Source organism: Tursiops truncatus, chromosome 4 (assembly GCF_011762595.2).
Source record: "Tursiops truncatus isolate mTurTru1 chromosome 4, mTurTru1.mat.Y, whole genome shotgun sequence".
In the NCBI taxonomy this organism is placed as follows: Eukaryota; Metazoa; Chordata; class Mammalia; order Artiodactyla; family Delphinidae; genus Tursiops; species Tursiops truncatus.
This window is the reverse complement of record NC_047037.1, coordinates 34755525-34827613: the sequence shown is the minus strand read 5'-3', so window position 1 is coordinate 34827613 and position 72089 is coordinate 34755525. Positions and strand designations below refer to the sequence as shown.

General features: G+C 39.2%; 1 pseudogene; it reads right to left on the bottom strand.

The window, feature by feature from the left end:
* Window positions 1-51115: 51115 nt before the first annotated feature.
* Window positions 51116-69748, bottom strand: LOC117312085 (leucine-rich repeat-containing protein 37A3-like; annotated as a pseudogene).
* Between the last annotated feature and the right edge of the window lie 2341 nt (window positions 69749-72089).

The following is a 72089-nucleotide window of genomic DNA, read 5'->3' as shown; positions in this document are numbered from 1 at the left end:
ATAAAAAAGATTTTCTATGATGACTTCAGCAAAAGATGAAATTTTGCCATTTGCAAGAACATGGATGGACTTGGAGGGTATTATGCTTAGTAAAATAAGCCTCAGAGAAAACAAGCCTGGTAGGTTATCACTTACACGTGGCATCTAAAAAAACGAACACAACAACAACAAAAACAAAACAGACTCACAGATTAAAGAATAGACTAGTGGTTACCAGCAGGGAGAGACAGGGTGGAGGAGCAAAATAGTGGTAGGAGATTCTGAGGAAGAATCCACTATGTATAAAATCCATAATCTACAGTGACGTACTGCATAGCATGGGGAATAGAGCCACTCTTTTACAGTAAGTATAAATGGAGAACAACCTAAACATTTATGAAGCACTATGTTGTACCTCTGAAACTAATATAATAATGTAAATTAACTATAGATCAATAAAACATAAAGTAAGAAACAATAAAGAGATTATTACAGAGAAATCAATTAAATAAACACAAGTTTTGGAAATCAAGGAATTAAAAAACAACATGTAAGACACAACACTGGCATTTAAAGTATACGATCTATTCATTTAAAAGAAATCATTTAAGTGGTGAAAAAGGGTACCCATTCTCACAATTTTGTATATCTAGCATAAATTATTAGCTACAAAAATATGTTACAAATATTCACTCAAAAAGAGAAAATTTGGATTAACCCATTTTAGTATACAAATTTAATATCAAAGTCTCTATATAACATTGATTTGAATAAGTTGTTTTCCACTTCTAGTTTCTTTGTGATGTAAAATCTTTTAAAGCATAAAAATCAGCCTTTCTACATTATTCCATTAGACATACATAGAAGTTAAAAGAAATGAGAAGACAGAACAATCAACCAGGAAGGTGAATTTACTGAGAAACAGTCGTTCATTCTCCCTCCTCCTTTTCTTTTCCTCCTTTTCCAGGTCTCTTTCGATTCCAATCAAGAGAAGTCTTGAGAATTCTGAGAATATTTCTTTCAGGGCTTCAAATCACCATACCTACATCCTCTGCCACAACTACACACACAGGAACAAAAATAAACCTCTGCTATCTACTCATGTAGGAGGGATTCATGCAAAATAAACTCCTACATGGAGACCAACAGGTGAGTTTTCTACCTGTTCTTTATAATGTCCTTCCATTATAGTAAATCCTACACATTATGAGGCAGAAGGGGTTATGTGAGCTCTTCCTTAAAGTAAAAAAAACTTGCATTCATTTCAAGTACCTGGTGATCATAGGGTACAGCCACGGAAGTTGCCATCCCCCTCGGGGAAGGGCGGTGAATGGGCTCCCGCAGCCATGCACCTCCTGATGTACAGATTCTGGAGAAACAAAGGGCAGTCACACCGCAGTCAGCCTGTCAGGCTGTTGGGCCACTGGGCAACCCCACCAGCCTGGAAGTGCCCCATCAGTTGCTGAAAGCAAAACTCTGTCCCTCCTGTGAAGCCAGGTAATTTGGGCCAGAGAGTCAGAGGAGACCGGTAATCAACTCCTCTTCTCTGCTCACCTCCTTGGGGTTACAACAACCCCATCTCCAAACCCAACTCTGATCCTGGAGTGCCAAAGTGGGAGTGCAGGTGGGCTGTGCCGGTGCTTCAGCGCCCTCTGGAGGTTGTCTTCTCTAATGGCAGCTCTCAGCCCTTCCTCCTCCTCCTTCCCTAGTCCTGGGGGCTGCCTTGCCCTCTGCAGCTGCTGGCCTGCTTTCATTCTTCTTTTTTCTCCAATTACAATGAAGTGTCCTACAGAGGTTTGGAATTTCTTGAAGGAAGATCTTTTAGTCAATACACCTTAACCGTGAGAAGTTGGTTTCAAGAATGAACCTGAAATACTGTATTTTTCTCCTGATGATTCCAAGGAGAGACAGCTCAAGTTTTCTAAATCATAAGAAAAACCAAGGTAAATATGATATTCTGAGCCAGAGATGAAAAAGCAGTTTTTAGCACCCCCTCCTCATGTCATATGACCGGGATTTAAATCAATCAACTGCCACTGGTTTTTAAATCACATGACCCAACTTTAAATCAATCAGCTGCTTACCTCTAACTCACGTGACTTGGCTTTGAATAGTAAGAAACGCAGAGGTATAAAAATGATGTTCTGAAAAATAAATGGAAAAACAACATTTTAGAAAGTTTTTTCTTTTCAAATGGACCATTCATTGCATACAGAGTAAAGGATTCTCTTCTGGATTTCTTGAACTGTAAACACATACAATGTCTCCGTTGGCTTGATTGACTTAGTTTTTTGGGGTTTTTGTTGTTGTTGTTAACATCTTTATTGGAGTATAATTGCTTTACCATGTTGTGTTAGCTTCTGCTGTATAACAAAGTGAATCAGCTATTCGTATACATACATCCCCATATCCCCGCCCTCTTGCATCTCCCTCTCATCCTCCCTATCCCACCTCTAGGTGGTCAAAAAGCACTGAGCTGATCTCCCTGTGCTATATGCAGCTGCTTCCCACTAGCTATCTATTTCACCTTTGGTAGTGTATACATGTCTATGCCACTCTCTCACTTCATACCAGCTTACCCTTCCCCCTCTCTGTGTCCTCAAGTCCGTTCTCTACATCTGCTTCTTTATTCCTCAGCAGCGACTCCTGCGAGGGGTGGATACCTCCTTTTATGCTCAGGGGAAATCCCCTAGTTTGTATTCCTTTTTTTTTGGGGGGGGGCAGTATGCGACCCTCTCTCACTGTTGTTGCCTCTCCCATTGTGGAGCACAGGCTCCGGACACGCAGGCTCAGTGGCCATGGCTCACGGGCCCAGCCGCTCCGTGGCATGTGGGATCTTCCCGGACTGGGGCACAAACCCGCATCCCCTCCATCGGCAGGCGGATTCCCAACCACTGCGCCACCAAGGAAGCCCCCTAGTTTGAATATGATTTGAGTTTGATCCTGTGAAACCATCAGAACTTCCGACCATAGATAAATGAGGAGATTCTGGCCTTTATTAGTACGCACGGTGAACACGGTTGTCCTGGCTGTACTTTCCAACCCTCCTATTTTACCCACCTATTTTCATCCACCTTCTTCCCTGTGAGTACATTTGAGCAACCCGGAGCTCAGACTCCTGACCTATTACAGTGCCTCTGTCAGTCTTTCTTTAAAAATGGACATGTAGGGCTTCCCTGGTGGCGCAGTGGTTGAGAGTCCACGTGCCAATGCGGGGGACACGGGTTCGTGCCCTGGTCCAGGATGATGCCACATGCCGTGAGAGGCCCGCATACTGCCCAAAAAAAAAAAAAAAAAAAGGACAGGTAGTAAACTGAATTTAACCTAGAAGCAGCAGCTCAGTAAGGGAAATAAAATCATCAGAAGTTATCTAATCATAGCCACAGCCATCCAGGTCTCTGTCTTATCTGCTGGGGCATAAGAATGGGACCTTCCTAAATTTGAAGGGCATGCAATCAAATAAGTAAAGGTGTCGCTCAACTCTGGCTCTTGGAGGGATTGCTAGGCAGTCTACCCAGTGTATACTAACTGCAAAACACTGTCATGGTTTTGAAACACCTATGTTCCAGGAAAGCTTTTCGGGGTGCATGAGGAAGGTTTCTTTTTGACATCAAGCAGAAAATAAATCACCAAGCTCTTTGAGCACAGGGGTGCTTAAGAGGGAAGTAGAAGGAAGGAATGGGCAGAAAAGACGATCTCCTCTGAAGTGAAGGTCGTTTTTCCAAAAGAGTAGAATTTAGTCTCAGTTTAAGGAGAACACTTTTAAATAGCTGGGACAGCTCCAAACTGCAGTTTAGGGAACGAGTGCTTCAAAAGAACAGTGCTTTAAAAGTCCTGGCAAGGCAGCAAGAGGATGAAGAGTTGGTTTTGCGTAGTTGTGAACACAGGAGTAAAGAAGCAGAGGCATCTCTGACTAAAAGGCCCTGAGATCCTATGGCATCAATGGGTCAGTTGCAGGGGGCAGGGGGTGTGGGGCTGATATTTCTCTCTCAACAACTCCCAGGGCAGCCATCCCTCCCTACCCCACTCCCCTACTCCCCTACTCCCTTCACCCTTCCTCCCTCCACTGTTGGGTCCCCAGGGACAGCACTTCTTAAGCGGGAGCCCTCAGGCACCATCTCTGCAGTCTGGATTTTTCCTGGAGCCTGGAAAGTTCTGGGACAGGAAGCCAGGTCTGCAAGGCCACTGGGGTGCAGTCGGATCTGGAGGCCTGGAGGGGAACTGGAGCCCTGAAATCCACCCACGTCCTTGAAGCCGAGGGAGGAACACATCCTCCTAACAGTACTTCTCAGGGGTCAGCGTGCTCCCCACCCGACAGTGATCCATACTCACTTGAGGAAGAAAGGACTGCCTCTAACTGGCTCCCTCGATTCCGCCTTAAGTGTCCTCGCACATGTGTGAGAGCGCAGGCCCCGGATCTCTTTAGTCAGCTGAGGCCAGTGCTGCCGGGGTCCCCCCAGTCCCATCCCCCAGCCCCTCCCTCTGGGACTGTATCTAATAGAAGAAAGAGCACAGAGGAATTGGATAAATCAAGGAACCCGGGAGCCTGGGTATGAGTTTGAAGACCGAGAACCTAAGGCGCAATTACATATTATTGGAAACTCTTTTCGGGTGTGTGGGGGGAGGTTAGGAGGCTGAGAGGCTGAGTTGACCTGGTGAGTCCAGCCCCAGGATACCACACAGCCCCGCCCCCCTTCCCTGCCATCAGACAAGGGGTGCCGCAACTCCAGCCGGGACTCTGCACTTCCCCCTCCCTGATTCTCCTCCAGAAGAGCAGGTGGCCCCCCACTGAGGGCAGCGGCAAGACAACGCTCCAAGTCCCCCTGCACTAAGGCGCTACTGGAAGCTCTTCTTGAACAGCAGTGCTGGCTTAGAGCGAACCCGTGCATCCCCAAAGTTGGTCTCGTCCTGCAGCTGAGGGACGCAGGCTTTAAGTCAGCTGCTTTGGCTTTAAATCAATCAGCCTCCCCTTTAAGCCAGGTGACCCTACTTTAAATCACTGTGTGGCCCTCAAGCCTGCAACTTCAAAAGTTGGGAACTTTACTTTGATCCCAGCACCTAACAGCTGAATGCACACTGTAGTCACCACCAAGCCTGGCTTAGAGGCAGGATATAAGGTAAGGGGATGGGCATGCACTCATGGTGATGAGAGTGTACTTCATGTACCAGAACGGTCTAGGTACTCTGGGGTACAGCAAGCAGTGCACGATACAGCAGCTCCCTGGTAAAGCTGGTGATGCACAGGGAGAGCAGGCACACCCATGCATGCAGAGGGTCCAGGACGGGAGCTGGAGCACAGCCAGCCGGGAGGGTGTGAAAGCGGAGGATCTGAGCCTTCTTGAGAAAGGCAGACACAGAGGACGGAAGAGAAACAAAGACCAGATGAAATATGGATTTGCAAAACACACCCTGCTCTTGAAATTGGCGTGGGGAGGCACCCCAGATTTGAGTCTTCTTACTCCCCAGTACCTAGTGCTTTGGCATTTGCCCAATTACTTATAAAATTTACGGATAAGATCTAGCCCATAGAATACTGCATTTGTAGTGGTATCGCGTGCTAATGTTTCTACAGTGGAATAATCTTTCTACAAGAAACATGTACACTATCTGACATAAATTAAAACCCCTCTTTATAAAGTACTATATCGGACTCCCCTGGGGGCGCAGTGGTTAAGAATCTGCCTGCCAACGCAGGGGACATGGGTTTGAGCCCAGGTCAGGGAAGTTCCCACATGCCGCGGAGCAGCTATGCCCATGCACCACAACTACTGAGCCTGCAAGCCACAACTACTGAAACCTGCGTGCCTAGAGCCGGTGCTCCACAGCAAGAGCAGCAAGAGAAGCCACCGCAATGAGAAGCCCACGCAGCGCAACAAAGAGTAGCCCCCGCTGGCCACAACTAAAGAAGGCCTGCGCATAGCAATGAAGACCCAACACAGCCAAAAGTTAATTAATTAATTAATTAATTTTCTTTTTTTTTTAAGTACTATATCCTTCTGTCCAGCTTCTCTGGGAAGAACAGAGAGATAGCATGGTAGAGTGAGAAAGACCAATATTTAGTCCACATCTCTCATGCAGGTGCTCTGCTGGCTCAGATACATTTATCCCCACTTTACAAAGGAGGAAATAAGCTCAGAGAGGTTTAGTAATTTTCCCAAAGCCAAACAGCTATTGAGTGGCAGAACCAGGATCTGAACCAATTCTGTTACCTTCAAAGCCTAAGTCCTCATAACAACAATTAATATTTACATTTATCGAATGACATTGAAAACTGGGGAGTTCTTGGCACAATCGTGAATAAGAGTGAGAAAGGAAGGAATAGCATTGTTCCTACAGTCAACCAAAATTTTTGGAGCAGCTGCTAGATGCCTGGCCCTTTTTGGGGTTCAGCAGTGATCACGACAGGAAGAGTCCTACTTTCATGAACCATGTAGTGGGGAGGAGAGACGGGTGCAACTTGGGTGAGGGATTTCACCGTGCTGGGCCTCTGTTTTCTCATCTGGAAAATGGGACGGGTGTTCCTCATTTTCTGGGATTGTCCAGCCCTCACATTCTCTGATTCCTTAAGAAGCATTTGTTTTCCTGTTTCTTTAAAATTCATTCAGGCCGTGAACCGTGATGAATGATGTTAGCTGCTCCCCAAATCACTCTATTCCCACCCTTTTCCTGTGATCAGGTCTTTCCCGAAACATGACTCACATCAGTCAAGTCTCAGAACCTAAGGGGCACCCAGCAGAAAATCTCCAACCCTTGCTTCTCAGGAGCTCTGCGTTCTACCTGCCAGGTAAATTTAACTCACCTGGCACAAGGTGGCCATCCCTGGTTTCACATCAACGTGATCTCAGGCACAAACTTCCTTGTTTTTCCATTTTGTCTTTAAGTTACTTGTTGAAACAACTGTACAAATATGACAAAGATATAAAATCAGGCATCTTCTGCCCCAGTGCCTACTAATAAATGATTTTCTGACACTTTAATGATAAAGATAGAACATGTCAACATTCTGCTGCCATTATTTGTCATTTTTGTTGATATTTCCATTGAATACATCTTTCAATATTTTAACAATGGAACATTTATGTAGGCTGTTCCAGACCCAGCCTTTAGTGGTAAAGGTTTTCTGGTTACATTTCTATTATGTTTCCTTTAAAAATCATTATCCTATTTAAATGGATTAAGTCAATTCTATAGGCATTTATCTTAGGATATTGATGAAATGAATACCTAGAGGGCAGTAGTACAAGTTGATGGGACTTGAGAACCTCTATTAGCACAGTTAAGTATAAATATTATCTATTTGTAAACCAAAGTACATGCTGAGTGAGATTCTCCGACTCTTTTTCACTGTCTGCCCTTCAAGCCTGTGAGAAATGGAATATTTCTTGCCATCTCAGTAAACAAAGGATGTCACAGTCATCAGCACTTGCAGCCCTCCAGTGTGAGCCGCGGGCCCTGAGGCACTCAGGATATGCAAATACAGAATGCAGGCCCCAGAGAGCTGCGGTGCATATGAAAGGGAGGATTTCAGTGAGCCCAGACTCTGGCATCTTCGTATACAAAGAAGAGCTCTACATTCCTCACGTTGGGAGAGCAGGTTTTCCTTAGTTAACAATCACCTTCTGATGTTCCCCATTACCTGCGCCAGGCCCGTGCCCTGTCCCCCCACCCCACCCCGGTACTTTAGCTCAGGGAGGAAGGAGCGCAGAGGGACTCGGCTGAATAAGGGGCCTGCGAGCCTCCGGGGGAGTTTTCAGCCGCTTTCCCCGCAGTCGGGAGGAGGGGCGCTGACGCTGCAGCCGGACCCTGCGCCTCCCTTGCCCCGTTTCCCCTCCGGACGCTCAGGCCGACCCCCTCCCCACAGCCCCCAGGCCCCGCGAGCCAGGCGGAGGGCAGGGGGGAGAGGAGGGACCGAAGTTCCCCGGGTCCAGACGCCGGGGGCCGCTCTTTCTACACAGCAGCGGCGGGTGGCAGCGAACCCCTGCCCCTCAGAAGCTGGTCTTGCGCTGCCGCCCGGGCATCGGACCAGGCGGAGGGTCGGCGCCCACTTACTCGGCCCGCCGTCCGCACGACTGTCGCTGCTTCGGCCGCCGGGGCCCCTCCAGAGCCGGCAGCCTCAGTGAGGCCGCCCACCCCTCGGCCTTCGGGTCAGTTCCATGACGGTGGATGGAAAAGACCCCGAGCTGCGGGAGTTCCAGCTCTGTGGAAACGCGGGCTCCGTTCTGGGCACAGGGGGTGGGACCGCTCTCCCCCGAGGTCTTCCGGTAGGAGGGGGGCGCCGGTGCAGGGAGCTGCCAGGAGCGCAGGGCTCCGTCGGGGGTCCTGGAGGGGCGGCCCGGCCTGGCCCCCCCCCCCCCCACTGTGACCGCAGCCCAGGCCTTTTTCCTGGAACCCTACACAAAAAAGTTAGAAAGATACACGGTCTATAGTAAATATTCACAAATGATTGTTGCTGCTGTGCTGACTATCCTATTAAAGGTGTAAAATGCATAAAACACTTTAAGTTCAAAATTAAATATGAATTTTTACCTTTCTAATTATGTTTCTGCTATTCACAATTGTCGTTAACGGATCAGAGACTGTGGCATCACTAGTTAAAAATAAGCTTGTTAAAAAAATAGAACTCAGGCCCACCGGACCTACTGAATCACAGTCTGCACTTTTACAATCTCCCGAGTGTACTTGTGTACCCATGAATAGTTGAAAGGTACATTTCTACCTCGACATGTCTTTTCTGTCTGAGAAATACACACATTTTATCCAGTTTGATATAAATAAAACATTCAAAAATGCATATGCCCGTGTTGAAACCATCATTTTATCATTTCTTTTCCAGATAAGTATAGTCTCTATACTGGTTTTGTGAATCACATGCCATACTCTTTTCTTGTAGTTAGAAATAAGGTAGAGAAAGTTACTTTGTAATATATATATATATTACTGGATAATTGAAGACACTGTTCTAAATTAAAACCAGTTCTGCTGTTTTCTTCCTGGGTCACCTTATGAACTCTTCCCGTGGCCACATGGCATATGTACCTTTAATTTCAGGGACTGCTGACATTCCAGGATATGGCCATAGATTTCTCGCAAGAGGAGTGAGAATGCCTTGACCAAGATCAGTGGGAATTGTACAGGGATGTGATGTTAGAGAAGTATAGGAACCTGCTCTCCTTGGGTGAGGATACCTTCCTTCCAGAATTCCTTATCCAACCACAGCGTTTAGAGTCCTTCATTTGTAGAATGTCTCCTGGAATCTTCGGCTTCCTACAATAGGGTTTCAGATTGCAAAGTTTTAGGAAATATTGGGAGTTTGTGAGTATAATTTATCTTATTCTTTTAAAATTGCAGCCTCCCTCAGCCGCATAGCACAGGGAGAGCAGCTAGGTGCTTTGTGACCACCTAGAGGGGTGGGATAGGGAGGGTGGGAGGGAGGGAGATGCAAGAGGGAAGGGAACATATGCATATGTATAACTGATTCCCTTTGTTATAAAGCAGAAAATAACACATCAGTGTAAAGCAATTATACTCCAATACAGATGTTAAAAAAATAATAAAAAATAAAATAAAATTGCAGCCTCCCTTTTAATATACTTTGTAACTGCTTGGGATGTGTCTATATGAACTGTGTACTATATGCTTCTGTTACAGTCCTTACAATATTTTATTGTCTTATTTTCTGTAACAATTTTCCATGGATTCTTTGGGCTTAAGGTATATTAAAAGGGAGACTGCGATTCTGGGACTTCCCTGGTGATGCAATGCTTAAGAATTCGCCTGCCAATGCAGGGGACATGGGTTCGATCCCTGGTCCGGGAAGATACCACCTGCCACGGAGCAACTAAGCCAGTGGGCCACAACTACTGAGCCTGTGCGCCACAACTACTAAAGCCGGTGTGCCTTGAGTCCATGTGCCATTTACTTTTTGGAGAATAAAACCACCTCTGAGTGATTAAAATTTAGACAAGCTAGTCAAAATGCTTTATCACCTGTTCTTAAAAACACTGATCAACGGAACAAGTTTTACTAGGGATAACAGCGTAATTGTATTCTGGAGTTCATATCAGCAATATGGTTTATGACCTTGATGCTGGATCACGACATTTCAATGGTATAACTGCTATTAATTGTCTGTTTGTTCAACGATTAAAGTCTCACATGATCTGAGTTCAGACTGGAGTCATCCTAGTTGCTTTCTGTCTATTGCAGATTTCTTCCAGTATGAAAGGAGAAGAGCAATACGGCTTACTTTACAAAATGTCTGCAAACTAAATGATGATATAATCTACATTCAATTAATTTATACATACCTTACTGTAGAACCGGGTTTGTTACGGTGGCAGAGCCCAGTAATTATGTAAAACTGAAACCTTTATCTGCACTGGTTCAAGTCCTCTTCCTAAGAATATGTTTATAATCAACATTCTTTCACAAATGACCCAATTTAATTCACCATAGCATTCCTCATATTAACTAAATGGAAAATCCTAGGCTATATACAAATCCAGAAAGGGCCAAAAATCATCAGCCCTCATGGATTATTACAACCCATTGCTGAGGCATTCAAATTACTTATTAAAGAACCACTATGTCCATCAACATAATCAATTTATATATTATTGCCCCAATGCTAACCTTAACCCTGGCTCTCACAACATGAATTCCTCTTCCCATATCTTATCCACTAATTAATATAAGTGTAGGCATATTATTTATATTAGCCATATCACACGTAGCCATTTATTCCATCCTCAGATCTGGATGAGCTTCACATTCAAAATACTCACTCACTGGAGCTCTAGGGACAGTAGCACACACAATCTCATATGAAGTAATGTAGCAGTTATTCCATTCTCAGTCTTACTGATAAATGGATCATTTACACTTTCAACAGTAATTATTACACGAGAACACCTATGACTAATTTTCTCCTGACCCCTACCCAGAATTTGTTTATCTCCATAGTAGCAGAAATCCAATGAAGCCCCACTTGATTTAACAGAAGTAGAATCAAAACCTGTATATATCTTCAATGTAGAAAATGTAGCAGGCCCACTCACCCCGTCCTTCCTAGAGAATATGTCAAATTCCTTATAATAAACATTTCCACAACAATCTATTTTTAGGAGCATTCGACAATCCCTAGGTGCCAGAATTATATACAGCCCAAGTCATCATTAAAACACATCTAACAATCTCCTTTCTATGAATTCGAGCATCCTACCCAGAATTTTGGTATGATCAACGTATACATCTCTTATAAAAAGTTTTTTTACTACTAACATTAGCCCTATGTATATGAGAGTTTTCACTACCTGTCATCATACCAGGCAACCCACCACAAACTTAAGAAATATGTCTGACAAAAGAGTTACTTTGATAGAGTAAATCATAGAGGTTTCAATGCTCTTATTCCTGGAATTGAATTCTTCCTAAGAATTTTACATTCTCCATGCTACCACTTTACACCACATGCTATACAGTAAGGTTCTCTCAGTAAGCTTCAGGCCCATACCCCCAAAATGCTGTCGTATATCCTTCCTGTACTAATAAACTCTCATTGTTTTTACTATCATTTTACTGGCCATTTTCTCAGGAAACATAATTGTATAACAAGCTCACACTGGTTAATGGTATCCCCACTCTAATAAAAAACACGAACCCATAAGCTACAGAAGCATCCAACAAATATTTCCTAAAACAATCCACCACATCAATACTACTTATAATGGCTATTATCATTAATCTAATACGCTCTGGTCAAAGAACACGATGAATAACAAAAATCTTTAATCCAGCAGCATCCACCCTCATGACAATCGCCCTTGTCACAAAAGTAGGACTTTCCCCATTTCACTTCTGAGTGCCTGAAGTCACACAAGGCATCCCATGAACAGCAGGCCTGATGCTATCAGCCTGACAACATTGCACCCCTATCAGTTTTATCCCACATGTCACCATCCATCAAGCTAAATATACTATTAATCATAGTGATATTATAAATCATAGCTGGAGGCTGAGGCAGACTTAGCCATACTCACCTGGAAAAAATTACACCCTCCTCGTCAATTGCCCATATAGGATGAATAACAGCTATTATAAAGTATATTCCAATTATAACAGTCCTAAACATACTAATTTATATCATAACAACACTCTCCTTCTTATTTATGCCCAGATCATGTACTACAAGAGTATCATTATCACACACATGAGATAAAACACCTCCCATCACAATCCTTTTCCTCACCATTATAGTATCATTAGGACATCACCCATCACTATCAGGGTTTTTACCCAAATGAGTAATTATCCAAGAGATAACAAAAATGATAACATCATTCTACCAACACTAATAGCCATCATAGCAGTCCTCAACATATATTTCTACTTGCAGCTAACATACTCCACATCACTATGTTCCCTTCATTAAACAACACGAAAAATAAAACAATTTGAACATACAAAGAAATAACCTTCCTATCATTACCAATCATAATATCCACACGATTACTACACATAATACCCATTCTATCAGTGCTGGACTAGGAATTTAGGTTAGTTCAGACCAAGAGTTTTCATAACCCTAAACAAGTAAAATTTACTTAATTCCTAAAAATAAGGATTGCAAGACTTCATCCTACATCAATTGAATGTAAAGCAAACATTGTAATTCAGCCAAATCTTTACAAGATTGATGAGTTTTAACCCCAGGAAACTTTAGTTAACAGGCAAATCCTCTAGTCAACTGGCTTCAGTCTACTTCTGCTTCATTTGAGAAGGGCTCTGAGCCCCTGGGTAGTAGAGACAGTTCACATCTGGGATAACCTTGCCACAGTTCTTGCTGGCAAACATTTCCCTTCGTGCTACTGAGAAAAACTCAGATACAGTAGGCCTTTCCTTCATTTTATTTTAAGATGTTATTCTCTTTTCTGTATTTATAAAAAACACGGGGGAAAAAAGCTAAGAAGTATGTATACCTGCCAATGAATAAAATAACACATAATTGGAACTTCCGTGCTGGTGCAGTGGTTAAGACTCCTTGGTCCCAATGCAGGTGGCCCGGGTTCGATCTCTGGTCAGGGAACTAGGTCTCACATGCATGCTGCAACTAAGAGTTTGCATGCCACATTTAAGGAGCCTGCAAGCCACAACTAAAGGAGCATGCCTGCTGCAAATGGGGAGCCCACATGCCACAACTGGGGAGCCCTTGAGCCACAACTAAGGAGCCCACCTGCTGCAACTGAGAGCCGGTAGAAGCAAATAAATAAATAAATAAATAAAATTGAAAAAGAACACATAAGTAAAGAAGGAAACAATTTCGGGGGTGTGGGTAGTAAACTAAGGCTCTGCATTAAATAAAGAAATCTAATACGAATGTCCTTTCCTCTCAACTCTATAGTGACTTGTAGAACATTTTCTTCATTACTCTATCGGTGATGGGCTTTATGCCGTGAAAATCTCACAACCTATGCTTATGGAATGGTCTTAATGTCCAATATAAGAAAAGAACTCATTACTCACAACTGATGCCAAGTAACTGTTTCATACTTTTTCCAGGACCATCTGTAATATCTGAGTGGTATGTGAAATGGTCGCAGGGTCCGCAAATTAAAGAATGTCTGACAGAAGATCATTTCAATCCCAGAGAGTACAGCCAGGATTGAAGTGGGTGTTAAATAGGTTACAGAAGTGGGAGGTAGTATACCTGGAGTCCCATCTGAGGAGAGTTCTCAGATTCAATATAGGTGAAATCAGTGAGAAAAGAAATGTGGGTGAGAATAGGCAGCAAGGTCAGTAGGAAGTAGCCAGAGCAAGAAGCCAATCAGAGAAGACACACAATTATAAAGGGAAAGGTCTGGGAAATCTAAGCCTCACTCACTTATTCAGAGGAATTGAAAAGGTCCTTGAAAAAGGAATGGTGGCTGAATGGAGGCACATAATGAAATGTTAATTCTGGGAAAGTAAAATTGGATGGCATGTTGATATGGAATAATGTTTCTGCAATGCATTAAAGAATATTTTAACCATTTTCTGGAATCCAAAGGGAGTTCTGAATAGGCAGTTTGAGAGTGATGATGATGATGAAGCCTCCTTTATGTTACATCTGACCAAAGTTTGTCAAGCTCGGGACTTCCCTGGTGGCACAATTGTTAAGAGTCCGCCTGCAAGTGCAGGGGACATGGGTTCGATCCCTCGTCCAGGAAGATCCCACATACTGCAGAGCAACTAAGGCCGTGTGCCACAACTACTGAGCCTGTGCTTAGAGCTTGTGAGACACAACTGAAGCCCGTGTGCCTAGAAGCCGTGCTCTGAAACAAGAGAAACTGTCGCGATGAGAAGCCCACGCACAGCAACGAAGAGCAACACCCGCTCGCCACAACTAGAGAAAGCCGGCACACAGCAACAAGACCCAACACAGGCAAAAATAAATAAATTAATTAATTAAAAAAAAATTGTCAACCTCACACATTTAAAATCCACATAAAAGTCAATATTAGGAAGACTCTTGTGAAGATTTCTTAAATTAAGGGGCAGCATAAAATGACATGGGGTTTAACATCAGTTAAGTTTGGGTTTGGCCTCTAGTTTCCACGTTTACTGTCATGAACCTTAAGTAAGTCACTTAACCATCCTGAGTTTGAGTGTCTTCATCTAACAAAAAAGAAACAACTGGGGAACTGGGGGATCAGTGGAGCAGTGCATCTGAGAGCATTTTGTACACCACACTGCTGTACAAACGCTGGCCTTTTTTGTTTTGTTTTTTCCCCTGGTATCTTAGTTCCCAGACCAGGGATTGAACCCGGGCCCTCAGCAGTGAAAATGCAGAGTCCTATCCACTGGACAGCCAGGGAATTCCCGATGGCCTATTAGTTTTAAATTCAGCACATCATCCCAGTAGAGCGAGGAATTCCACATTTGGACCCACCTTCACTGGAGATGTGTGAAAAAGCTGCTTCTGGTCGCATGCCTTTTGGGCTCTGTGGGCATCCATCGCTGAATAAAACTTGATGATGGCACAGAACCCAGGACAGGCCACTGCTGCGTTTGGTAAGACTCAGACCGAATACAGAAGGCCAAACCGGGAGAAGACTGTGAAGAGAGAATGCTGTAGGGCGGTCCCACGCTAAGTAAGTGCAGTAAATTTCAGGCCCAGGAAACCAAACCGCCCATTCCCTTATATTCCCCCAGCCTTTCGCCACAGGTAACTGTGGTGAGCCTGGAACTCCAAACACGTCTCATTTCATGAACAAGGTTCCCTCTGAAATACTAAGCTTCGAGAAGCATTAGGAGGCAATGCCTTCTGTTGGGAACCAACTCTCAAAAATCTATGGGGGAGAGCTGACTGCTCAGGTCATCTCTAGAACTAAGATTCCTCTCAGCGGAGACCACAGGCAGATGAGGTACTGAAGCACTACCCCGGGGCGCCCAGTTACTGGGGCGCGGGGCGGCTTCCTCCAGCCCTCCCTCCACTCCGGCTCGTCTCACTTGCAAGGCCTCGGCCATGGGTCGAGAGCTCAGCTCCCACAGCAGCAAGGTTTTGTCACTCCCAATGGGAACCGCAAAAGGTACCAACTGCACCATCCTATCGTCACAGCGCTTGCGCGGCTCAGGGCGCAAGCGGACTGCGCCAGAGAACGCGTGCCCGCGCTTTTTAAAAAGTTAGTGCCAATAAATCTAATATATAGAAAAACAGTTGAAAGCCCCTGAGTGTTTTGTGGATAGAAAAGCTTGAGATTCAGAGCAAGTTCAGAGCTTGACAGTCTAAGAATAAAATAGCTCTCCATTCCATTAGAAGGGCTAGGCAGCAGCTTCTGGTTATGGAACCAGAAACTCTCAGGCTCCAAAGAGGACATAAAACAGCATCACTTGTACTCTTTATAAAATTGCAGAAACAAACAAAATAAACAAAAATATATTGACACTTGTCCTATAAGACAAAGGGTACTTGAGATCTAATGTATATAAAATCAGTTTACAAACTGTGAGGCAGTATATCAATAAGTTCTCATTTGCAGAGGGCACAGCATAGAATATGAGGCCATTAATGTTAATTCCCTTTCCCCTTCCATTCCTTTCTCTTGTTCCTTTATGTATGCGGATCAGTTACATTATTAAGCTAACAATGTAACTGAGATATTATTAGCTTAATAATGTAAACAATAATCTGATTTTTAGCAACGGGGTAATTCTTAGAAACTTAGGGAGCTGGAACTCTGAATGAATGAATTAAAATAATGCAATTACATCATTAATTTTAAACTTTATCATCATTGATTAAAAATTAAAATATTAAATTAAAAATTTATTATCCCACAATTGAGACTCACCACAACGTGTGACGTCTGTCAGGCATTCACTGTCACAACGCACCTTGACTGTCTTACAGACAACCTCAATAATATTTTTAAACTGGCAGAGGCAGAAGGCCATAAGGCTACGTAAGATCCTATAAATGGAAACACAGGTAATTAAATTCATCGTAAAAGAGTTACTTGAGTAGGTAGAAGAGGTAGGCCAAGGCCACCACAGACCAGTGCAAAAAGGAGTTCTTGGGGCATATGGACTGCAGAACTGGATAGGGGCCGGTTGGCCAATTGCTGCTCTTGACTGTTGTAAATAAATATAGAGGAGGAGAGGGGTGCCCAACAGAAGGATTAAGATGGCAGTAGGTATATGCCTAGGAAAAAGGGAATAGGGATTAGAATTGGGTGACATTGATCTGTAGTTTAATTCAGAAGTATCTCCTTCCAACCCGAAATTCTCACTTTGGGTTGAGAGTACACAGGAAGAAGGCAGACTTCTAAGAAGAGTCTGAATAAGACCGCACCTTCTGGAGTCCCTTTCTAAGGTCCTATTTGTGAGTAGTAATATATTAGAAATTATTCTAGTAATAAAAAAGCACCGTGTGGTTAAACAATAACAGAGATCACATTGGCCAAATCTGGACAAAAGGAACATTCGAAAGAATAACTTTATCATTATAATAAGGTATAACATAGTTAATTGAAAAAAAAGCACATGAGTTCATAATGATACTCAAAATGAAAATTGGGGGAGCTCTTCCTTATAGAATAATGTCAGCTAATAAATGCAAAAGGAAAGATAGAATTAGGAAAGTGTCATTTTGCATCTATCAATGTAATAATCGATTCAGACTAGGATTATCATTGATGCACAGCTGGGTGAAGAGTTGTTTGAAAGTAGGATCTTCACTGATCCCAAAGTATCAACCCACATATGATTTATCAATAACCAAGGGGAAAAATAACTTTACAATGGAGAGATATGGAAGATATCACCTTAATCAAGTGATCAAACTTAGTACTGGGACACCTGAAGTGATGAAATATGAAGAATACATCACCTATATAGTATTCTTCCCCAAAATATTTACTTTGAATCTAATGACGAAACAGACAAATACTGATTGTGGGGCAATTTCACGACAACTGGCACAGATTCTTCAAAAACGCCAATGTCATAAAAGACCAAAAAAAAAAAAATAGTAGGGAAATATTCCAGATTAAAGGAAACAAAGACATGACGTGCAATGCGTAATCTTTAATTGTAACAAAACAAAACAGACTTAAAGACTGTTATTGGCTTCTGGTCAAGATGAAGTTACAAGCACCAATTTAACCTCCCACCTGAAACAATGAAAACATCAGACAGAACATATGAAACAACAGTTTTCAAGAAACTGGACCTCAGGCAATAAAGTTCAGTGATCCCCAGGAAATGGGAAATAAATGAAGTGATCCCTATAATTGCCCCAACTTACTTCTCTGAGAGAGTGTCCCGGTCATCATACAGGGAAGAGAAGTCCAGGCAGAGACTGGTGGACTCCCTGACTGAGGAAATGGAGCTGAGAGTCTGGGAAAACCAAGGTAACTAGAGTTCACAAAGCAGACTACCAGAGAGAAAAGAAGTACACAGAGAAAGAAGCCTGGAGATATGCAGAGGGATCTCTTGAGAATTCAACAAAGTATTGGTCAGTACATTTGTGTGAGGAATTGCTTGATGCCAGGAAAAGAACCACATGAAAGGATTAATAATAAGAATAACTGGATATCACACAGGGTTGTAGGAATAATAGCTGTTCCTACAAGTCAGACTGGAAAACCTCATGATACTCAGACAGGACTTGTCTCAGTACTTGCAAATAATGTGCTCCAGACTAAAGGGTATTTGGACTCCTACCCAAAGAATCTTAAAAGCTAGACCTAAAAGAATAAAATTGTTTGGAGTAACTTAATTTCACCCAAAACAAAGCCCAAGCATTTTACAGGAATACAAATATATATAGCACACAAGAAACTAAAACTCACAATATCGGGGATCATATGAAAAATTATCAAGCATGAAAAGAAGTAGGAAACTATGACCCACACTGAGGAGAAAAGGAAATCAATCACAACTAACGTATAATCTACACAGATGTTAGAATTGACATTAAAGAATATTTAAAAAGTTATTATACATGAAGGAAAGTTATTATAACTATTTCATATGTTAAAAAAACCCAGACTATACATTGAAAATGTTAAGTATAGGCATGGGAAGTGTAAAACAGACCCAAATTGAGCTTCTAGAGGTTAAAAACCATGTGTAAATGAAAAAGATATTGAACGAGCTAAATGGGAGATTAGACACTGCAGAAAAAATGGTCAGTGAGCATTAAGGCATAGTAATAGAAACTATCCAAAATGAAACAAAAAGAGTAACAAAACAACAACAAAAATGAATAGAGCATCAGTGAGTTGTGCAACAACTTCAAGTCGCCTAATACATGTGAACTTAGAGTCCAAGAAGGAGAGGAGAAATACAAAAATTTGAAGAAATAATAGCCATAATTTTCCCAAACTGGTAAACAGTATAAACCCACAAACTCACGAAGATCAATGAACTTTAAGCATAAGAAACATGGACAAAACTACACAAAGGCACAAAAAATAATCAAATTGCTCAAAACCAGCAATAAAGAGAAAAATTTAAAAGCAGCCAGAGGAAAAAACTACACAATACATGCAGAGGAAGAAAGGAAACAATGACGGCAGAATTTTTGTTGCAAACAATGTAAATGAGATCTCAGTGGAATAACATCTTTAAAGTAGTGAATTGAATTCTATCAAGCTAGAATTCTATACCCAGATCTGTCAAAACAAAAGCAAAATAAAGACTATCTCAGACATACAAAAGCTGAAAGAATTCATTACTAGTAGAATTTCACTATAAGAAATTTTAAAATAAGTATTTTTAAGCAGAAGGAAAATGACACCATATTGGAATATGGATCTACACAGAAGATTAAGAATACAGGAATAGGGACTTCCCTGGTGGTTCAGTGGTTAAGAATCTGCCTGCCAATTCAGGGGACACGGGTTTGATCCCTGGTCCGGGAAGATCCCACATGCCGTAGAACAACTGAGTCCGTATGCCACAACTACTGAGCCTGAACTCTAAAGCCTGTGTGCCACAACTACTGAAGCCCACGCACCTGGAGCCTGCACTCTGCAACAAGAGAAGATATCAAATGAGAAGCCAATGCACTGCAACGAAGAGCAGCCCCTGCTTGCCGCAACTAGAGAAACCCCAGGCGAAGCAACAAAGACCCAACGCAGCAAAATAATAAATTTAAAAAAATATTTACAAAAATATTTTAAAGGATTTTAGTCATTCAATATATGTCTCTGAACACAATGGAAATAATTTAGAAATTAACAAATCTGAAACAGCTCCAAATATTTGGAAACTAAACAACACACTTCTGCGTAACTTTGTGGTCAAAGAAGAAATCAAAAGGGAAATCAGAAACTATTTTGAACTCACTGAAACTGAAAACATAATATGTCAACATGTGGGATATTGCTAACGCTGTACTCAGCTTCCTCAACTTCCACCTTAATCTGGGAAAACGAGAGCAAATTAATCACAGAGTAAGAGAAGAAAGAACACAATAAAGATCAAGGTAGAAATAAATAAAATGGAAAACAGAAAAATATTATAGATATTAAAAGGATAATAAGAGAATATTATAGAATACTTTATACCAATAAATTCAAGGTGAAATGGAAAAATTCCTTGAAAGACATGCAGTACTAAAGTTTATTAAAGAATAAAGGTATTAAAGAAATTGGATGTGCAGTTTAAAACCTTCCAACAAAGAAAACTTCAAGTCCAGGTGGCTTAACTGATAAATTCTACCGAACATTTAAGGAATAAAATAATGCCAATTCTACAAAAATTTTACCAGAAAGTTGAAGAGAAGGGAATATTTCCCAACTTTTTTATAAGGCCAACTTTCACCGTATCAAAATTAGACAATGACATTACAAGAAAACTATAGGCCAATACCTCACATGAACACAGAGACAAAAATTCCTAATAAAATTTTAGCATATCAAATCCAGTAATATATAAAAAGATGATACATCATGACCAAGTGGGGTTTATCTCAGGAAAGAAAGGTTGGTTTAATATTTGAGAATCAATTTACCCAATTTAGTACACTATAAAAAAGAAAAATCAGGACATCTCTGGTGGGGCAGTGGTTAAGAATCCACCTGCCAGTGCAGGGGACATGGGTTTCAGCCCTGGTCCAGGAAGATCCCACATGCCACGGAGCAACTAAGCCCATGCACCACAGCTACTGAGCCTGCGCTCTAGAGCCTGTGAGCCACAAACACTGAGTCCATGTGCCACAACTAGTGAAGCCTGTGCACCTAGAACCTGTGCTCTGCAACAAGAGAAGCCACTGCAATGAGAAGCCTCCATACTGCAACGAAGTTTAGTCCCTGCTCGCCACAACTAGAGAAAGCCTGCATGCAGCAATGAAGACCCAATGCAGCCAGAAATAAACAAATTAAGAAAAGAAGGGAAAAACCACATAATCATTGCAAGAGATGCAAGAAAAGAATGAAAGAATCTAACATCCATTCCTGATTAAAGAAAAAAAAACCCTCAGTAGAATAGGAATGGAAGGAGACTTCCTCAACTTGATAAATGACTTCTACAAAAAACCTAACATCATATTTAATGGTGAAGGACAAAGTACTTTCTCTCCAGGATAAGGACAAAGGCAAGGATGTCTACTCTCATTATTTCTATTTGACATTGCACTGAAGGTTCTAGCCAATGCAATAGGGCAACAACAAAAAACAGATATTCAGAACGGAAAGGAAGAAGTAGAACTATCTTTATTTGCAGATAACATGATTATGTATAAAACCTGATAGAAACTACAAAAATGCTACTGGAACTAATAAATGAGTTTATCAAGTTTGCAGGGTACAAGATCAACATACAAAAAGATTAATTTATCTCAACAAACAATCAGAGATCAAAGTTATTAAATACTACTTATAATAGAATCAAACATATAAAATACTTAAATAAATCTGACAAAAGATGTAAAAGACTTGCACACTGAAAACTGTAAAATATTGCTGGGGGAAATTAAGGAAGACCTAAATAAATGGAGAGATATAATGTATTCCTGGATCAGAAGATTCAATATTGTTAAGACATCAATTCTCCCCAAATTGATTTATATATCAAAATCACAGTAGGCTTTGCTATAGAAATTGACAAGGTAATTCTAAAATTCATATGGAAATAAAATTTAGAATAACTAAAACAACGTTGAAAAAGAACAAAGTTGAAGAACTAACAGTAACTGATTTCAAGGGCTATGAAGCTACACTTTCAAGACATTGTGATAGCAGGGTAAAGATAGACAAAAAAATCAAAGGAACAGAATGGAAAGTTCAAAAGTAGAGAGATGTGGACAACTGACTTTCAGATTCAAAGGCATTTAAGTGGAGAAACAATAGTCTTTTCAACAAATGATGCTGGAACAATTGAATATCCAGGTGCAAAAAAAAAAAAAAAGGAACTTCCATCCAAACCATATACAGAAATGAACTCAAATTGGTTCAGAGATCTAAGTGTAAAACATAAAACTATAAAACTTCTAGAACAAAACAGGTGAAAAATTTTATGACCTTGAGTTAGGCAAAATTTCTTATACAACACCAAAAACATAACGCATAAAAGAAAAAAATAGATAAATTAGACACCATCAAAATTAAAAATTTCTGCCCTGCAAAAGACACTCCTGAGAGAACGAAAAGATGAGTCACAGAATGGGAGAAAATACTTAGCAACTTATATATTGGATAAAGGACTAATTTCCAGAATATATAAAGAACTCTCAAAACTCCAGAAAAATATAGATAAAAGATTCAAAGATATACACATGGAAAATAAGCATAAGCATATGAATAGATGTTTGACATGATTAATCATTGGGGATGCTACAGTGAAATACAGCTACACACCTATTAAACGATCTGAAATTAAAAATACTGAGCATAGCAAGTGTTGGCCACAACGTGAATAAGATGCAACTCTCATACACTGCTGGTAGAGATGTAAAATGATCAAACTACTATGGAAAATAGTTATTTTTTAAAAACTTAAACATACACTTACCAATGATCCAGCCATTCTACTTGCAGGTAGTTATCCAAGAGAAATGGACGTATACATCCATACAAAGACTTGTACACAAATATTCATAGCAAGTTTATCTGTAATAGACAAAGACTGAAACAATTCAAATGTCCATCAATGGTGAATAGATAAATTTGGCTACATCCATATAATGGAATACTATTCAGCAATAAACAGAAATGAATTACTGATATATACAACAATATGGATGAAGATTAAAATCATCATGCTGAGTTAGAAGCCAGTTAGAAAAAAGTATACACTGTATGATTCTATTTACATAAAATTCTAGAAAATGCAAACAGAAAGCTGATCAATGGTTGCATGGCGATTGGGAAGGGCAAGGAACGATAGGAAGGAAGAATTATATAAAGAGACATTAAGAAACTTTCTGAGGTGATGGACATTTTGATTTTGGTGATATCTTCATGGTGTGTATGTATGTGTGTGTGTGAACACAGATTATTGTATGTCAATTATACCTCAAAAAGCTGTTAAAAGAAATGATATTATATGAGAGAGACAATTGGGGAAATTTGAATAGCAAGTCTTTATTAGGTAATATTATTGTGTAGGAATTTAATTTCTTCAGTACTGTGTGTTAACAGTATTGTAGTTACATAGGGAAATAATTTTTAATATCCAGAGAGGAGGGCATCTACCTGACAAGAGAGGGATCACAATTGTGGCAGATGCTGTGGGAGGCTGAGGAAGATGAGGCTAGAGCAGTGACCAATGTGTGATGGTGTGGTGAAGACACTCATTTGTCAGTTGACCTAAGATGGCTGGAATAGAGTGTTAAATGCAGGACCCTTTCCACATACTAATCTCACGCAATCCCCTCAACTAGCCTTGGCATAACAGAAAGTTTCTATTAGCTTGCCATATTGGAGGGGTGATAGCACAATTTAAGGTGCAGTAAGTTGTGTAATAAGCTGTCACAATAGGGTCCTACAGAAATAGTTTTTTAAACTGCAAAGAAGTGAAACTTGACCCTTCCCTCAAAACATATATGAAAATTAACTCAAAATGCATCATAGACCTGAATGGAACTATACAACTTCTGGAAGAAAACATAGGAGAAAACCGTTGTGATTCTGGGTTAGACAATGGGGTCTCAGACAAAGATTTCTTAGATAAGACACAATACAGCGCAAACCATCTAAGAAAAATTGCTAAGGGACTTCCCTGGTGGTTAAGACTCCAAGTTCCCAATGCAGGGGACCCGGGTTCGATCCCTGATCAGGGAACTAGATCCCACATGCATGCCACAACTAAGAGTTCAAATCTCACAACTAAGAAACCCATGAGCTGCAACTAAGGAGTCCATCTGCTGCAACTAAGACCCAGCACAAGCAAAGAAATAAATTAAATAAATATGAAAAAAAAAGAAAAATTGCTAAATTAGAGTTCATCAAAAATTTCAAACTTCTAGTCTTCAGAGACACTTTAATACAATAAATATAAGTCACAATCTGGGAGAAGATACTTACTAAATAAATATCTGAGAGAAAGGACATTTTCCATTGCTTTTTATATAAAGCACTCTTAAAACTCAATATAAATATCCAATTAAAAAATGGATTTGAACAGACACTTCATGTAAAAAGATATTTGCACATGAATAGACACTCAACATCATCAGCTATTATAGAAATGCAAAATGTGGCAAAAAACACAAGATGCAACTACACACCTATTAGAAAGGCTAATTTTTTTTAAAAAACATATATAACGATCAGGTGACGATGTGGAGAAACTGCAACTCCCATAGACTGCTAGTGGGAAAGCAAAATGGCACAGGCACTTAGAAAACAGTTTAGCAGTTTCTTAAAAAGTTAAATATGCACTTAGCATATGATGAAGCAATCCCACCCTTAGGTATTTTACCCCAAAGAAATGAAAACATATGATCGCACAGAACATATGTTCACACACACGTTAGTGTTTTCAGAGGCTTTGTTCATAATAGCCAAAAAACTAGAAAAAACTCAAATGTTCATCTAACGATGAATGTGTAAACAAACTGTGTATCCACACAACTAGAATACTACTCAGCAATAAAAATGAATGAACTACTGACAGGTGCAACAAAACAGATGAGTCTCCAAAGAGACTGGTAAGTGAAAGAAGCCAAAAACAAAAGGCTATATAACAGATGCTTTCAGTTCTAAGATAGTCTGGAAAAGACAACATTATACGGACAAAAATCAGATTGGTGGTTGCCAGGGGCTGGTTGTGGGAGGAGGATGGATTGACTACAAAGGGACATGAGGGGTCTTTTGGGAGTTCAGAAGGTTTCTTTACCTCAAATGTGGTGGTGGCTACAGAACTGTACGTTTGTCAAGACACATCACACTGTATATTTAAAAACAGTGAATTTTGTGAAATGAATATTATACATAAATAAACCACTTAAGAAAATAATAAAACAAACCTTAAAAAAACAACTGAGTGAAAATAAATATCAGAAAAATCAACTTACAGTTTTTCCAATTCAAGGGTCATCATGAGGATGCCTTCAATTATCGTAAGTGACACTTGTGTTGTTCCCATGTCTCTGAAGGAGAATCCCAAACCTGCATGGTATAAAACCCAAAGACAAAAATTCTAAACTTAAAAAGATACTTAACATGGGATTACTTCAATTCTGGCTTCTGACTTTCCATAGATGATAATTCTAAAGAACTCTTACTGAAGAAATTTAAATTTGCATCATCAAATGAATGACCTGGGTGCTGAACAGCAAAATCATTTTTTATTATCCTAACTTCTCATTTTCAATTGCATCTACCTCTTTGATCACTCATTTAAAAAAAATAATGTACCCCTTATTCCTTTTTGCTTTCTGGGTTAAATAATATTCCTACATGCATCTACATCTTCCATAACTATATGTGTTCTTCAACACTGTTCTCATTCTCTGCTGGCTGTCTTACCCATATATGTTCTCTCTTAATCCTTTTGTTTGCCAATAATTCTTACTTTCAATAACCCAGTTAAAATCTAAATCATTACTTTTTAGCCAAAATACTCAATCTCTGACGAAAGTAAAAAAGAGCAGAAATTACATCTTGAGCCATGAAACTGTTGCAGTACTTACAAATATTTTAATGCTGGCAATTTAAAAAGATAATAATCTTCAACTGTTGTCAAAGGATTATGATTGAGAATTGTGAAAAATGGAATGGAATTAAAATTGTCTGCATTTTCAATTACTTCCATGAAAGCTTATATTCATTTTTTTTGTTATGGAACTTGAAGGTTAAAAAAACATCATTTTCTGTCTTTACCTCTAAATCACCCTCAGAATATTTAATACACTCTTTCACTGGGAACCACCCAGGTCTCTGGATGATAAAGTGGAGAAGAGAAACAAACAAACAAAGAAAAAAACAGAAAAAAAGTGGCTAGCAAAGAAAAAATATGCCAAAGAATTTTTCAGGTTCAAAACCCTCAAAGTGACTATGCTAGTAGGAAGCCCTTGCTCTGTAAAAAAGTGCTATTTCTAGTGTCCTCCATAATTCAAGGTGTTTTTCTTTCATCTCTACAATTTTTTTTAAATTTAATGATTTAAACTACCCAGTTAAAGACAAAAATAGGGCTAATTCCCTGGTTCTGGAGCCAAAGAAGAAGAGATAAATCCAAGAGGAACTGGTGAAAGCCATACTCCCATCATATACTCCCATGTGTATACTTGTATCACAGCCTTGTTACTGTGTATGTAATCACCTGTTTACTTGTCAGTCTCTTAGATCGTCAGCAACATGAGAGCAGGGATCACACTTCATTGTCATTATTATTCCTCTGTCTGACACAGTGCCTAATATTTACTAGGTATTTACTAAATGTTTCCCGAATAAATAAATAACATTTTCTTTATATATCAATAAAATAAACAAATTAATTTTGGGAAGCAAAATTTTATTCCAAAATGCTGGGATGGATTTTCTTCTTAGTACTTTCTTTCTTTCTCTTTCTTTTTTCTTAATTCTTTAAAACAAATAAGGGGAAAAAAAAACCCCAAAAGAAACAGGAAGAAAGAAAAGAATATCTGACTTTAGGTTAACTCTACTCAAGAATTAGTGGCGTATTTTTGCAGAATATTAGAAAGATAACTATCAAAACTACTATCTTTTGGGTTTTCAGGCATCTGTAATCAGCATTTAACAGTTAATCCTCACAGTAACCTTATGTGATAGATATAGTACCCCATTGTACAAATGAAGAAACTGAGGCACACAGAAGTTTCATAACTTGTCCTAAGTCATCAAGCTAGTAAGAAGCAGAGATGGAATTTGAACTCAGTTCTGACTCTAAAGCCTGTGTTTAACCTGAACGAAAAAAAAAGTGGGCATGTTTTAAACATCTGTTACTTGAACCTTAATTTTGAGAGCACTAAATATAGAAATACCTTTCAAACTTCATCTCCCCATCTGGGAAAGCCTCTATGAGAATTATATTTTCTCTTTTTATTTTTTTATTTATTTCTCTTTTTATTTATTTTTTCCTTAATCATCTCCCATGACAAATATTTAATTAGCCTATGGTCATTGAGACTTCACAGATTTTAAAAAACATTGCAGGAAAATCAGTAAAAATGATGGAGGAAGGACATCTGAAAATTCATCCCTCCATAGAAGCAACAATACCAATAACAACAACAACAACCACAACAAAACTGGCAAAAATTGTCAGAATCAACTTCTTCTGAACTCTGGAAATTTAACCAACAGGTTGCTGCACATTGTGGAGCAATTTATTCAAGGAAAAAATATTAATTTCTGTAAGAACAATGAGATCTGTGTTGCTTGAACTTGTCCTTGACCTTTGCTCTCCATGCCAGTGGTAGCCTTGAAAAACAGCCCACATCCCTGGTACCAGAAGGAGCAGCATGGACTGGGAGGGCCTTCAAAGCCACATTCCCAAAGAACTATCATTGTTTTACATGTCTGGTGGTCCCTGGAAGACCTCACTTGAAAGGCTTGCCTGTGACCTGACTGAGAGCTGTCTAGTGAGAAAAGCTGCTTCTCAGGTGGCATTACTGGAAAACATTTTCAAGCAAATATTTTAACATGGCGGTTGCATGAGGCAATGGATAACAGTTTGGGGCAGAAAACAGCCCAACGAAAAAACTTAAAAAGAAAAGCTGAGGAATGAGATGTCCACAGAGACTTTTAAATGTTCCAATGTATTCCTGGGAAACTGGAAGACCACAAGATATATTCCTGGGAATGTAGGAAAATAACTGATAGCATTAATAAATGAGTTCAGCAAGGTTGTAGGATATAAGATCAATATTATTTCTACACACCAGCAATGAGTAATCCAAAAAGGAAATTTAGAAAAGAATTCCATGTGTAACAGCATCAAAAGACATAAAATACTTAGGGAAAAATTTAACCAAGTAAGGGCAAGATTCACTCTGAAAAGTACAAAACTGTTAAAAGAAATTGAAAAGGATCTAAATAAATATAAAGACATGCTGGATTCATGGACTGGAAGATAATCTTATTAAAATGTCACTACTTCCCAAATCGACCTATGGTTCCACTGCAATTCCTATCAAAATCCCAGCTGATTTCTTTCCAGAAATTGCCAAGCTAATTCTAAAATTCATATGGCAATTCAAGGAAACAGAATAACCAAAACAATGTTGGTAAAGAACAAAGTGGGAGGACTCACACATCCTGGTTTCAAAACTCCGTTCAAAGCTACTGCAATCACAGTGTGGTACTGGAATAAGAACAGACATGTAAATCAATGGAACAGAATAGACATTATAGAAATAAACCCTCATATATCTGGTCTATTGATTTTCAACAAGCATGCCAAAACAATTCCATGTGGAAAGAACAGTCTTTTCAAATGATCCTGGGACAACTGGGACATCCACACACAAAATAATGAAGCTGGACTCCTACACTTCACACCATATATGAAAATTAACTCCAAATGGATCAAATATCCAAAGGTAAGAGCTAAAGCTATAAAACTCTTAGAAGAAAACACAGGAGTAAATCTTTATGACCTTGCTTTAGACAACAGTTTCTTAGATATTATACCAGAAGCACAAAGAACCAAAGGAAAAATACATGAATGGGATTTTATAAAATTTAAAAAGTTTGTGCTTCAAAGGACACTATCAAGAAAGTGAAAAAACATATACAATGGGAGAAAATACTACAGGTGGGAAGAATAAGATGCAGTTGGGAGAAGTATACTAGTTGCTAGTTGTGACAATCTCAACATTTTGAACTATTACAAATAAAACAGCCACCTGAATCACCCCAAAGGGCAGACCCAAGTTTTTTTTTTTGTTTTTAGCGTTTATGCCTTTCTAAATCTGAGAAGCTGCCAGGATTCTAGTACATAGCAAAAAGTGATGACAGCACCCTGAAGTGTGTCAGCTTTGTGTGTACATAGCTATCTAAAGGAAACCAATGATAGTTGACTGGGGGAGCATTAGGGTTGCTCTGTGATGACAGCTCAATTTGCCTTCATAGTGTGGCCACACCTCCCTCATTGATATTCTCAACAATAGGGTAATAATTCAAGATGGATAAGGCTTTGATTTTCCTCTTATTCTCTCTTAGTCCTTATGTTCTTGGTACAATATTGATGTACCACAGACAAGGCAACATGTGAATATTCTCTGTCTCGTTAAGTTATAGCCTTTGTACATTGTAGAGTCCTTCAGTTTCTAAAATCTAGGAGCTTGTATTGTTAGAACCAAAGAAGTGACTAAAAGAATTTTAAAAATAAGCCATCAGTCTGGACCTGCATGAGTGAATGAAGGAGAAACACTTTAAAGTCACAGAAAAAAGTATACTTAACATTTAGGATTATCAACCACTGCTGGTTTTCCATAATATATTTCACTCCTGATTTTATCTGAAAGAGATATGATTACTACCAACATTCAAAAAGTGGTACTTTATTAATTAATAAGCTCTTGGTTCATTTTTGAAGTAGGTTTCAGATTTAAAATAGACTACCACACTGCTAACTACTTCACCTGATATTTGTCAATAACATAGAGGCTTCATTCAAGAAACCTGCTGACTTATAATTACCTGAAACCCGGTGATGACTCAAGGTTTTGTGGGGCCTGAAGCTCATCTACTTTGGGAAATCCTATCTAATAAAAACATGCAAAGTTATGAATACAAAAATTGCTAGGACCCTTCTCAAGACCTTGGAAGGGACCTATGCAAGTGAGGAGCCCTGAACCCTAAGCTTCATTGAATTCATGATAAATCCACCTAAGCTGGGGCCCTTTTCCAAACTTATTTAATGCAGGCAAATTATAAACACCCCAGTAATATGTCATTATAGGTAGTAAAATGACTTAACTCAAGAGTGGTGTCTTCCCTTGGTGGCTTGCCTTTGGAAAGAGATGCAATAAAGCTTATGTCTCACCATGGCAAATGTTTCCTGAAGCAAATTAGCTTTGTCTATTAGAAAGACTTAGCCCAAAACAAAGACATACTATACTGTGACAATCTTGTGAAAGTAACTTTGAACGAGTTTTAGGAGTACAGTACTAATTTATTTCCAACACCAGATAGTTCTGATTCTTTCACTAACTTTTTCTGTCATTTAAGAGGAACACAAATTCAAAAGGAATGAGTTGGTGCCTCTTCCATTACAAATCTTTTCTAAACTACCACCCATTTTCTACTTCATCACCCCCCTCCCTCACCTTGTTACCCTGCTGCATAGATGCTAGAATGGCTCTCATATATGTTTTCCCATCAACATTCATCTTTCTCCTTCCAGTATGAAAGCTTCTTGGGGACAAAGTCCCTGCCCTATGCGTCTTTGTATCCCCAGCACTTAATACAGTGCTGACACACAGTGGGCATGGCACTAAGTGAATGTTTTTGAATGAATTCATTAATTTTTAAATTGCAATTTATTTATTTATTTCCACAATGTATTGTCCTGTGTTGTCTACATAACTACAGTGAAACTCTGATTCTTATAAGGAACTCTTGGTGTTATAGGATGTTTAGGAAAGGTGGTGAGTTTAAGACCTTGTATTGACACTACTAAAACCTCCTGGTGAAGGGACCTCATCAGCCCGCTCTCCTGTGTGCTGGCAAAAGAAAAACTGACCCTTGGTGCTCTCTCCCCAAGGCAGGCATCAGCAAACTAAAAAGGGAAAGGAAGGAGGCCGCTAAAGATAGGCATATGCAGGAATTGCTAATCCAGTTCCAGACACAGCCTCAAAACCTTCATTAACCCAAAATGTGTGAACTGTGTGAAACTGGATTTCTGACCCAGAAGACACGTAAGAGTCTTTTCCAAAGCCAGGTGTAGAAGAGCTCTTTTTACCTTGAGTCTGAAATCACCTTCGGGCCATTGAACGTACATCATTTCCTTGTGTCATGAGAAATCACAGAATTTTTGAGCTGAAGGGGCGTAAAACCCAGACTTCTTATTGAAGAGTAGTCAGCAAAGAAAGTATATTGAATTAGGCTACAGCAATGTATTTTCTTTATATTTTTCACACTACAGCTGAACACAAACAACGTCTTTTCCCATACCTCAAAGGTTCCTATTGGCCACAGATAATTCATTTCAGACATATATGTTTGTTTTCTTTTTTTTTTTTTTTGCTGTACGCAGGCCTCTCACTGTTGTGGCCTCTCCCGTTGCAGAGCACAGGCTCCAGACATGCAGGCTCAGCGGCCATGGCTCACGTGCCCAGCCGCTCCGCAGCATGTGGAATCTTCCCAGACTGGGGCACGAACCCGTGTCCCCTGCATCGGCAGGCGGACTTCTCAACTAACTGCGTCACCAGGGAAGCCCCAGAGATATATGCTTTTTGAAAAATAATTTTCTGGGTGGCTGGGGAGAGCCCTGTGGTGTGTGTTCAGGAATTCTTTCTGCTTTACCATTTAAAAGAGCTAATAATGGTTGGGGAAGCACCCACACCTTTTGCTCCCTGAAGAATTCGGTGCTAAACTTATTTTTTGCAGCTCTGTGTTGCATATATTTTATGCAGTTAGGAACTTTGCACATGAGCAGGAATCAAAGTTAAATTCAAAAGTGGAACTTCATGAACCATTTGCATATTGGAGAGGCATCAGTGGGATTCCATGACAATGCTAATTTGAGTGCTTTTGCTTGGTGCCTTTTATTGCCCGTGCCAAAGATCAGTACTATGGAAAGCAGGGTGTTTCATATATATGAGTTAAACAAGTCTCATGGCCTCTTTGTTCCTTAGTTTCCTCATTTGAAAAAAAAAAAAAAATGGCTCGCAAGACATACTTTCCAGAGTTCATACTGGGTTTACACCCAGCTAACCAATAACTGCATGATGTTTTTACACACAGTTTTTTACATTTATTCATCTTCAGTTTCACTTACTATTTGTGTAAAAACTGCATTCCATGCTGGGCCTGAAACGTTCCAAAGTTCAGTTCTGTGAGTAAATTGCAACCAAGATTTCTACAAAAAAAACACAAGCAAAAGAAGAAGAAAAATACATATTCTTTCAGAACATTTATCCTTTGGCAATAATTCTAATTTGTATATGATGAAACATAACATCACTACTCCCTCCATACACTAAAGAAATCTCACTGTGGAAGATATTAAGATTTATACTTTCATGATTATATATGTGGTGCATTAGATACAAAATAGTAAATGCTTATTAAATACTTGTGTTAAGTGATCTTTATTTCTCTAGAAAGGCAGCACTATTGACATTTTGGGCTGGATAATTCTTTGCTGTGGGAGGCTCTCCTGTACAGTGTTGGATGTTTTGTAGCATCTCTGGCCTCTGTCCACTAGATGCCAGTAGCATATACAGTTCTGACAAGGAAAAATATCTCCAGACACTACCAAATGTCACCTGCGTGCAAAATCACCCTGGGTGAGAACCACTGCTCTATAATGATTCACTCTGACTCTGTAATAATTCTCACACTAATCTTTGCTAGAGACAAAAAGGATTTGCTACAAAATTTTAGTAGTAATTTTCATATTTCAAAATGAGTAACAAATTAATTAAAAAAAATTAAGCTTTATAAAATTTGCAAACATAATGAATTATGTTTGTAACTTACATAAACTGCAAAAAAGGTAGTGGTTCAAATGTACGTCTTTCGATAGACGGTATTTTATTTCAGGATAAATCTCTAGGAAAAGTAAAAGGAAAATATTGTGTCAATTAGCTTTTAGATATCTAATTAGTAGGGATAACTAGTAGAAGTTAGAATGATAATAATAAATAAGAAGCTTTGGTCTAAACTCCAAACCTTAGGAATTACTATTTGAACCTTCCAGAGCCCCTAACCCTGCCTTCACCTCTCTTAAGAGTCTCACCTTCAGGATCTTCATAAATTAAATATACAACTATAGATCTTGATAGATTTTGGAGGTAACCTTTCCTGAGGGCAGAAGCAGTGATTAGATTCCACCTTTTGTGGTCTCATCAAATTCTAGATTATGAGCTCAAAGTTTTTATCTCTATATATCATTATAATTTCTAATATTAAAAGGAATATTCTTATATTTACACACTCCCCAGTATAGTTCTGTTTTTCTAGGCCAATTCATTACCAGAAGAAATAAAAGATAACCATTCACACAACTGGAAAGGAAGTTACTCCTATCATTAATATGTAATGTTATTTCAGGATTACACTTTCTATCATATTGACTTTTATTCGAAAATACCTACTCTTGACGATAGCTGACTACCATATTTCCATTGATTCCAGCTTAGTCTCTCATTTCACCTGGATGGGTATAACTGTCTTCTGACTGGTGTTTCCATCTCTACCCTCCCCCTTTCTAAGCCATCCTCCACGCAATCACCAGATTAACTCTTTGGAAGCAGTTCTCAAATACCAGCATCATTTGTGAGCTTATTGAATATACAAATATTCAGCCTACTCTGGACCTCTTGAATCAGTAACTATGGGGCTGGAACTTGCGTTTTCACAAACCCTCCAAGTGGTTGGTTCTGTTGCAGGCTAATGCTTGTCCTAAAGCACTGCTGTGGTAACATGCTAGCTTGGCATGTTATCCTTGGCTTGGCCTCCAAAGCCCTAGATGATCTGGCTCTAATCCCCTAATCTTCCCACCTGTACTCTAAAGGTACTCAGAGTATTTTTCCTGTGTTTTGCCTTTCTCCTACTTTCCTTTTGCAACCTTATTCTTCCTAAGATGTCTGTCATTGATACCCTATGGCCCTTCGTGCTCCCATTTAAACAGCATTGCTCTAGTAATATATTCCCTGATCCAATTTGAAGTCTTTTTTCCCCTCTTTTGTGCTCCAATACCAACTTATAGCTCTCCTTCCCCATATTCATTTCTTTCTTTAAATATAGCTATTTTTGCAACCCATTTCCTCTGAGCATTTCCTCCTTCAAAGTATGGACTAGATCCTGCTAGTGTGCAGCGTCTATCATGTTTAAAGCCAACGCGTGGACATAAAGCAAACTCAAATATTTATAAAATCAACAAATAGCTGGGGACTGAATAGAAGGAGGAAATGACTGTTTTGAAAGAAATGTAGATTTATTACTTCATGGTGCCTCCACAGCACTTTGTCATTATGGTTTGAGCTTATTATATGTTTATTTTACCTATGAGATCATGAGTTGCTGAAAGGAATCCTGTCTTACCCATCTTCATGTTTACAACACTAGGCATAGTGCGTATTAGCATATTCTTTTTTCGCTTTTTTATTGATTGGCATTTTTTTTAAAGAATGAGAATACCTATGCTAACATAAAATCATCAGATTATAAAGTATTTCATAGTAGAAGTAATGAAGGGCCTAGTCCACTGAGCAGTTATCTTATTTGTTTTTCTGCAAACTGTGTTTGTAAGGTTTGGAGCCCAGATGGCAGAGAAGAGACTAATATAAAGGTGATTGCTTAAGGCTTGGAAGGTTTGATAATTAAAAGAACTATTTTGAGGGTCATGTGAGGCTCTTTATACCCACTTCCCTTAAGCCTTTTATATTTGCAAGAAGAATCTATTTGCTAAAGAGGATCATTAATTGGCCTAATAAGGAATAATGACATACACAGCTTTGGATGCCATGACAAAGGACAAAAACTGAGCTTTTATAGCAAAAAACAGAGTTATCTCCTTATCCCTAAATAAAAAGAAATACTAGGCAAGCATTTCCTCTTTGATAAAGAAGCTGGAGAGGGAATTCCCTGGCGAACCAGGGGTTAGGACTCGGCCCTTCCACTGCTGGGGACCTGGGTTCAATCCCTGGTCAGGGAACTAAGATCCCGCAAGTCGTGTGGCATGGCCCTAAAAACAAAACAAACAAGCAAACAAACAAAATGAGAAAACAAAAGGCTGGAGAGATTTTTTGTTAGGGGCATTTCTGATATGCTTATTTAGTGTGAACATTTCTAAATATACCACTTAACCATCATCTTAAACATTCTTAATATCAGTATCACAGTTCATGCATTGAAATCCTTAACAACAGTTTGTTCTTGTGATAACTTAATGTGTTCCTGACCATACTGATTTTTTTTTAATATATTTTTTTTGATGTGGACCATTTTTAAAGTCTTTATTGAATTTGTTACAATATTGCTTCTTTTTTTTCATGTTTTGTTTTGGCCATGAGGCATGTGAGATCTTAGCTGCCTGACCAGGGATCGAACCCGCACCCCCTGCATTGTAAGGCAAAGTCTTAACCAGTAGGCCACCAGGGAAGTTCCTTTAAAATACTGTTTACATAATTCATCTGCTTAAATATTTAATACTTAAATGTTAATTTAATTTAGATTAAATTAACAAAGCTATGAGTTAATGGCATTCATGTTAATGTAAGTGTTCTATATTTTCTTATCCTGCAGGTGACAATTTGAGGTTAACTTTAATTCCTCTCATTTCACTAAACCAACTTTTTCAATCCTTTTCTGTAAAGGCCAGATAAGTAAATATTTTAGGCTTTGAAGGCCACATACAGTCTCCGTCACATATTTTTCTTTTTTCTCATTTACAGCCCTTTAAAAATCACTTTTAACTTATGGGCTGTATAAAAACGGACTGTGGGCCAGATTTCATCCATAGGTCATAAACAAAATGTAAATACAGATGGAGACTGTATGAACACTTATATAACAAGTTTCATATGGGAGTCTATAATTGCTGAGACCTCATTACCACTTCTCCTCTACAACTAAAGGGTATTTTTCTATCTATACCTTGTGTATATAGCTAAAAAATTAAAAATGAATAGGAGATATTTAGTGCTAGTGATGGGCTGGGGCCCTACACAGACTTAAAGAATTGTAGAATTTAATTGCTAGAAGAAATTGAAGACATTATCTCACTTGAACCCCTTAATTACTGTATAGATAATCTACTTTATAGATAAGAACTCATAAATAAATATGATTAACTTACAAATATTAGAGGGATAGCAAGCCTTCAAATGAGTTCTTATGTAATTCAGTCAAATAATTTTCACTGAGAATTCTGAAAAATGAAAAGGTTATTTCTGGATCAAAATGCAAAATAACTACAACTATATACTACATAGGACTAACTCCTATATGTGGAGGAAAGCTGGGTAATGGTGCCACCTAAACAACATAATTCTTATTTAATTTAGGGATGGTGATTTCTGCTCTGTTTCCATTTAAACCTTCTTTTCACGTCCTCCTTTGTGTCCATCTCTCTCCATCACGCATGTGCTTACGCGCGCGTGCACACACACACAAACACACACACACACACACACCACCCACTCTTCCCACCAAATCATATAGTTAATACCTACTCTCTAGATCAGGAAGTCTCAGTTAGAACCCTGCTCTTGGTTGCACCAACGTTGCAGCGCTTCTCCTCCCTCCTCTCTTTCCCCAAACCTTACTGGGAAGTCCCACACAAAACTGTATCAGGGCAAATGAAGCCATCTGATTTTTTCCCCCATTACAAACTTTTTGAAAACTAAAATGTGCATAAAATATAGATAACTGTTCAATAATTCAGTTAAACAACTGTTCAACTATTTAATAATTACAAAACATATGCCCAAGTAACACCATTCATGTCAAGAAAGAATCCTGCCAGCATCCCAGAAGCCCCCCGTGTGCCCTTTTCCAATCACAACGCTCTCTCTGACTTCCTAGAGGGAACAACTATCCTGACTTTAGTAATAATTTCCTTGCTTTTTAAATGTGGTTTTGCCTTTTCGCTATCAGCCATAAACAACACAGTTTAGTCTTGCTTCTTCTTGAACTTCATATAAGTGGAATCATATTATATGTATTATTTTCCACACGGCTCTTTTCATTCAACATTATTTTGTAAAATTATTTTATTTTTGCCTGTAATATGTAGTGTTGCATGTCCAACTACATGAGGATTCTGAGTATTTGAAAGTGGCTCATGTGACTAAGGAGTTGAATTTTTAATTTAATTAATTTCAATTATTTTAACATTAAAATTAAAACTGATACTCAGTGTAATTATTGGAAAATGTTTATGTTAGCAAAATTTTCATATGTGATACATTTTTGACTGTAAATTTTATGAAATCTAAATACCAAACAAGTATTTGTAATAAAATTTAGCAACCAAAGTGTGATTTCAAAGAGTTAGTATGGGAAAAAAATGTAGATCCTCTCATTAGTTTTTATATTGATTACATGTAGATATGATAATACCTTGGATATTTTTAAATACTTAGTATGAAAAAAAAGTAGAATATCTTATTAATAATGTATATAATGGTTACATGTTAAAATGATAATATTTTGGATATAAGGGTTAAGTAAAAGATATTAACATATATTTCATCTGTTTCATTTTACTTTTATTTTTCAGTGGCTACCAGAAAACTTAAGATTACTTATGTGGCTTGCATTATGTTTCTGATGAAGTGTATGACTTCTAAGTATGATTATACCATACTTTACTCATTCAACTGTTGGTGTATACTGAGACTTTTCTAGTTTTTATTTATTAAAGACAATACTGCTTTGAAACTTCTTGTATTTGTATCCTGATACATATTTGCCTGAGTTTGTCTAGGATGTAATAGGGATACAAAATTGTTTCCTAAGAAGTTGTGCTATTTCAAGTTGGCAGATTGAAGCATGTCAAGTCTCCACCCCTTCAACTTCCACCAAAATCCTTAAGAATTATAGAAAAGATACAACTTAGAAATCACAAGCTTAGCTCAATGTGTGGGAGCAGCTCCCCTGCCAGAAACGTCCCGGAGCTGATCAGTTGGAATAGTGCGGTAGGAGCAGCCTACAGCACACATCAACCCCACATCTTCCCTCCTTGATCAAGGCAGCAAAAGGTGTTTTCTTCTAGGCAGAGCAATTGGTGTTAGAAAGTGGGCAAGGTCCCAGAACCCTGAAAGAAAGGTATACACTCCCTGACTAGCCACCAGAAGACACCTTCCACCTCTGCCTTATTCTCGGGGGAACCCACTGGGTGTAATAAGCCCCAACAGCTCATTTCACTTCTCCCCTAAAGCTAGGAAAGAAACACAGTAGAATCTCAACTACAAAGATGAATTACACTCAGGAATGACCAAACAATGTGAGAAAGCCAACTCCATTAAGGACAGAAAACAAAAACAAACATAAGAGCTTATAGCCAACGAATCAGAGTTAACAAAGCACAAGAGGATCTTAGGATAGCACAATTATTACCCTCAGACAGATGTAAGCAGATAGTTCGTCCATTAATCAACTTAAGAATATACGAATGAAAAGTGTTAGCAATAATTAAAAAAACTCAGTATATGAGCAGCAGAAATGACAGTTAAAGAATAAATTAGGAAACTGAGAGATCCAGCCAATGACTTCTCCAGAATGCAGAATGAAGGGAGCAGAAACGATTCACAGTCAAGCCTGACCCCTGGGTCTGCCCGAAGAATGTTAAGCCCTTTGCTTCTGCTGGTTTCACAATAAAGTCTAGTAACATGCTGTGGGGAGGAAGGCGTGGCGTTTTGCACCTGTTTCTTATATCTGATAAGCAGGAAGGAACATAGCCAGTATCCCAAGAGTGGAGTGAGGGAGTGGTAGAGAGAGCCAGTACAGAAGAAAGTATGTAAGATGTCAAAGGTAGGTTTCTCTTGCCTGGAAGAATTCCCTTCCTTGCAGGTAATATTAACAGTGGTACATCCTTCAGGAGCCTTGGGGATCTGAGCACAGGCTATGTTGCCTTGTGAATCTATTTCCACTGAGTTCTGCATTTAAAACGTTCTGCTTTTCACTCACAGTGTCTCTTGGTCACATATTTATATTAATTCCATCTCGTAGCTTAATTCCAGCTCATAAATTAATTCTTTACTCATAGCTTATGAGAATTAAAATATTACTACCTGGAAACTCTGCAACTCAGTTATTAAGGTGGTTCATATTATACAGAATGTAGTCACACACATTTGTATAAGATCACTAAAACAAAAATACAAACGACTTCAATTCCCACAAAGAACTCTTGGAGCCCTGAGCATGCTTCAAAGACCCAGACCTCAATTTTAAATTCACCATTTTAGAAGGAATCACAGTGATTGTCAGAATACATGTTAGGGGGAATGGTCAACAGATGGTGCTAATATTGATTGTTTTCTCACCTCTAAATAGTGGTTGCATATTTCCATGCAAATGATCCAAAAAATAAACAAATCAATATGTCCAACGACATTTATGATAACCCTTTCCATACCTTCAAAGGTAGGAAAAAACTCTACCTCCCCATATCGCATAACAACACTGTATGTATATACCATACATGATATACAAACGTCACAGGAAATGATGGTATATGAAAAAACGCTACAGAAAAGTGGAACTCATATATACTAACTATAACTTTGAACGTTGACAAGGATTCAGTAAGTACAGCAAAGAGATGATCCTCAACTCTTTATGGCACTGTCTTCTCTGACTGGCTGATGCCCATATCAGACTGGTTACAGTTTGAATATCATGGTAGGACAGGGTGTAACCAAACAGTATGTATTTCAAATTAATGGGGTTTCTTTCTCTGAAGTTGTTTGGATGACAGGATAGTAGAAATTTTTAAAATAACAACGGTAAGTTCAGCCTAGAAGTAAAGTTTAGACTGAGAATGAGTTAGTCACCAAAAATTTACCCAAAAAGGAGCTTCAAATAAGCAATAACTGAATAACTGAAACAAAATACATTAATCTGTAAAATTCCAAATATTCATTTTGACTGAAGAAAAAATTTTTTAAACTATGGGGAATCAGAGTTAAAGCCAGATCTAAAACTTTCTCACACCATGAAAATATCAAAACCAGGAATGAAGTAACATTTAAGAAAGATCCACGTCTAACTTTTGACCAGGGTTCTAGTCTAAGGCAAGCTTCTGAATTTCACATTCATTCTTGATTCTGTATTACTGACAATTATCCTTCTTTCCACCTCTGTAACTTCTAGGAAATTGAGAGGTCTCAGGGTTTCTTTGTTTGATTAACTATATATATATATATATAAAATGCAAACAATACGCCTTTCTGGAACTGATCTACTCTCCTTCCCCTGCTTTCTTTCTCCACAAAGTACTTAGCAATGCTTGAAATTATATCTATCTATTTATTATACTTATATACTTATTTCTATATATTTGTAAACCCCCGGAGAATTGGGAAACTTGGTCTGTTTCATTCTTGGGCCTGTAACCCTAGCATGTAAAAGAGTTCCTGGCATATAGTAGATACTCAAAAATATTTTTTGAATGAATTCAGAAAGTGACAAGTTATCAACTATCAGATACTTTTATTTAAAACAAATTATCCATTTATCATCACTCATGAGGATAAGTACAGGAAAAGAAATGTCTTTCTTCTCCCCTACATTTGTGACTCAATCTTCTGAGACAAGAATCCTTTGAGAATTTCATAAAAGCAATGGTTCTTTTCCCTAAAAAACTGCACTTTCTTGAACACACACAAAAGTGTGCATGCAATTTCGACTTGTGGATCATCCTTTTAGGGCAGAGGTCTGTGAATAGAGAGGACTGAATCCAGAGTGCCAAACTTGAATGGGAAATAAAATTACACCTCAGTTTTCACAAATCTCTAACTAAAATCAGCACTTCCTTCCATTATGAATGTAGGCAACAAACCACAGTAGATCAGCAGTATAGTTAATTTGGGCCCAATAGAAATCACAGGTCATTTCATATCACGTATATGTTGCAGATACCTCGAAATATCATTTATTCTCATCACTACCCTGGAATTATAATATTTATTAGACCTACCACTGTATCTTGTTTCTTAATGTGTTAAGAGAAGCATTTTTATTACTATTTCACTAATTTTAAAAATATTCTGAAAACTATTTCAATATAGCTGGTTTCCTTTGTTTTTCTACATAGTTGGGCTTATTATACATTTTAAAACATTATCCCAAGAACATAAGCTTCTGCAGCTTGCCAAAGAGGTATACACTGGGGAGCAGGAGGGAGGTTAAGGAATTCTGCTTTGGGGAACCACTGACCTCAAGTTAGGAACCTCTGCTTATAAGGTATAAACTTCAAGCTGACTTAGAAATCTTCAAACCTTACCAGACTCATGTTATAGTGTATCGCCTCCCAAACACATGTTTTTTAAAAATTAATTTTTTAATTTCAATTTATTTTTTAAAAATATGTAATATATATTCACATCTCAAAATTCCAAAAATATGTAGCACACAATTCAAACTTTTTCTCTTACCTCTGTCCCTCAGTCTACCACTCCCCTCCACTCCCAGAGGAAATTGTTATCTATTTCTTGTGCCAAATGATTTTCATTTTTCTTACAAGTTTAGGAAATAAAATCTCCAAGTTAGATACTATCACAGGAAATATAAACTACATATAATATTTAGGAAATCTGTAAATTAAAAATAATTGCCTGGTTCTAGCATGTTTTTCCTTACCAATAAGATATCAGACTAAGGAGGCATCTCTTTAAGGGTGGTCATAATACCTGTTTTTAGATTGACTGTTATGTCTTTTATTATTAATTCAGAAGTCATTTATGACTTGTCTATTCAAGTTGAGCTACAGATATGACCACAGACTGTTATGAAAAATTACTTTGAATGTTTTTTTTCCAAAATCACTTATGTATCTAAACTGACATTTTCTACAAATCCATAAAAAAAATTAGTAACAGAAAAACGGGCAAAGGACAGACAATTCAGAGATAAAATACAAATGTTCAGTAAACATATAAAGATATTTAAGTTCACAAGTAATAAGAAAAATTCAAATTCAGATGGGCCTCCTTTTATTCACCCGTCAGATTAGCAGAAAAAAAAAAAAAAGGGAGAATATCCAGTGGTGGTGGAAGGGTGTGGGGAAATGAATGTCATCACAGCATGATGACTGGAGTATAAGTTGGCACAACTTTTTGAGGGCAATTAAAATTTTATATCTAAATAGTCTTCACCCCAACAATCCCATTTCTAGATAACTATTCTATAGAAATAAATGACCAGGCTCACAAAAATACATGTACAAGGATATTCATTGCAGCAATACAAGTAACAAGAAAACTGGACATAATCTCAACATCCTTCAATAGGGGCATTATTAAACTGTGATACATTCATACTATGGAATATTATGCAAGAGTTTAAATGAACAGGGTAAAGCTCTATGTACTGGTAAGGAAAGAAATCTAAGACATATCATGAAATGAAGGAATCAAGTTGCAGGATGTTACTTATGTATAAAAAAGATAAGAAAAACACACAAACCTATTTTGCTACCTGTAAATATGTATGTACTCAAACGTATGGAAAAGAGTCTGGAAGGATTAATACAAAACTCAAAGTAGTGGGTGGGGGATTAGGGCACAAGGAGGGTTTTCACTATATCTGTTATTTCATTGTTATATATTGAGAATATAATCATGTATTACTTGTATAATGGAAAATAAGTTTAAATTGTCTCTTACTGATTTTAAAGAGGTCCTGCCAAATTTAATTTTTAAAATAAACACAGAATTTCAATCATTAGGTTGCTTTGGGTTATGGAAGGGGAAATACCTTTTCTCACAGGTATTGACCTCAAAATTCTGGACCAAGAAGGATCTTACAATGCAGTTAGCTTTCTGTATTCATATTTGGGGAGAGTATACTCACAGCTTCTAAGCCCAGCAGTATGCCTTCCTTATACTTTCATCAATGTAAGAAACAGAGTTTCCTTGGAAATTTCTGTGAAGAGACACAGTTCATATCCTTTTATAGGTAGGAAGAGAATGTAGAGAATAAGGAAAAGAATAGTGGCCACCGAGTGGGAAATATTCAAATGCAGAAAAGACCAGCTTTCCAGTTCCCACAGCTTATCAGCTTCTCAGTGTGCACAATTAATAAAAACATACTGTGAGGCCACTGGCACAAACAATGAGGCATCTCCTCAGAACCTGAACTTCCTATCTGTCCAATTTCTTGGATACACGCCAATTACATTTTTTCCAAAATCACTTATGTGTCTAAAATGACTCCTACAAATCAATGAGAAAAATGGCAAACATTTATCAATATCAGCAAATAAATATAAAGAAATCCTATGCCAGGAAACATCAAGGCTTTGGCTCAGTCCCCTCAGAATCTCTCCATGTGTTAGAAGGATACAGGCAATTAGAAATTATAGGGAGTAATACAAAAATATCTCTTCAACATATTGTATAGGGAAAAGCACAAGTCACTGAGCAAGGAATAAAGTTATTACCTCATTAGGGGAACAAAATACAAAGGAAAGAGATCAGAAGGAAGGACACACATCAAAACAGTAACAGGAGTTACCTTATTGGTGGTAGGGAAGGTGGGGTGCAATTTTCACATTTTATCCTATATACTTCTGTGACATTTCTTTTTTTAAACAGTGAGAATGTATCCATTTATTAGACATGTTTAAGACAAGCTGTTAAATGCCTGAGGTTCAGTTTCAACCACCAACTCAGTGGATGACTTCGAATCTTTCGCTTTAGCTTTGTCCTCTTCCCTCAGCAACAATGTAACTATTCAGTTTATATGCACATTTTTCCCGGGAGTCAGAAAGAAGTCAAAACGGATACCTGTCTGCCCATCTGCCTGAGGGACATTTTCACTCAAACAGAGCCTTCTGCTTGCTTTATACTCACCAATAAAAGATGCCTAAGACTGAACTCATCTCCCTCAAACTGACTCTGCTTCCCAAATGCTGTATTTCCACCTGTTATACCACCATCATTCTGCCCATCAACAAATGTGACTTTTCTCTTTCCTGTACTACAATCCCCCAACTCTAGTCAATTACTACATCTTATCAGTTTTTCCTCTGTAGTACTCTCAGGTTTTTCTTTCTACTTCCATCACAACCACTCTAATTCGGCTCCTTCTCACTTTACTCCTAGATTTTGCTAAAGCATTCTATTTGGTCTCCCTGAATCAAGCTTTCCTCTCTAGATCCCTCTACATATGAAATCTAAAATAAGCCTCTTATATTAATCATTTGTCTCTCTTGCTTGAAAACTTGCAGTGGCTCCCCATATCTTACAGCGGAACTTTCAAACCTGCATTGCCGATAGCCAAGGTATTTTATAATCCTACCTTTCATTGTTGCCTAACCCAATTCTTTTCAGCCAGACTAATCTATAAAATTCTGATCATCCTTGCAGTCACACTTTTGCCTAGACTGTACTGCCTCTTATTTTTCTGACAAATCACAGCTAATCTTTAAGTCCCAGCTAAACATTGAGCTTATCCATGCAGCCTTCTGTGACCTCCACACCCCTGTGATTACAGGTTCTGGTGAATTACACCACCTATCTGTACTTCTCTTAATACTTAATTATATATTACCTCCCTTTTAAGGCATATCCTCTTTCTTCCCACTTGTCAATGTCATGATCTGGAGACAATGCCATATACTTCAGTGGCTCCCAGAGTATTTAGCCCTGGGTTGGGCACAAAATGGGTGCTACATATGGAAAGCCAGGGGACAAAGATGAGTTCTAGATATAACTGAGGAATGGAATAATAATAATAGCTAACACTAAAATATATGCTATGCATTGATAGAAGAGCTTTACCTATATTAACTCATCTAAATCTCCCAATGAGATTGGAGTCATTGGGAGATTGAGGAGTCACAGGAGTCATCCTATGAGATGATGACTACCATAATCCCCATTTTACAGATGAGGAAATTGAGTCATAAAGCTAATAAATGACAGACCTGGGTTCAAACCCAGTTAGTCTGGCTCCGGAATCTCTACCCTTAACCACTTTATTGTATTACCACCAATGAGATTGGGAGAGGGACATGTTGATGTAAAGAGGATGGAATAAAGATGGAAGAAGAGTAGATGTTAAGGAATTAAATAATGGGGTAAAAAATGGAGAAGGAAAAAATAAGGGCAATTAAAAGTAAAAGACTGGAGGAGAGGGGAAAATGGTAAGAAGGAGAAGATAAGGAATCATTGACAAACAAAAGGTGGAAACAGAAAGTCAGTCAACGTGGATTGGGGAGAAGGAGGACCCAGGAAGACCTGCAGAAAGGCTGCCATGTCAGGCAGGATGCAGAGAACAAATGAGGAGAGGCGATTCTTACCTGATGGTGAAGGTGCCATTGTAGGCGTCAGGCTCTGGCTCAGGCACTCTGTGGAGCTTCTGCTTTGGGCTAAGACCAACACACGACAGCGTCTCATTTGTGCAGGTACAGAGCTCACATATGCTGAAGTTTATGGTGGCATTCTGTTCCGGCTGCTTCTTTTCTGGGGTATATTTTACACCAGGAAGGCCTGTGGATACTGAATACTGAGTCGAAGGAAAAAGAACTGTCTCAGATGCCCTTGGTTGCTGAGATATGTTAACTCCCAGGCCCACAGGTAGAACTGTGACTTGAGTCAGGTTTGGTTGTGCAAGTGTCACCTCAGGGTGTTTTGGAGGGGAAGCTGTAGTCTGCTGTAGGGATGTACAATGTCCAGCCTCCATAGTGGGTTCTGGAATTGTGGTTTGCTCTAGGTCCACATGATGAACTGTGACGCTGGATGATGTTGAATACTGACCTTGATCCTTACTACAAGTTGGAACTGTCACCTCCTGCTGGAATGCAGATTGAATTACTACATCCTGAGGTGCCTCTGGAGGCTGAGTTGTGGTCTCCTGCATGATTGGAGAAGGTACAGTCTCCATATTGCATCCTGCATTAACGGTAAGTTCCACATCCATAGGTTGAATTGTGACTTGAGTCAGGTTTGTCTATGCAAGTGTCATCTCAGGGTGTTTTGGAGGGGGAGCTGTAGTCTGCAGCCGGGCTGTAGAATGTTCAGACTCCGTAGTAGGTGCTGGAGTTTTGGTAAGCTCCAGGTCCAAAGGTTTAACTGTGATACTGGGTGATGTTCGGTGCTCAGCATGATCCTGATCTGGGGCTGGAACTGGCACCTCGGGATACAACGGAGACTGAGCTACGACTTCCTTAATGAGCTCTGGAGGCTGAGCTTGCGTCTGTTGCATTGCTGGAGAAGGTTCAACCTCCATACTGGATTCCAGAATTAATGTAAGTTCCAGGTCCAAAGGTTGAACTGTGACCTCAGTTAAGGTTGGATGCTGAGCCTGAACTTGCTCTGGATTTGGAAGTGTCACCTCGGGGTATGCTGGAGGATCTATAGTCTCCTACAGGGGTGTGGAATGTTCACCTCCATAGTAGGTTCTGGAGATGTGGTAAGCCCCTGGTCTAAAGGTTGAACTGTGACACTGGGTGATGTTGGAAGCTCAGTGTGATCCTGATCTGGTGTTGGAACTATTGGGTTCTGATATACTGGAGGCTGAGCTACAAAAAATTCCTTAGGTGGTTATGGAGGCTGTGTTAAGTTATCCTGCATGGTTGGAGAAGGTTCATCCTCCTTAGTGGGTTCTGGCCTTATGGGCAGTTTAAGGTCCAAAGGTTGAATAGTGACCTCAGTCAAGGCTGGATGATGAGCCTGAACTTGCTCTGCATTTGGAAATGTCACCTCGGGGTATGTTGGAGGAACTGCAGTCTGCTGCATGGCTGCAGAATGTTCAGCCTCCGTTGTAGGTTCTGGAGTTCTGGGAGCCCCTGGTCCAAAGGTTTAACCCTGACCCTGGGCAAGTTTAAATGCTGAGCTTGGTCCTTTCCTAGTGTTGGAACTGTTATCTTATAATGCACTGGAATTTGTGCTACAACCTCCTTAGGTGGTGCTGGAGGCTGAGATGGGTCCTCCTGCTCAGCTGGAGAAGGTTCTGTCTATTTAAGGGGTTCCAGAGGTAGGTCTGGGAACTCCTGCTGGACTGGAGAAGATTCCATATTCTCAGGGAGCTGTAGAAGCTGAGGAAGCGTCCCTTGAGGGACTGGAAATGGTTCCACCTTTGCAGGGAGCTCTGATGACTGAGCCTGAAGCAGCTGCTGTGTGGGAGAAGGTACCACCCATCCTTAGGGGCCTCAGGAGATATATCTGAGCCCCCTTACGGAACTGTAGGCTGAGCTGGAGCCTCTTCCTGGATTAAAGAAAGCTCTATCCCTCCAGGGGGATCTGGAGTCTGAGTAGGGTCCTCCTGCTGCACTGGAGGATGTTCAACCTCATTAGTGGGCTCTAGAGTTAAGACAACCGCCAGATCCACGGGTTTAACTGTGATATTAGGCAACACTGGATGTTCAACTTCACCTGGACCTAGAGGTGAGAATGTCACTTCATTATGTACTGAAGGTTGAGCTGCACCATCTGTAGAGGCCCCTGGAGGCTGAGTTGGGTGCTGATGCTGGACTGGAGAAGGTCCAACCCACTCAGTGGGCTTTGGATGCTGAGCTGAGCTCTCCTGCTGGCTTGGAGAAGGGTCAGTTTCCTCAGGAAGCTCTTCAGGTTGAGTTGGGGCTCCCTGCTGAATTGGAGAAGGTTCATCATTTTCAGAGGGGGTTGGATGCTGATCTGAAATCTCTTGCTGGACTGACAAATGTTCCAACTGCTCAGGGGACACTGTAGACTGAGCCAAGGTTTCTTGTTGGGGTGGAGAAGTTTCAACCTCATTAGTGAATGCTGGAGATACGATAAGTGCAATATCCACAGGTTTAACAGTGACATCGGGCCACTGCAGAAGCTGAGCTTCATCCTGACGTAGAGGAGAAACTATTGTCACAGGATGCTCTGCAGAGAAAACTACAGTCACATTAGAGAGCTCTGGAGACTGAGTTGGAGAGGATTCCACCTCACCATGAGACTCTGGAGGCTGAGCTGTGGCTTCCTCCTGAGGTGGGGAAGGTACAAACTCAGGAGCCTGTGGATGCTGATCTGGAGTCTCCTGCTGGCTTGTGGCAGGTATAACCTCTTCTCCAGGATGCTCTGGATACTGATCTGGGGTCTCCTCTTGTACTGAAGTTTATTATGTGTACCGGCTTCTGGAGATTGGGTTGGAACCTCCTCTTGAACTGGCAAAGGTTCAACCTCCTCACGTGGCTGTGAAGGCTGTGTGTGGGCCTCATGTTGCATTGTAGAAAATTCTGCATTAGTAAGGGGCACTGAGGCTGAGCTGAAGGCTTGCGCTGATTTGGAGAAGGTCCCACCTCTGGAGTGGGTTCTTTTATTACAGTAATCTCCACATCTGTAGATTTGACAGTGACACTGGATAAGTCTGAATGCTGAGCATGAGGGTGACCTAGAGGTGAACCTGTCATTTCATGATGCTCTGGAGGTTGAGCTGGCTGTTCCTGTTGAGTTGGAGGAGGATCCACACCCACTGAAGAAGGCTCTGGAGGCTGAGCTGGTTGCTCCTGCAGTGTTGCAGAGGTTCTCTCTCCGCTGGAGAAATAGCTGGTTATCTCCTGCTGGGTTGGAGAAGATTCTGCTTAATAGGGGTCTCTGGAGAGTGATCTGTGGCTTTCTCTTTTGTTGCAGAAGTTTCAGCTTCTCCAAAAGACTCTGAAAGCTGAGCTGGGGTCTCCTGCTGGGTTGCTGTTTTCACCTCCTCAGAGGCTCTGTAGGCTCAGAAGGCTGAGTTGGTTGTTCCTGTTCGCATGGAGAAGGCTCAGCTTCCACAAGAGGCCCTGGGGGCTGACCTGTGGGCTCCTGCTGCGTTGGAGAAAGTTCAACTTCCCCAGGAGGCTCAGAAGGCTGAGCTGGTTGCTCCTGCTCCCTTGAAGGCTCAACCTCTCCAGGAGGCTCTGGAGGCTTAGCTGAGGTCTCTTGTTGGGTTGGAGAAGATTCTGTCCCCTCAGGATGCTCAAGAGATGGAGCCAGGGCCTCCTGCTGAGCTGTAGGAAATTCAGCTTCTGTAGTGGGCTCTGGAGTGATGGTAAGTTCCAAATCCAGAGGTTGAAGTGTAACACTGGGCAAGTTGGAATGAGCATGACGCTGAATGTCAGGTAGAGATACTACCACATCACTCACTGGAATTTGAAGTACATACTCAGTAGGAAACCCTGGAGCCTAAATTGGGGCCTCTTGATGGAGTAGAGAAGGTTCAATCTTCTCAGGGTGCTCTGGAGCCTGAGATGGGGCATGCTGCTGGATTGGCAGAGGTTCAACCTACTCAGGGCTCTCTGGAGGCTGAGATGGGGTCTCCTGCTGGACTGGAGAGGGTTCAACCTCTTTAATGACCTGTGGAGTTACGGTAAGTGCCAGATCCATAGGTTTAATAGTGAAATTGTACAAGTTTGACTGCTGAGCTTCATTTACCCCATGATGCGCTACTGGTCGAACTACAAGCTCCTTAAGTGTCTCCAAAGGCCGGGCGAGGGCCTCTTGAGAACTTGGAGTTTCTAGTTCCTCAGGGGCCTCTGAAGGCTGAGATGGAGCCTCCTGCTGAAGTGGAGGTGGTTCTACCTCTTCAGCAGGCTCTGGATGCTGAGTCTGGGCCTCTGCCTGGGGTGAAAAAGATTCAACCTCCTCAGGGGCCTGTGGATGCTGAGCAGGGGTCTCCTGGGGTAAAGTTTCATCCTCCTCAGTGAGCTCTGGATGACGAGTTTGGGCCTCCTGTTGGGATGGAGAAATATCTCATCCTCATCAGAAGGCTCCCTCTCCTGTAGCTTTTGTGCCATGTTTTCCTTGCCTGTGGCGTTGAGAGGCCTATACGTATCCCTAAGCCAAAGTGGCTGCCTTCTCCCAAAAAAGCCTTCCTAGAACACAGAAAGGGAAATATTAATTCTGCATCTCTCCTATTTTGTCTGGTCACAGTACTTTATCCTCCTCAAATTTTCCTGACTCTCACCTCCCCTGAGCTTCTCTTACGCAGCAGAAATCGAAAAAAGCCCCTTGGAGGAAAACACACACAGTTAGTGTTACACATCATTTTTCATCTCTCTCACAATGTGTTATCTCCGGTCTTAGTAGGACTAAATGGGTACCTCAGTCCATAATCACAATGAGCAAAATCACCACAAACCAGGATCTTGAAAATAATTCCATTCATGCTGGCCTTCCAGAAGTTCTCTGTGTCTGTCCAAAATGGCCCTCTAGTGTCTCTGGGGAGACCTGTGCATGTGGCTTAGCATGGAGTATAGGCAGGATTTTCAGCCCCATTCACCTTTCTTGGCCCTTGGCCAAGTGCCATCGTGCAGAGAAAACACTGCACAACGGCGCTGGGCAGAAACACGTTACTCACTAGATGTGCTTCACACCAGTCCGCTTCGGACTTAGTCACACATGCAGCATTTGCTGGGTGTGTGGGTGTGGGGAAAAGGTGCTTTTATTTTCCTGGCTGCTCTATCCTATAAGTTGAACCACACCAAGTAGCACCTGAACCCAACGTGCAAAGTTATCTATAGCTCTCTGACTTTCGTACTGCAGGCTATCACTGAGGTGCCAGTGAATTGTGGGATCAGTTTAAAGGCCATGACCAGCAGGGAAACACAAATTACTCTTTCTGAATACAAATAGAATAGAAAAAAATCAGAGTGCAAAATAAGATTATTTCAGAAACTACTTATGTCCATATAGTACGTGTATACTGAATTGTGACATAAAATGAAGCTCACAGCCCAAGCACAGTGTGATCAGTAGAGAAGTCCTTAGTGGAAAGGGACCATCTTCTTTTTGGTAATCACTAGCAGTATGACCATGGGGCAAGATATTTTCCCTTTCTGTTTCTCCAGTTCCTTATTATAAAAGGAAGAGACAAACTACTGTCTAAAGTTTCTCCCTGTTAAAATTCTATGAGGTTTGGATAAAGGGAATAGAGAGTAGGGGCCTGAAAAACAGTAGGATGAGAAGGGAAGTTTTCTTGCCACTTTACAGAAGGGACTCATATATTCTACCTTTCATCAGCTTTGAGTGAGGCCAGCCCCTAAATCCCCAACCATGTGGCCCTCCTTACCCCAGAGCCTCCTAGAAGGCCTCTGGCCTGGCCTGATGCCTAGGAACCAGGCATCAGGCCAGAAGGAACAGGTACAACCAAAACCTCTCCCCGTCCACCCTCTTTCTTGAAAGGACTAGTGAAAGCAGATGAACCTGTGCCAATCCTGTTCTAACTCACCTCGGCTGGGGAGCCTATTCTGCTGATAAATAAATTAGGGTAAACCATTAGGGTAATTAAACATTCTTCCTGCCTTTGGTGAGGAAATTGAAATAGCTGAGTTCTAAGTTTCCTCTAGTTGTAAAATTCTGCTTTAAAAGACCAATATTTACCTTCTTCTTCTTTTTTTCACTTCCTCCTTTGCAATTCTATGAGAATAAATCTGTTTTGAAAGAAAATATGAACATGATTATCCATTAAAACTATTTCCAAATCCTTATTCATTTCTTTTTACTTTAAATCTTATCTACCCAGTGAGATGACAACTTTTTTTAAGGAAAGGAATTCTGCCCTGTTTAATAATCCTTTGACTCTTCCACAGTACCTAACTTAGGGTCTTGCATGCAGCTGGTGATATATTTTATTGACTGTTTTAGATAACGTTCAACAGATCATTCCTAATAAAAACTCTTAAAAGTAGGAAAAGAAAATAAAAGTTTCTAGCAGAAACCTAAGCATTGTTTTAAAGTCAAGAACAAGAGTAGGATGTCCATGATTACTGCTACTATTGATCATTGTGAAGGAGGTCTCAATCAGCACGATAAGAAAAATGAAGTATTGGAAAGGAAGAGACAACTATATTTGCATAGGAAATGAGGGACCTAAAAAGACCAAAAGAATCAACCGAAATTTTATTGGAAATAAAATGAGTAAGATGGCTCCATACAAAATCGAGAGATCAACATATAAGCCTCAATAGCTTTCCCATATAACACAAATAACTAACTGAAAAACAGAAGACACCTCCCATTTACTATATCAATAGAAATGCATAAAGTACCTAGGAATAAACTTAACCAAAAATTTGTAAGAACTATGTGATGAAAATATTAAAACTTTTCTCAACGACATTAAGAAGTAGTACTTACATGGCATGAGATACCATCCTCCTAGAATGTTGTAAAGACATCTATTCTCCTCAAATTAACCTACAAATTCAATGCAATCCATTTATATCCAAAATAATTTTTAAATAAAACCTGGCCAGCTGACGTTTGGTCCGAATATATGTAAGAATAGTTATGAAATTTATGAAAAAGACGGTCAAAGAGTAGCACCTTGCCCTACCAGATATACAATATGTTATAGAGCAACTAGAATTAAGCAGTGTGATATTGGTACTGGTACAGGACAGGATAACTGGATCACAGAATAGAGTCCAGATGAAGAGAGTATATTAGACCAGGGAAGAAAGAATAAACCATTCAGTGAAAGATTTGAAAACAATTAGATCTTCATGTAGGAGGAAAAATTAGATCCCCTACCTCAACCACACGAAAAAACAAATACAACACATTCTAGACAGATTATTAAAGTACTTGAAGAAAATATTAAAGATTATTTTTACGTCATGAGGTGACAAAGGCCTGGCTAACAAAACCCACCACACATGAGCCATGAAGAGAGGACGCGCAGATATGATGGTAGACTGTCAACACACATACTACACTTCACAGCCCTTGCCCCCTTTTCCCCTGGACTGCTTCACTTCTTCTTATTGACTTATGAAACTCTTGGGAGTTCCCTGGTGGTCCAGTGGTTAGGGCTTGGCGCTTTCACTGCTGTGGACCGAGGTTCAGTCCCTGGTCAGGGAACTAAGATCCCGCAAGCTGAACAGCATGGCCAAACCCCGCCACCCGCAAACAAACAAACAAACAAAAACCTCTTTATAGCAAAGAAATACTGGCTTTCAATGAATTTCAGTGTTTGGAATCTTTCCAGTGTTTTTGTCTCTAAGGGGACAAGACAAACGAGTGCAGTAGGGAGCACAAGCTTTGCAGTCGGGTGAAACTGGCTTCTGCTTTTGGCTTGGCCACTGGGGCCTTACATTGATCTCCTTCATCTATGAAGGAGGGATAGTAATATCATCCTTACAGGACTATGGGCATTAAAGCAGACAATATATGGAAAACTCTTCCTCTTACGCTTGGCATGAATCAGTGCTAAGCTGGTGTCACAGACAAGATGGTGGAATATACCAAAGGCTCTGCTTGTGTCATCAGGATCTGAAGGCTCTTTCCCACCATAAGATTATAAAAATATTGCTTTTATTTTCTTCTAATACCTTTATGTGGTCTTTCTTCACATTTATGGAAATATGTTTATTTAAGATGAAAAATGGGGATCTGCTATTATTTACCACCCAAATAGTTAGGCAGCTATTCTATCACCATTAATTCATTTTTTTCCACAGATTTGAATGTTAAAACATGACATATCAGAAGTCTTAAGAAAACACGGGTCTATTGCTGGACTCTGCTACTTCAAATAAATATTCGGCTGCATTATTCCTCACTGTGGAATTGACATAATGCCTCATCTCTCTTCCGTTGAACACCATTATTGTCTACCATAGGAAGAGCACTGCATGGCCCCTGTCCTCAAAGCTTATCATATAAGTGGGGAGAGGAAATAACGGTTAGGACTCCTCGCTTTCACTGCCGAGGATACAAGTTTAATCCCTACTTGGGGAACTAAGATCTCGCAGGCCAAAACAAAACAAAACAAAACAAAACAAATGCAAGGTTAAACTACATAGAAGTTAAAAACAATAAAAAGGGTACTTTACAGAAATTGTAAAAAAGCAAAAGGCCATATGCCAGCTGGAGATGTAGAGGGAACAGTCTGGGCAAAGGCCAATGACAAGCAAGATGACCCCATGCTATTCCCCAGCCTCCTAGGCTCAGAAATCATACTCTTCCTCACCAAGAGAGAACTCATGTCTTCCAGTTGTGGCGGTCTCACTTTATCAATATCACAGGATTGATCAAAAATCAGAATGCCAAATTATTACTTGACAATGAGAAATACATCTGTTCTACACACAGGGAATCCGTGTCTGCACAATCAGTGAATTACATTCTGCTGATACAGGCCTCCGTGGCACACTCAAGCACAATCACATAATCGAAGGTTACTTGGTGAGAACAGAATTAGAAAAGGAATCAGCTGAATCGAGAATTTAATGGGAAGGCCTGAGGTAGCTGGATCCGTCCATCTCCTCAACAGGCACAGCCTGGCTAGGGGGCCTGACTCTTCAGTTATGCTGCCTAAGGTGCCATCTCTACTCTCGGGCAATGTGAGGATGGGCACTGCCCATGTTGGTCTACCCTCACCTTTTCTATGCTTTCACTACTGACCAACCCTTCTGGAGATAGACACAGTTCTCCTGAGAAGTTAGTACATCATGTCAGGTTTTATTCAAGTCTGATAGGCCAGGAAGCCATTGGTCCTTACACATCTCTGCTGAGCTCCATGATGTGCTAACCTTGGTGTTTCTCTCTTGGGGGACTGCCGTTTAAAAAGCTGCTTACCACTTTTGTGAGTTCTGAGGGGAGGGGACTGCTTTGCTATGGCCCCTAAGAAATGGTGACAAACCTCACAGGACAAGGATCAGGAGGGCTGGAGTATTCAGGGAAGGCTTTATGAAGAAAGATATCTGAACTTCAGTTGGCTTTTGAGAGATTTATAGGACTTCCACAGGCAAAGCAAAATAAAGGAATTTTAGATGGGCAAAGGCACAGACAAAAGTAGGAATGGGTATGGTGTAACTAGCGTATAGTGAGGAGCTGCTTTGGCTAGAATGGGGGGCTGCCATTACAAGAGAAAAGGTAAATAAAGTAGGTTGGATTGGTAGGGTAGAATCAAGACTGTCAGCTTATTAAAGTCACTCTTAATGTTAGCAACTACCTGTTGGGAAATGTAATAAACCATTATGTAACTGAACAAAAGGTAAACACGCTAGCTCCAGGAATAGGCTACTATAAATATGACATACTTTAGGGTAGCCTGCTGCAGGAATTTACTTGCAGTGTTTTAATGGAACCTATCTACACAATTCCTAATACACCGGAGAAGAAAGCTGCTAAATAAACCTAAGGAATTGACGAGATCACACTTTTATCTTTTAGGCATGTTCTTTTAGCTCCCCCAGGGTGACTGATCGCTCCATGAGTATGGAGATCCCATATCTCTCATCATTTCAGCCAACAAGGAAAGAAATCAACAGTAGAATGGGTGTGACTGGTGAGTATATCAAATCAGCATAGTTTTTTGAGTTGAAGAAATTTTACTACCATGTCAACTCTGGCCTTCTTATAAACTTAACTTGTCAAAATAGTCCAATGGCTTGTTATCATGGATCCAATTCCATAGAGATCTCCTGGGAGTGGAGTTCCTTTAAAAATCCTGTGGTGACTTCCCTGGTGGCACAGTTGTTAAGAATCCGCCTGCCAGTGAAGGGGACGCAGGTTCGATACCTGGTCTGGGAAGGTCCCACAAGCTGCGGAGCAGGTAAGTCCGTGTGCCACAACGCCTGAGCCCGCACACCTAGAGCCCGTATTCCACAACAAGAATAGCCACCACAATGAGAAGCCTGCGCACCGCAATGAAGACCCAACGCAGCCAAAAAAACAAACAAAAACACAAACAAACAAAATCCTGGGGATATACTTTTCAGTAAAAGAACGAAATGTATTCAGTCCTCTTGACTAAGAGAAGAATCAAGTAGTAGTAGGAGGAAAGGTGGCTTTCATTCTCAGTTTGTGGGCTCTGAATCCGAATTAATTATTGTCCTTACCTCAATGAGACAGAATTGTAACCAAAATAGTCACTACTACAGTTACAGATATTGCCAAGATGACTTTGTTGTTATAGCCATATCCTGGAACTTCTTTTGTGAGCTAAAAAAAAAAATAACAATTTTTTAAAAACAACGAGATAGAAGGGATGAAAGCTAACTATTCTTAAACCTATTCTAAACGATAGCTAACTATTCTTATACTATTATATAACCCAATCCTTTCAGGCGAGTAGCTTCTATAAGAACAAGCCAAATGTAATGTTATTAAACTTATCATTAGCATTTTCTTCTACAATTTATTTATCTACAATTTATTTATCTTGTGTTATGGCCTTTTCTCGGCTACCCTAGGAATAGTGGCACACTCTCTAAACGAGCAAAGTGGGAGATCACTGTCATAGCCAGTTTCATGGCTGAAGATAAGATATAGACTAGGAGCCCGTGGTATTCCTGCTTGGGCACGTTAATGGCATGTCCTAAACTGAGTAAAAGTCCAGCTCCCATGTGTCAGGGGTTATCCTCACCTCACTTGACTCCTGCTCTTTCTGCTCACTCTGGGCTTCTGTGCTCTCATTCATATAGTTGTCAGTTTTCCACTGGTCCGTATGCCATTCCGCTTTGGACACATTTACTTCTTGCTGCTTTCTGAGAAACTTCATCAGGAGGCCTGTTTTAGAGATGAGGTGGGCACAGGCCAGTGCACGTGGGTCTCCGAGCAGTCCATTTTCAAAGTCTGGATAACATAAGAAATGAGCCTTCGCATGTCATTGTTGGGGAGGAGGGACCGTAGCTGCTGGTTTAGCTGAGTTTCAACTTGATCACCTGGGGATGTGAGCCCTGGGAAAGTGAAGCCTGTGGGCTTGGCGGATAATTCAGTGCCCGTGTTGTGGTACTCCCATTGTGTTTTGTTGGTGTGTTGAACAGCTGGCATACTGTTGTCTGCAGCAACAGTAGAATGTGCAGTGGAGACGTTCCTATGGGTAGTGTTTCCAGGGCCGGTTCCTCCTGGCAGAGTAGAGTTTCCTGTAGAAATAATTTCTTCAGAAACATTTTGTGCAGTATTGTTTTCTGAACTAGTGTTTTCTGCAGAAGGGTCTGAAAAAGAAAATAATGCTGGAAAAGGCTTTTCCTGAGAAGTCACCTCACTTGAAGGTGAAACAGCCTCTCATGGAGGGGAATTTATGAGGCTCCTCACTACAGAGAACAGAGAGCTTGCAAGCATCATTCTACTGAGTGAACTTTTCTTTCTGCACTTCCTACTCCTTTTGACTTTGCGCTTTCTGTGGACCTGATGAGACTGATTTTTATGGAAGATGTATTTTTCACCAGAAGGTGAGATTAGTTCAGGAGCCTTAACATTTCTAACTGTAGCCTTTACAACTTCTAAAACAAAACTAGTGTGGGATAAGTCTTTTGATTTGCTTTTAACCTCCGATGGGGATTTTGGAGGAATGGAGGCAGAAGGCCTGCCCTTGAAGTACTGTTTCAGGGAAGCGGAGCCTGCTGCCTTGTGTTCCTTTATGAATGAAGACTCTGCATTGGAGGACTTTGCTACCAGCTTCCTGGGCTTCTGCACCATGAGAAGCTGTTTCAGCTTTCTTGGAGATGGCCTCCTGAGCCTTCTTTCTTCGGCAGTATTCGCAACACATGGCTGGGCATTCTGTTTCCTCCTGACTCTCTCATCTCCCACTGCTCTGAGGTGCATTTTCTGTATGCCCCTTGGGCCCCTGAGGACCCTGTTCACTCTCAGCAGCTTTTCCTCTGTACTCTCAATCTTTGCTAGGCTGACACTCTGTGGTTGGGCCGTTTCCAATATGTTTTGAAAGATGTAGCGTTTAATCATGGCACTTAAAATGTTGGAACACGTACTCGTGGCAGGTTCTTCTTCCTTTTAAACCTCATTAAATTTTTCTTGAGTTTCTGCATCTTAAAATTTTTCCAGAAAATGGAGTTTCTTCAATTTATTTTTATTAGTTGAATTGTTGGGTACAGGTTTAACAGAAGGGCTCCTTGTATTGTTCTTCAAAAGCCCGGGAGGCATATCTCTATGTTGTGTATTTGAAAAAAGAAGCTGAATGAATGGTAATAATGTTGATTCCACTTCTCCTAGATTTCCCTCTGAGATATAAGGCAGTATGTAATTCAGTGCACTGATAATATCACTTTTACCATTAAAGTCCAGCTGCTCATTCATGAAGCCTGACAAGCTGACAGCACTTTATCTGAGGATGCCCTCTCTGACTCAATAGTCAGCTCGCTGCTGTTCTTCTTCCAGGCTTGCCACACCTTCATCAACGATTCTTCTGCATGCCCTATAGATGTTTCTTCATCTGACAAAAAGAACTATTTTTGATCACTGAAGACTGACGGTACAGCTTTTTGTCAGTCCACAGCCAAATAAATTAGGAATCAGTCAACGTTTGAGTGCCACTTAGGAGAAAAAGAAACACACTCTTAAGCCTATGACTGGCAACAACAAAATGCGAAAAAGATATCTCTTGAAAAAGTGGCTATCTACTCAGAAAATCCTGTAGCATGAAATATACTAACTATATTCAGGATTACTCCACTGGTTCCCAGGGGCCAGAACTGAAGAAAAGCCAAGGCTGGAAGACAAATATTCCCCTACTCAGCTGGACTCTCTGCAGATCTACTGTGACTTCTCAAATTCATATACCCCATCCTGTCCTGCCTCAGAGGCAGAGGAGTGTGAGGTTTCCCCTCTCCACCTCTTCAGTGCACTTGTGTTCATGCTACTATCACAGATTACCATGACAACAGCCGCCGTTAACAGGTCGTCATCTGGACATTTTCTTCTCCACCCACCCACGGAGTCCTTTGCTCAGTCCCTGCTTCCATATATCCCAGCCCCCATAAGAGAAGGCTCTATACAGAAAGAAAACAATATGTCCACCCTGGCTCTTTTTAAAAATTTGACAAGGGATCTGGGGTACAATTTAAGAGATCTGCCTGATTGTATGCCAGTGTGGAATGTTCAACAAATCAATGGAATAATACTTGAGGTCTTAAAATGTAGAAGAGAAAAAGCAACTTCTGTCAGATGGCCACTTTGCTTTCATTTCATTTTACTTCTAATATTTCCAGCTTTACTTTGGGAAACATCCAAAGCTTCTGACTGTGTGAAGGTATTGTGTAGCTGAGCTTCTCTTCCAAAAGGATTATGAGTATTTTTGGTGAGGGTCAAAGGTGGAGGGAAGGGTCATGAGAAAGGAGGAGCATGGGCTTGCAGAGATCCCCAAACTGGGGGCAGGCGATTGGGGCACTAGGGTCATAGCACTTAACACCTCTGATGTTGTTTTTCTTCACTTGTAAAAGGAGATTAAAAAATGCCTTTTCTGCCCACTTCTGGGGGAGAAGGGAGTAATACAATTATTTAAAAAATTTGTTTGGGGGAGTTCCCTGGTGGTCTAGTGGTTAGGACCCGGCACTTGCCCTGCTGTGGCCCGGGTTCAATCCCTGGTTGAGGAACTAAGATCCCACAAGCTGTGAGTCACGGACAAAGAGGGAAAAAAAATTGTGTTGAAAAATCAGCAATATTGTCTTTATATAAGTAGCAAAGTGTTATTATTTATGATGTGCTCTAGATGAGTGAAAAAGACCTGTATTCAAGCTGCGTGGGCACGAAAGCACATTTTGGAAGTCATCAAGTTAGTGCCAATAAATCTAATATATAGAAAAATAATTGAAAGCACCTGAGTGTTTTGTGGATCGAAAAGCTTGAGATTCAGAGCAAGTTCATAGCTGGACTGTCTAAGAATAAACTAGCTCTCCCATCCATTAGAAGGGCTAGGTAGCAGCTTCTGGTTATGGAACCAGAAACTCTCAGGCTCCAAATAGGACATAAAACAGCATCACTTGTACTCTTTATAAAACTGCAGAAACAAACAAAATAAAAAATATATATGTATTTACACCTGTCGTATAAGACAAAGGGTACTTGAGACCTAATGTATATAAAATCAGTTTACAAACTGTGATGCAGTATATCAATAAGTTCTCATTTGCAGAGAGCACAGTATAGGATATGTGGCCATTAATGTTAATTCCCTTCCCCCTTCCATTCCTTTTTCTGGTCCCTTTATGTATGCAGATCAGTTACATTATTAAGCTAAAAATGTAACTGAGCTATGATTAGCTTAATAATGTAACCAAGAATCTGATTCTTAGCAAGGGGATAGTTCTTAGAAATTTAGGGAGCTGGAACTCTGAATGAATTAATTAAAATAATGCAATTATATCATTAATTTTAAAATTTATCATCCTTAAGTAAAAATTAAAATATTAAATTAAAATTAAAAATTTATTATCCCACAATGGAGACTCACCACAATGTGTGAAGTCTGTCAGGCATTCACTGTCACAACACAGCTTGACTGTCTTACAGACAACCTCAATAGTATTTTTAAATTGGCAGAGTCAGCAGGCCATACGGCTAGATGAGATCCTATAAATGGAAACACAGGTAATTAAATTCGTGGTAAAAGAGTTACTTGAGTAGGTAGAAGAGGTAGACCAAGGTCACCACAGACCAGTGCAAAAAGGAGTACTTGGGGCACATGGACTGCAGAACGGAATAGGGGCCGGTTGGCCAATTGCTGCTCTTCACTGTTGTAAATAAATATAGAAGAGGAGAGAGGTGCCCAACAAAAGGATTAGGATGTCAGTAGGTATGGTATGCCTAGAAAAAAGAGAATAGGTATTAGATTTGGGTGACATTGATTTGTAGTTTAATTCAGAAGTATCTCCTTCCAACCCAAAATACTCACTTTGGGTTGAGAGTACACAGGAAGAAGGCAGACTTCTAAGAAGAGTCTGAATAAGACCGCACCTTCTGCAGTCCCTTTCTCAGTTCCTATTTGTGTCTAGTAATATATTAGAAATTATTCTAGTAATAAAAAAGCATCGTGTGGTTAAACAATAACAGAGACCGCATTGGCCAAATCTGGAAAAAAGGAACATTCAAATAACATTATCATTATAATAAAGTATAACATAGTTAATTGAAAAAAAAGCCCATGAGTTCATAATGATACTAAAAATGAAAAGTGGGGAAGCTCTTCTTTATAGAATAATGTCAGCTAATACATGCAAAAGGCATGATAGAATACGAAAGTGTCATTTTGAAACTTTCAAGGGAATAATAGATTCAGACTAGGATTATCATTGATGCACAGTTGGGTGAAGAGTTGTTTGAAAGTAGGATCTTCACTGATCCCAAAATATAACCCCCATATTATTTATCAATAACCAAGGGGAAAAATAACTTTACAATGGAGAGATATGGAAGATACCACCTTAATCAAGTGATCAAACTAAGCACTGGGCCACCTGAAGTGATGAAGTATGAAGAATACATCACCTGTATAGTATTCTTCCCCAAAATGTTTACTTTGATTCTAATGAGGAAACGGTCAAATCCATATTGTGGGGCAATTTACAAGACAACTGGCTTAGACTCTTCAAAAATGCCAATGTCATTAAAGACCAAAAAAAAATAGTACGGAGATATTCTAGGTTAAAGTAAACAAAGATATGGCATGCAATGTCTAATCTTTAATTGGACACTGTATCAAAACAAATAGACTTAAAGAATGTTATTGGCTTCTGGCCAAGATGAAGAAGCAAGGACCAATTTAATCTCCCACCTGAAACAATGAAAATATCAAACAGAACATATGAAACAACAGTTTTCAAGAAACTGGACCTCAGGCAATAGAGTTCAGTAATCCCCATGAGATGAGAAATCAATGAAGTGATCCCTATAATTGCCCTAACTTACTTCTCTAAGAGAGTTTCCAGGTCATGGTACAGGGAAGAGAAGTCCAGGCAGAGACTGGTGGACTCCCTGACTGAGGAAATGGAGCTGAGAGTCTGGGAAAATCAAGGTAACTAGAGTTCAAAAAGCAGAGTATCAGAGACAAAAGAAGTGCACAGAGAAAGAAGCCTGGAGATATGCAGAGGGATCTCTTGAGAATTCAACAAAGTATTTGTCAGTACATTTGTGTGAGGAATTACTTGATGCCAGGAAAAGGACCACATGAAAGGATTAATAATAAGAATAACTGGATATCACACAGGGTTGTAGGAATAGTACCTGTTCTTACAAGTCAGACTGGAAAACCTCATGATACTCAGAAAGGACTTGTCTCAGTAGTTGCAAATACTGAGCTCCAGACTAACGGCTCCTTGGACTCCTATCCAACGAATCTTAAAAGCTAGACCTAAAAGAATAAAATTGTTTTGAATAAATTAATTTCACCCAAAACAAAGCCCAAGCATTTTACAGGAATATAAATATGTATAGCACACAATAAACAAAAACTCACAATATGTGGGATCATATGAAAAATTGCCAAGCATGCAAAGAAGTAGGAAAATATGACCCATAGTGAGGAGAAAAGGCAACCTATCAAAACTAACCCATAATCTATACAGATGTTAGAATTGGCAGAAAAGAACATTTTAAAAGTTTTTATACATGAAGAAAAGTTATTATAACTGAATTTCATATGTTAGAAAACCCAGACAAAATACTGAAAATGTTAAGTACAGGCATGGAAAATGTAAAACAGTCCCAAATTGAGCTTCTAGCGATTAAAAACAATGGCTAAATGAAAAAGACATTGAATGTGTTAATGGCAGATTAGACACTGCAGAAGAAAGGGTCAGTGAACATTAAGGCATAGTAATAGAAACTATCCAAAATGAAACAAAAAGAGTAACAAAACAAAACAACAACAAAACTGAATAGAGGATCAGTGATCTGTGCAACAACTTCAAGTGGCCTAATACATGTGAACTTAAGAGTCCATGAGGGAGAGGAGAAATACAAAAATTTGAAGAAATAATAGCCATAATTTTCCCAAATTGGTAAACAGTATAAACCCACAAACTCAAGAAGATCAATGAACTTTAAGCATAAGAAACATGGACAAAACTACACCAAGGCACAAAAAATAATCAAATTGCTCAAAACCAACAATAAAGAGAAAAATTTAAAAGCAGCCAGAGGAAAAACCTATACACTACATAGAGAGGAACAAAGATAACAATGACAACAGAATTTTTGTTGGAAACAATGTAAATGAGAACTCAGTGGAATAACATCTTTAAAGTAGTGAATTGAATTCTATCAAGCTAGAATTCTATACCCAGATGTGTCAAAACAAAAGCAAAATAAAGACTGTCTCAGACATACAAAAACTGAAAGAACTCATTAGAAGTAGAATTTCACTATAAGAAATGTTAAAAGATGTATTTTTAAGCAGAAGGAAAATGACACCAGATTCGAATATGGATCTACACAAAAGATTAAGAATACTGGAATTGGGACTTCCCTGGTGGTTCAGTGGTTAACAATCTGCCTGCCAATGCAGGGGACATGGGTTCAATCCCTGGTCCGGGAAGATCCCACATGCCGTGGAGCAACTAAGCCCGTACGGCACAACTACTGAGCCTGCACTCTAGAGCCTTTGTGCCACAACTACTGAAACCCACGCACCTAGAGCCTGTGCTCTGCAACAAGAGAAGTCATCCAATGAGAAGCCAATGCAGTGCAACAAAGAGCAGCCCCCTGCTTGCCAGAACTAGTGAAAGCCCAGGTGAAGCAACAAAGACCCAATGCAGCAAAAAATAAATTAAAAAAATACTTAAAAAAAAATTTGAAAGGATTTTAGTCATTCAATATATGTCTCTGAAAACAATGGAATTAAAATAGAAATAAACAAATCCGAAAAAGCTCCAAATATTTGGAAATAAACAACACTCTTCTGAGTAACTTTGTGGTCAAAAAATAAATCAAAAGGGAAATCAGAAACTATTTTGAACTCACTGGAACTGAAAACATAATATGTCAACATGTGGGTTATTGCTAATGCGGTACTCAGCTTCCTCAACTTCCACCTTAAACTGGAAAAATGAGAGCAAGTTAATCACAGAGTAAGAGAAGAAAGAACACAATAAAAATCAAAGTAGAAATAAATAAAATGGAAAACAGAAAAATACTATAGATATTAAAAGGATAATAATAAAATATATAGAATATACCAATAAATTCAAGATGAAATGGACAAATTCCTTGAAACACATGCAATACCAAAGTTTATTCAAGAATACAGATATTAAAGAAATTGGGTGTGCAGTTTAAAACGTTCCAACAATGAAAGCTTCAAGTCCAGGTGGCTTAACTGATAAATTCTATCGAACATTTAAAGAATAAAGTAATGCCAATTCTACACAAACTCTACCAAAAAGTTGAAGAGAAGGGAATACATCCCAACTTATTTATAATGCCAACTTTAACTGTGTCAAGATTAGACACTGACATTACAAGAAAACTATAGACCAATATCTCTCATGAACACTGAGGCAAAAAATCTTAACAAAATTTTAGCATATCAAATCCAATAATATATAAAAAGATGATACATCATGACCAAGTGTGGTTTATCTCAAGAATGAAAGGTTGGTTTAATATTTGAAAATCAATTTACCAACTTAGTACACTCAAACAGAAAAATCAGGACATCTCTGGTGGGGCAGTGGCTAAGAATCCACCTCCCACTGCAGCGGACATGAGTTTGACCCCTGGTCAGTGAAGATCCTACACGCCATGGAGCAACTAAGCCCATGCACCAGAACTACTGAGCCTGAGCTCTAGAGCCCGTGAGTCACAACTACTGAGCCCATGTGCCACAACTAGTGAAGCCCGTGCACCTAGAGCCCGTTCTCTGCAACAAGAGAAGCCACCGCAATGAGAAGCCTGCATACTGCAATGAAGAGTAGTCCCTGCTCACCACAACGAGAGAAAGCCTGCGTGCAGGAATGGAGACCCAATACAGCCCCAAAATAAATAAACAAATTAAGGAAACAAAAGAAGGGAAAAATCACATAATCATTGCAATAGATGCAGGAAAAGAATGAAAAAATCTAACATCCATTCCTGATTAAAGAAAAAAAACAGCCCTCAGTAGACGAGGAATGGAAGGAGACTTCCTCAACATGATAAATGACTTCTACAAAAAACTTAACATCATATTTAATGGTGAAGGACAAAGAACATGCTCGACAGTATCAGGACAAAGGCAAGGATGTCTGCTCTCATTATTTCTATTTGACATTGCACTGAATGTTCTAGCCAGTGCAACAGGGCAACAAAAATAAAAGAGATATTCAGAAAGGAAAGGAAGAACTAAACCTAGCTTTATTTCCAGATAACATGATTATGTAGTAAACCTGATAGAATCTACAAAAATGCTACTGGAACTAATAAATGAGTTTATCAAGTTTGCAGTGTACAAGATCAACATACAAAAAGATTAATTTATGTCAACAATCAGAGATCAATGTTTTAAAATACTACTTATAATAGAATCAAACATATAAAATACTTAGAATAAATCTGACAAAACATGTAAAAGTCTTGCACAGTGAAAACTGTAAAATATTGTTGGGGGAAATTAAGGAAGACCTAAATAAATGAGGAGATAAAATGTATTCATGGATCAGATTCAATATTGTTAAGACATCATTTCTCCCCAAACTGATTTATGGATCAAAATCCCAGTAGGCTTTTCTATAGAAATTGACAAGCTAATTCTAAAATTCATGTGGAAATAAAATTTAGAATAACTAAAACAACGTTGAAAAAGAACAAAGCTGAAGAACTAACAGTAACTAATTTCAAGGCTTATGAAGTAACACTTTCAAGACATTGTGACAGTAGTGTAAAGATCTGCAAAAAGATCAAAGGAAGAGAATAGAAGGTTCAGAAGTAGAGAGAAGTGGACAACTGACTTTCAGGTTCATAGGCATTTAAGTGGAGAGACGACAGTCTTTTCAGCAAATGATGCTGGAACAATTGAATATCCAGGTGCAAAAATCAAACAAAAAAAAGAACTTCCATCCAAACCATATACGGAAATGAACTCAAATTGGTTCAGAGATCTAAATGTAAAACATAAAAGTATAAACCTTCTAGAACAAAACAGGTGAAAAATTTTATGACCTTGAGTTAGGCAATATTTCTTAGATATAACACCCAAAGCATAATCCATGAAAGAAAAAAATAAATTAGACACTATCAAAATTAAGAATTTCTGCCCTGCCAAAGACACTCCTGAGAGAACGAAAAGATGAGTCCCAGAATGGGAGAAAATACTTAGCAACTTACATATTGGATATAGGACTAATTTCCAGAATATATAAAGAACTCTCAAAACTCCAGAAAAATATAGATAAAAGATACAAAGATATACACATGGAAAATAAGCATATGAATAGATGTTTGACATGATTAATTATTAGGGATGCTACAGTGAGATACAACTACACACCTATTAAACGATCTGAAATTAAAAATACTGAGCATAGCAAGTGTTGGCCACAACGTGAAGAAAATGCAACTCTCATACACTGCTGGTAGAGATGTAAAATGATCAAACTACTATGGAAAATAGTTATTTTTTAAAAACTTAAACATACACTTACCAATGATCCAGCCATTCTACTTGCAGGTAGTTATCCGAGAGAAATGGACGTATACATCCATACAAAGACTTGTACACAAATATTCATAGCAAGTTTATCTGTAATAGACAAAGACTGAAATAACTCAAATGTTCATCAATGGTGAATAGATAAATTGTGGTTCATCAATATAATGCAATACTATTCAGCAATAAACAGAAATGAATTACTGATATATACAACAATATGGATGAAGATTAAAATAATCATGCTGAGTTAGAAACCAGTAAGAAAAAAGTATAGACTGTATGATTCCATCTACACACAATTCTAGAAAATGCAAACAGAAAGCTGATCAATGGTTGCATGGCGATTGGGAAGGGCCAGGAACGATAGGAAGGAAGAATTATAAAGAGACATTAAGAAACTTTCTGAGGTGATGGACATTTTGATTTTGGTGATATCTTCATGGTGTGTATGTATGTGTGTGTGTGAACACAGATTACTGTATGTCAATTATACCTCAAAAAGCTGTTAAAAGAAATGATATTATATGAGAGAGACAATTGGGGAAATTTGACTAGCAACTCTTTATAAGGTAATATTATTGTGTAGGAATTTAATTTCTTCAATACTGTGTGTTAACAGTATTGTAGTTACATAGGGAAATAATTTTTAATATCCAGAGAGGAAGGCATCTATCTGACAAGAGAAGGATCGCAATTGTGGCAGATGCTGTGGGAGGCTGAGGAAGATGAGGCAGGAGCAGTGACCAATGTGTGATGGCGTGGTGAAGACAGTCATTTCTCAGCTACCCTGACAAAGATGGTTGGAACAGACTGCTAAATGCAGGGTCCTTTCTGCATACTAATCTCATGCAATCCGCTCACCTAGCCTTGGCATAACAGAGAGTTTCTCTTAGCTTGCCATTAAGGAGGGGGGATGACACAATTTAAGGTGCAGTAAGTTGTGCAATAAACTGTCACAACAGGGTCCTACAGAAATAGTTTTTAAACTGCAAAGAAGTGAAACTTGACCCTTCCCTCAAAACATATATGAAAATTAACTCAAAATGAATCATAGACCTGAATGGAACTATACAACTTCTGGAAGAAAACATAGGAGAAAACCGTTGTGATTCTGGGTTAGACAATGGGGTCTCAGACAAAGATTCCTTAGTTAAGACACAAAAAAGCAAAAACCATCTAAGAAAAATTGCTAAGGGACTTCCCTGGTGGTTAAGACTCTGATTTCCCAATGCAGGGACCCGGGTTCGATCCCTGGTCAGGGAACTCGTTCCCACATGCATGCCGCAACTAAGAGTTCACATGCCACAACTAAGAAGCCCATGAGGCGCAACTAAGGAGCCAATCTGCCTCAACTAAGACCCAGAACAGCCAAATAAATAAATTAAATATGAAAAAAAAGAAAATTTGCTAAATTAGAGATCATCAAAAATTTAAAATTTCTAGTCTTCAGAGACACTTTAATACAATGAAGATTAAGTCACAATCTGAGAGAAGATACTTACTAAACACATATCTGAGAGAAAGGACTTTTTCCATTGCTCTTTACATAAAGCACTCTTAAACTCAATATAAATATCCAATTTAAAAATTGATTTTAACAGACACTTCATTTAAAAAGATATCTGCACATCAATAGACACTCAACATCATCAGCTATTACAGAAATGCAAAATGTGGCACAAACCACGAGGTACAACTATACACCTACAAGAAAGGCTAAATTTTTTTAAAAAACAAATAAAAGGATCAGGTGACGATGTGGAGCAACTGAAACTCGCATAGACTGCTAGTGGGAAAGCAAAATGGCACAGGCACTTTAGAAAACAGTTTAGCAGTTTCTTAAAAAGTTAAATATGCACTTAGCATATGATGAAGCAATCCCACCCTTAGGTATTTTACCCCAAAGAAATGAAAACATATGCTCGCATAGAACATATGTCACACACACATGAGTGTTTTCAGAGGCTTTGTTCAAAACTGCCAAAAAACTAGAAAAAACTCAAATGTTCATCAATCGCTGAATGCGTAAACAAACTGTGTATCCACACGACTAGAATATTGCTCAGCAATAAAAAGGAAAGAAATACTGACAGGTGCAACAAAACAGATAAATCTCCAAAGAAACTGGCTAAGTGAAAGAGCCAAAAACAAAGGCAACATTCCACATGATTTCATTTATAAGATATTTTGGAAAAGGCAACATTACATGGACAAAAATCAGACTAGTTGTTGCCAGGGGCTGGTAGTGGGAGGGGGATGGATTGACTACAAAGGGACATGAGGGGTCTATTGGTTGTTCAGAAATGTTCTTTACCTCAAATGTGGTGGTGGCTACAGAACTATACGTTTGTCAAAACACAGCACACTGTATATTTAAAAATAGTGAATTTTGTTAAATGAAAATTACACATAAGTAAACCTGACTTAAGAAAATAATAAAACAAACCTTAAAAAAACAATTGAGTGAAAATAAATGTCAGAAAAATCAACTTACAGTTTTTCCAATTCAAGGGTCATCATGAGGATGCTTTCAATTTTTGTGACACTTGTGTTGTTCCCATGTCTCTGAAGGAGAATCCCAAACATGCATGATATAAAATCCAAAGACAAAAATTCTAAACTTAAAAAGATACTTAACATGGGATTACTTCAATTCTGGCTTCTTACTTGCCATAGATGATAATTCCAAAGAGCTCTTATTGAAGAAATTTAAATTTGCGTCATCAAATTAATGACCTTTGTGCTGAACAGCACAATCATTTTTTATTATCCAAACTTCTCATTTTCAACTGCATCTACCTCTTTGATCACTCTTTTTAAAAAAAATAATGTACCTCTTATTCCTTTTTGCTTTCTGGGATAAATAATATTCCTACATGCATCTACATCTTCCATAACTATATGTGTTCTTCAACACTGTTCTCTTTCTCTGCTGGCTGTCTTACCCATATATATTCTTTCTTAATCCTTTTCTTTGCCAATAACTCTTATTTTCAATAACACAGTTAAAATCTAAATTATGACTTTTTAGCCAAAGTACTCAATCTTTGACGAAAGTAAGAAGGAGCAGAAATTATCTCATGAAACTGTTGCAATACTTACAAATATTTTAATGCTGGCAATTTAAAAAGATAAGAATCTTCAACTGTTATCAAAGGATTACGATTGAGAATCCTGAAAAATGGAATGGAATTAAAATTATCTCCATTTTCAATTACTTCCATGAAAGCTTATATTCATTTTCTTAGGTATGGAACTTGAAGGTTAAAAAAAAATCATTTTTCGTCTTTACCTATAAATCACCCTTAGAATCTGTAAAACACCCTTTCATTGGCAACTAGGCAGGTCTCTAGATGATAAAGTGGACAAGAGTAACAAACAAAAAAAATAGAAAAAAAGTGGCTAGCAAAGAAAAAATATGCCAAAGAACTTTTCAGGTTAAAAACCCTAGAAGTGACTATACCGGTAGGAAGCTCTTGCTCTGTAAAAAAGTACTATTTCTAGTGTCTTCCATAATTCAAGGTGATTTCTTTCATCTCTACAATTTTTTTTTTAATTTAATGATTTAAACTACCCAGTTAAAGACAAAAATAGGGCTAATTCCTGGGTTCGGGAGCCAAAGAAGAAGAGATAAATCCAAGAGGAACTGGTGAAAGCCATACTCCCATCACATAGTCCCATGTGTATTCTAGTATCATAGCCTTTGTTACTGTGTATGTAATCACCGGTTTACTTGTCAGTCTCCTAGATTGTCAGCAACTTCAGAGCAGGGACCACACTTTATTGTCATTATTATTCCTGTGCCTGACATAGTGGCTAATATTTACTAGGTATTTAATAAATGTTTGCTGAATAAATAAATAATATTTTGTTTATATATCAATAAAATAAACAAATTTTTTCTATTTTTATTTATTTATTAATTTTTCTCTGTATTTATTTTTTCCTTAATCATCTCCTATGATAAATATTAAATTAGCTTATGGTCATTGAGGCTTTAGAGATTTTAAAACACATTGCAGGAAAATCAGTAAAAATGATGGAAGAAGGACATCTAAAAATTCATCCCTCCATAGAAGAAACAATAAAAATAACAACAACAACAAAACTGGCAAAACTTCGCAGAATCAACTTCTTCTGAACTCTGGAAATTTAACCAACAGGCTTGTAACACATTGGGGAGTAATTTATTCAAGGAAAAACAAATTAATTTCTGTAAGAACAATGAGACCTGTGTTGCTTTAACTTGTCCGTGACCTTTGCTCTCCATGCCAGCGGTAGCCTTGAAAAACAGCCCACATCCCTGGTACCAGAAGGAGCAGCATGGACTGGGAGGGCCTTCAAAGTCTCATTCCAAAGAACTGTCATTGTTTTACATGTCTGATTGTCCCCTGGAAGAGCTCACGTGAAAGGCTTGTCTTTGACCTGACCACGAGCAGTCTAGTGAGAAAAGCCTCTCCTCAAGTGGCATTTCTGGAAAACATTTCCAAGCAAATATTTTAACATGGGAGTTGCATGAGGCAATGGATAACAATTTGGGGCAAAAAACAGGCCAACCGAAAAGCCAAAAAGAAAAGCTGAGGAATGCCATGTCCGCATAGACTTTGAAATGTGCCAATGTATTCCTGGGAAACTGGAAGACCACAAGATATATTCCTGGGAATATAGGAAAATAACTGTTAGCATTAATAGATGAATTCAGCAAGGTTGTAGGATATAAGATCAATATTATTTCTAGGGCTTCCCTGGTGGCGCAGTGGTTGAGAGTCCACCTGCCGATGTAGGGGACACAAGGTCATGCCCTGGTACGGGAGGATCCCACATGCCTTGGGGTTGCTGGGCCCGTGAGCCATGGTTGCTGAGCCTGCCCGTCCGGAGCCTGTGCTCCACAACGGGTGAGGCCACAAGAGTGAGAGGCACCGTACCACAAAAAAAAAAAAAAAAAAAAAAAGATTTCTACACACCAGCAATGAGTAATCCAAAAGTGAAATTAAGAAAACAATTCCATGTGTAACAGCATCAAAACAAATAAAATACTTAGCGAAAAATTTTACCAAGTAAGTGCAAGATTCACACTGAAAAGTACAAAACTGTTGAAAGAAATTGAAGAAGATCTAAATAAATATAAAGACATGCTGGATTCATGGACTGGAAGATAATCATTAAAATGTCACTACTTCCCAAATCGACCCATGGTTGCATTGCAAATCCTATCAAAATCCCAGCTGACCTCTTTCCAGAAATTGCCAAGCTAATTCTAAAATTCATATGGCAATTCAAGGAAACAGAATAACCAAAACAATGTTGGTAAAGAACAAAGTAGGAGGACTTACACATCCTGGTTTCAAAACTCAGTTAAAAGCAACTGCAATCACAGTGTGGTACTGGAATAAGAACAGACATGTAAATCAATGGAACAGAATTGACAGTATAGAAATGAACCCTCATATTTATGGTCTATTGATTTTCAACAAGCGTGCCAAAACAATTCAATGTGGTAAGAAGAGTCTTTTCAAATGATGCTGGGACAACTGTACATCCACACACAAAATAATGAATCTGGACTCCTACACTTCACACCATATATGAAAATTAACTCCAAATGGATCAAATTTCCAAATGTAAGAGAAAAGACTACAAAACTCTTAGAAGAAAACACAGGAGTAGTCCGTGAATTAGACAAGTTTCTTAGATATAATACCCGAAGCACAAACAACCAAAGGAAAAATAGATGAATGGGATTTTATAAAAATTAAAAAGTTTGTGCTTCAAAGGACACTATCAAGAAAGTGAAAAAAACATATAGAATGTGAGAAAATACTACAGGTGGGAAGAGTAAGATGCAGTTGGGAGAAGAAAAGTATAGTAGTTGCTAGGTGTGACAATCTCAAAATTTTGAACTATTACAAATAAAACAGCCACCCTTAATCACGGCAAAGGGCAGATTCAAGTTATATTTGCTTTTAGCGTTTATGCCTTTCTAAATCTGAGAAGCTGCCAGGATTC